The following is a 71310-nucleotide window of genomic DNA, read 5'->3' as shown; positions in this document are numbered from 1 at the left end:
TCATATTGGGACTTACTTTGTAAAGATTACATTTGCACCAAATAGCAACAACCATGTCTTTTAATTTGACTAAGAAATAATCATGGATTTAAGAATATATCATCATAAAATTAAACCCATCAAATATATACATATCTATATATAATTAGGAACTTTTTTTCATACCAATAATCATTTACGTTTTATACGCATTTAACATATAAATTCATTCTTATCAAAAAAAAAAAAACATATAAATTCATCATTATATAATTTGCATGCTATTTATAATTAATATAAACAATTAGCATGAAAATAACTAAATAATAAACATTTAAAAAAAATGATCCGAATGCTTTTTATTTAATACTTGTTTTTTTATTATCCCAAAAACAAACAAACAATAAATTTTAAATGAAAATAGTAAATCACCGCTCATCGACTGTATTTCATCACCGCAGATATACTCCTCACACACTGCCACGTGTAGTTGTGAGAGTGGATGTCATCTAAAGTTAAAGTAAACTGTTTTTTTCTTCTTTGGTAAGCTCTGCTTGCTGACCTGAGGTGTGTGGTACTGGTACATGCGCCTACTTGGTGGAATTTTTTGCCGACATGGCTACCCCTAACAGGCTGGTTTTGGTGAGTGGAGATCGTTGGTAGCGTATGTTGCCGGAGGAAACTCCATTTGCTTCGCACGCTAGTGGTGCGATTGGGTCTCATCCAGTGGTGGAGCCACATGTATGCTTAGGGAGGCCTTAGCCCCTCCAAAATTAAAAAAAAAAAAATCAATATAGGTATATTTTGTAAATATTTAAAGTTATATGGAGAAAATAGGAGTTCCCCCCATAAGAAAACATTGATCAAATAATCTAGTAATTTTTCCAAAAAAAAAAAGAGAGTTTAGAGTTAATATACAATTGCAACAGAATAAAATAATTTGGTAGTAAGTTTTGTGAGTAAATAGTGGAAGTGTGGAACCTCTAAATTTTAGTTCAATTTCAAATCCTATTAATGTGTTCAAATCATTCAACATTGATAATATAATACATGCAATTTGGTTGAAATTTCCTATTCTCAATATGTTATCAAGAAAAAAAAAAAAAAAACAGCTCATATGAGACTTGAATTATAACATTATAATTTTGATTTGTCAAACATGGATGAAATTTTGCAAACAATTGATATATTAAAAAAGAAATTCTACTTATTAGAGTTTAAGAAGATTATAAGTTTCTCTTATAAAGAAGATCTTGTGTCTAGGTGTGTATATATAGATATTAAAGTTGATAATTTTGTGTATAGGGTGCATTTGGGCAACGAGTTTGCGCTTCCCATGTCTGCATTTTGCTAATTTTCAGTATTTTTTTTTTTTGGGACCAACGCCTGGTGCACTGTTCATGTAAATTCATTAATGAACAATAATCAAAAAATATTTTTTTTATTGTTTTCAGTTTTTAGCAAAATAAGCTGTATCCAAACGGACCCATATGTATATAACTTACTTTAAAATAAGAAAATTAAAATTTATATTTTCATACACACACATATATTATGTGGATTTTTTAGGGGAATGTATTTGTGATTTAAGTTTATCTTGACAGAATAGTTCGGCCCCTCCAACTCAAAATTCTTTGTTTCGCCACTGGTCTCATCCCCCAGGGTTGTCTTCAATCTCTAAACCCTAATTTTCAAGGAAAAAAATTATAGATTTTTTAATCTAAATTTCAATCCTTTTGTATCTCTCTAATTTCTTATCCAAGTCGACCAATCTATATGTCATTGGAATGATTTTGAGATGTAGATTCAAGCCATATAAATTTTTGCTTTTTGTGAAATGAACAACATAATATAAAATTTAAAAAAAAAAAAATGGCATAAAGTTTCTGCCCAGTCAACTATGATTTGGTTTTTCTCTCAAATCACACAACTAATTGTCATGAAATTTTAGGATAATGTTTAACATAACTATGTACAACGTCAATTTCGTTGCCTAACTCAAACAAATGAGGTGTTTTCCATGTGAGACTTATCTGTTAAATGAAAATCATGAAGAAAAAAAAAAGGTTTCTTCCCTTTTTTTTTTTCTTGTTGAGAAAACATTTAGAGACATGAATATAATGAGAAACACTTAATCAAAGCTTTGATACCAGCAGGGACGGATCCAGGATTTAGAATTAGGGGGCCTAGAGTATAAGTAAAAATAATCATGAAATTTCAAATAAACATTTATTTAGTATTAACAAACTATCAACAAAAACAAATACATAAATTTATTTTTTCATAATACATTATAATGCAATCATCTACTAATGAAGACAAAGACACAAAATATTGTTACTTACTACATTAGAGCAGTTGCATCAGCTTATGCAATTCTTTTTTTTTTTTTAGTCTATTTTACCATAATAACCTACTTTTTATTTTATTTTATATACTTAATTTCAAAATACTCCATATCAAATTATTTATTTTACATTACATTTCATCAAAATACTTGTGAGGACACGATTCGTGGCGGACCGTAATAGTGTTGGGTTCGCACGTAAAAGAGCCCAAACAATATCATTTGTAGAGCGTGGGTTTGAAAGGCTAGGCCTTGGTCGCCGGGCGGTGGGTTTTTCGTGGTGTTTGTGCATGGTTAGGTTGTCTTCACCCATGGAGTCTTTCTCCTGGAGGTGGGCTGGGAGGCTCTGGTTTTTGGCCATTTTTTCCAGCCTCTTCTTTAGGTTACTTATTTTTCCTTTTATACTCGCCTGCGTTCACTGTCCTTCATCCACGTATAGGGTCAACTTTTCCAAGGCTGATACTTGTCCCATCAGTCCGTACCCAAAGTCGTTGGGGGTGGTTGTAAAAGCCAAAGAATGCGGCTTTGTCAGGTTCAGAGTATTGAATGGCAGTAAGGGCAGCTTTCCCTGGATATTTTAGATTTTTCTTCCAAGTTTTAATCCTATATCGTTTTTACCCCTCTTTTTGGTGGGATTTTTGGGTCTGCCGAGGACTGAACTGTCATCGGCTGTATCCCAAGGCTATCTTGGCTTTATACTATCGAGCTTGGGGTATAGCCCTCCTCGGCTTAGGCCTTTGGACTCCCCACGGGTAAATGGGCCTGGCCCATAAATTATTTGGGCCCCACAATACTATTTCCTTATCAAATTTTTTTATTATTATCTCAAATCATCTCTCTCTTTCTCAACCAAAAACCACTAGCTTCAATCTAAATAATTTCTAAAACATTCATTTTGTTGTATTAAGATAGATTGACCACAGTTAATAAATTCAATTACCCAAATTGAGTAATTAGGTCAAATTACGTGCAAATTGTGGAGATACTAACAAATTACCAAATAAACTAAATGTAGCAGAAATTAAATTGACACGGTGATATATTAACAAATGGGGAAAACCTCTCACAAGGAAAAAACTCCACTGGGTAAATTTAAGGTTACCACTCCTAAGAATCCACTAATCAATAATCAAGCGGTTACAAGTATGAGGAATCTTACCATTACCCTAACCTATCCCAAAATACCAACCTACAATTGAACCTTTGTTTCAATACCCAATTGGACTTGATCTTGTAGCAGCCTTCTTTCCTTTGTTGCACAAATCTCCAATCTGTAATTAACTCCTTTATATGGATTCCGGTATGTGACTAACTTCAGCAACTTGAATGATTGTAGTTGGCTACAAAGTTATTCACTTCATAAACGATGAAGATCAGGAAACACTTGGTTACAAAACCTTAAGGCGTACAAACACAGTAGTTTCAGGTCTCTGTTTTCGTACTTGATGACTATTAAAATAAACCTTATATATGACTAGGGTTGTGAGAAAAGAAACCCTAATCAAATAAGTCATCATGGGCCAAATTTCAGATCTGGAAATTTTGAAATTGTAGATCTTGATAGATTGAGTTTCTCCATTAATCTTCAATAATAGTATCAATTGAGCTAATGTCGAGACTTAATGACAAGTTTTTATTCACTTGTTTCTTGGATCAATCTTCATGTCTTTAACACTACCACTTGATATATTTGAACAACATACTCCTTGATATATTAAACCCAACTTAGATCTACCAAATTGCAAGTAAAGTGCTTTTTATCAAATGATTAGCTAATTATATAGAAAATATGACCCTAACACATTTACATAGCTACAATAATTTTGTAAATTTTCCCAATTAACCCTAAAATGCACCCACATTGGTCTATAGGATTTTTGCGCTATTTAGTGCGCTTGGTATTGAATGAGTGAGAAAATGGGTAATAATTGATAAGTGTATCTTTGTGACACATGACCACCTTAAATCTGCTAATGAGTGTCATCAGATCTTTAACAACTAAAAGTTATGATTTCATGTAAATACCCGCCTATAAATAGAAGCAAATGTAGCTTCATTTAGAGGCACAAGGAAGCTAACAAGATAATATACAAGAAAGCCAACTTCCCAAGCAGATAAAAAAATAGAATGGACTATTTTTTTTATTGGTTAAAAATACTTGTATGATATATATGATGCAACTCTAGTAGTTCAAACCCACTTCTCTCCCTTGTTCTAGGAGGTACCAACTATGGTTGTCCATGGGTTGATTCAGGTCGAGTTTGTGCCTAACCCGCAACCAACCTAATCAGATCAGGTAGGGAGTTCCCAAACCCACAACTGACCCATAAGAGTGTTAGATTTCATGGGTCAGGTTTCCGTCGAGTGGTGATCAGTTTTGGGTGAAGTCGAAACTCATCGAAAAATGGCGAGATCTCACCAGATCCAGTGAGATCTAGCCAGATTTGGTGGAGATCTCATCGGATTTGGTGAGATTTTCACCAAATCGTGCGGAGAACTCTCCGAATTTGGCATATCTTTACCGGTCTAGTTGTGTTGCTTGCCAAGATTCATTAAATGAAGCTGAAAAATCACCGAAAAGCTTGAGAAATCTTCAGAATTGATGTATTTCAGGCGAGTCGAGTTTCACAGGTTTTGAAAGAAGAGATCTGCAATCAACTTGTTGGGGTCAGGTTTTTGGAGGTCGGTCGAGACCCATGTCTGACTGCCAGAGCAATCGAATCAAGTGGCGGTAGGTTGTGTACGATTGGGTTGGGTGGATGGGTTGGACACCCCTGGTACTAACTAGCCCAACTGTGTGGTGAGAGTAAACTTCTATTTTAATGGTTTATTAGATTAAGATATTGAATAATGTTGATACTTTTTTAATTGTTTTATTTTTTTTATTGGAACTTTTTTAATTGTTTATATTGTGTATATGTATCGCGTTAGGAATTTAAAATATGATTAAATTTATTTATAAAAAAAAAATTATTTTATGTGAATATGGTTACAACTTACAACTCTGAATCCTTTACTTGTCTTGCTTGTACATCTCATCTCTCTCATTGGGTTCACCCACATGATTTCCTATATCATGATTGTAACATAGCCAACTCTGCAAACATTATGAAATTCAACTTTTGACGAAATTCGACGTGTCTCCCATCAATTTGATTTCCATGCTTGGTATAAATCCCTAGATAATCAAAGGGCAGTCGGATTTATGTTCAAGCAAAATGAGAGAAAGCCCAAGTCCTTGCGGCCTTTAGGTACAATTCCTCTTCGGCCTAATTGAACAACGACCACGACACATGCATCCACACCGATCAATATCTTATTGTTTGGAGAATAAAATTGTATCAGACTTTATTTATTTATTTATTTATAACTAAAAGATACTTTACACCCTCGTTGTTTTTAAATCTCTTTATTGACTTTGAAAACCTCCAATTTACACGATTAGCACTTGCATCAGTTAATAGAAAAATGTGTAAAGAAGAAGCAGAGCATTGATGATGGCTAACTGAGACTGAGAGGTGAGAGGCTGTGGGTTTGGGATGAGAGAGAGAGAGAGAGATTAAATAAAACTTAGAGAAAGATTAAATAAAATTAAAAATTAAAAAAGGAACATAAATGATTATTTAAATAAAATAGAGTGTAAAATAGATAATCTGATGTAAGTGTTTTTGAGAAGTGATTGTGTAAAATAAAAAAAAGTAAGCTCTTATGCTAAAATAGATATAAAATTTTACACGAGCTGATGCGAATGTTCAAATAACAATGATAATGTCAATTTGCCCCTTTCATTATACTCTCGGTCACATTTTTACCTTAAATCCACCTAAAAATGATATCATTTTTTTTCCTTTCTTATTTTCTACTCCCGTTTGTTTAGATGTTAACATCCCTTGAAAATGAATCAATTTTCAAAAATTGTTTTATAGAAAACTATCTCATTTTTCTATATTTTGCGGTGACCTTAAAATGAGTTGGAAAACTATATATTGACTTCTCTTATTTATCTTGGTGTGAAATATAATTATTTTCCTTATTTAGTTTTGTGTGAGATAGAGTTGTTTTCCATAAAATTTTAGTGGAAAACAACTCTATCTCATGTCAAACTAAATAAAGAAAGTTTAGAGATAATTTTCCTTTGACTCATTTTTTTATAAAAAAGTGTTATGCCTACAATATTTTCACAACTTTTTTTTACAACAAATCATAGGGGGTAAGTTGTTATTGGTTCTTGTGGGGCCCAATAATTTATGGGCCAGGCACATTTGCTCGTGGAGAGTCCGAAGGCTCAAGCCGAGGAGAGCTATGGCCCAAGCCCGATAACATAGAGCACAAGACAGTTTTGGAATACAGCCGAGGACAGTTCAGTCCTCGACAGATCCAAAATCTTACAAGAAAAAAAGGGGTAAAACTGGTATAGGACTAAACTTGAAAAGAGACCTAAAATATCTTGGGAAAGTTACCCTTATGACCCTTACCAGATAAGACTCTGCACCTAGCAGAGCCGTATTCTTCAGCTTTATCAATCATCCCCAACAATTCTGGGATTAGACTGATGGGACAAATATCAGTCTTGTAAAGGTTGACCCTACACGTGGACGAAGGACAGCTAACGCAGGCGAGTATAAAAGAAAAAAGTAAGTAAATCTAGAGGGGGGCTCCCATTCCACCTCCAAAAAAAAGGGCTCCATGGGGGAAAACACCAGGAGAACACCTGCACATCACAGAAAAACCCCCCGTCGGGTAACCGGGGTAAGACCTTAATGATCCTCGGATCAAGTCCGAGGAGTCCAACCCCATAGGATGCGACACTGTAGGGCTTAAATGTTCAAACCCAACTCCTCTTTCTATATGAATTCCTCTAAAATCAAGACCGGAACATCGCCCCGTGACCAACGGCTAGTTTTTCAAGCCCACTCTCTACAAATCATATTGTGAGGGATCTTTCATGTGCGAGCCCAACATCATCATTGGGCCGCAAAAGAATCGTGTCCTTACAGTTCTAATTTGAATCCCCAACTTAAATTACCTTTTTGCTCACCTATAACAACCAATAACAACTTACTATTTAAAATTTGTTGTGAAAATATTGTGGACATAGAATGAAACATGGGAAAATGCAAAAAAAATATTTTCACATTAAATTTTCCATTAAAACAAACGAAGCTTATAATGATGTCATTTTAGATAAATTAAGTGCCCATTTGGAAATTGCTTATTTCTAGTAACTTATTTACATAATTTTAGACAAAAAACTAATAGCTAGCTTATTTTCAAATGATTGATTTATTTATTTTTTAGATGAGGTGGAAACCTAAATTATTTAAAATAAAGATAAGACAAAATACAGTGTGGACCTACAAACAATACATCAAATAAGCAAAAAAACTAGATTAAAATCAATTATCATTTGACAACCAGTTAAAAGTTAGTTTTTGCTTAAATTATTTGCTGTTTGCAGGTCCTACACTACTTTTTGTCTAAACTTTATTTTTAAGGGAAATGTTATGGCATTAACATTTCTCTTAAGATAAATATTTTTAAAAAAATTTTATAGGAAATTTTTTTTTTTTGATTTTTTTTACAGGCTTTTATATTCTCCATGAAAATGGTAAAAAAAATTCCTATAAATGGTGTAGGGACTCAATTTGTAACGACCCAAAAGTAATATTGGATTCGTATGTAGAGAGGCCCACACAATATCATTTGTAGATACTGCACGGGTGGGCTTCACTAGCTAAACCCTCCATTCGCCAGAGTAAAAAAAAGAACCCCCCTCCAGCTTTGTTTTCTTCTCCTTTTATACTGGTGTTCCTTTCCCCTCTTTGCGTCCATGTGTTAATTTTACTTTTTAAGGAACAGGCCTGTCCAGTTGACCCATACCTAGAGTGGTTGGGGGTTGCTGGAAAAGCACGAAGGCGTGGGTTTGAGTATGGGCTTGTCAGATGCATAATTCCGTAATACTGTGTTGGCGGCTTTTTCCCTTACCTTGCCCCTACGCTTAGTTTGTTCCTTTCTTCGGGCATTCAATGAAGTGCCGAGCAGGAGGTCGTCCTCGGCAATGGGTCTCCTCGGATTGGGCCTTGGGCCCTAATGTAGAATGGGTCTGGGCCACGAATTCTCTGGCCCCACAATAACCCCTCAAAAGCCTGCTGCCCGACTTTTAGTTGGGGAGGAAGGTTTTGATAATGTTGGGCTTACATCATAGTTTGCTCTAATTCTACACTTCATTAATATTTGCGTTTTTCCATTTACACGGGGGACGTGCCAAATAGAGGCATTCCTTTACCCAATCACGCAGAGTCCTTTGACACTTCTATACTCGAGGCGCGCCTTCACGAGGATCTTCAGATCCTACAGTCACGAATGGCGTGGGAACTTGAGCCGACTATTCCTTGTCCGTAGCATTCCTTGGAACTCTGCGTAAATTAAATATTTCCTCCTTTCCCTTTAAATAAGTAGGACCGGAGGTTATTCCTCTTACACTCAAACCCTTCAGTTTTCTTCACAGCCGTAATCCTTCATCTATCATCACAGTCTCCATATTTAGTGCTTCCCACCCTTAGTGCAATATGCCTAAGGTACGTATAGGGGTGAAGGAACTACACCCGCCGCAGAGGCACCGGGTCCCTTCGAGACTCAAGGTAATGTGGTTTGGTCGAGGTGGACACCAATTCAAGATGATCTTCCATCTTGGTAAGGTGAAGATGGTATTTCTACCTCTTTTAGCCAAAATCCGAAGCAGGTACTGGTCGCGTCAGATCCTTGACGCGTCAGAAGTAAGGTTTTCCGCCATCAGCGCTGTCTGCGATACTGCAGGCATGGTTCCGTGGAGGCTCATCAACTTCCGGTTCCCTGCACCTTTTCTTTAAGCGGTGCTAGCCTGAGGTCAGGTTCCCTGCACCTTTTCTTCAACGGTGCAGGCCCCAAGTTGGGCTCTTTGGCTGCCTGAGTTATGGGCATGTAAAAGTGTTGAGGAATGGTTTCCTTAAACAATATCTTGGAACAGCAGCCAACCCCTCCTCTGCACTTCTTCTTCGGCTTTCTCTTCATTCTCTTGTACTTTTTTCTTTTCGCTTATGTAATTAGCTTTAGTATAAGCTTGTTCCAGCTTTCATTGTACGTTGTACTATTTCTTTGTCTTAATAAAAGATGAATTTATTTCTTTCTAAATACTTTTCCTTTCGGCAGCCATTACTTTGTGAACAAGTACGCTTATGTATGCATTTTCCTTTAGTGATGTTTAAGGCAGAAAATTTTGAAACAGAACCTTACCAATCTGAATTTATCGGCATTATCAAGTATTATCAAATATAATAACGATAACTCCCAGTAATTTAAACTCAGAAAACTAACCGAGAGAACGGCTTAATGCCCCGTAACACAGGCGCGGCGATCGTCCGAGAATGATAAATACAAAATATACCATCCGAGGGGCTGCCGAGCAGTAAGGGGCTTTGGCCGTGTTTTAATAACACCTGGCCCTATAACAGTTGCACCAATTCCCTTGGTATCGAGGATCCGAGGGTAGACTGCGGGTTTCAGTCGGTCTAGGAATTAACCCATCTATCAATGGACAGCTCTCATCTGGGGTAAACTCTTAGGGCCATATAACGTTCAGGCTGTGTCTAAACCCTGCAATTTTCCTCTTAAGTAGTTGGTCTTCCCAGAGGCTTGAGTCCGAGGACCATACAAGGCCTTGGTTCTGTCCAAAACTTGTACTTTTTCGTTTAAGTAGTTGGTTTCCCCAGAGGCATGAGTCTGAGGACCATACAAGGCCTTGGTTCTGTCCAAAACTTGTACTTTTTCGTTTAAGTAGTTGGTTTCCCCAGAGGCTTGAGTCCGAGGACCATACAAGGTCTTGGTTCTGTCCAAAACTTGTACTTTTTCTTCTAAGTAGTTGGTTTCCCCAGAGGCTTGAGTCCGAGGACCATACAAGGCCTTGGTTCTATCCAAAACTTGTACTTTTTCTTCTAAGTAGTTGGTTTCCCCAGAGGCTTGAGTCCGAGGACCATACAAGGCCTTGGTTCTGTCCAAAACTTGTACTTTTTCGTTTAAGTAGTTGGTTTCCCCAGAGGCTTGAGTCTGAGGACCATACAAGGCCTTGGTTCTGTCCAAAACTTGTACTTTTTCGTTTAAGTAGTTGGTTTCCCCAGAGGCTTGAGTCCGAGGACCATAAGGCCTTGGTTCTGTCCAAAACTTGTACTTTTTCTTCTAAGTAGTTGGTTTCCCCAGAGGCTTGAGTCCGAGGACCATACAAGGCCTTGGTTCTGTCCAAAACTTGTACTTTTTCTTCTAAGTAGTTGGTTTCCCCAGAGGCTTGAGTTCGAGGACCATACAAGGCCTTGGTTCTGTCCAAAACTTGTACTTTTTCGTTTAAGTAGTTGGTTTCCCCAGAGGCTTGAGTCCGAGGACCATACAAGGCCTTGGTTCTGTCCAAAACTTGTACTTTTTCGTTTAAGTAGTTGGTTTCCCCAGAGACTTGAGTCCGAGGACCATACAAGGCCTTGGTTCTGTCCAAAACTTGTACTTTTTCTTCTAAGTAGTTGGTTTCCCCAAAGGCTTGAGTCCAAGGACCATACAAGGCCTTGGTTCTGTCCAAAACTTGTACTTTTTCTTCTAAGTAGTTGGTTTCCCCAGAGGCTTGAGTCCGATGACCATACAAGGCCTTGGTTCTGTCCAAAACTTGTACTTTTTCGTTTAAGTAGTTGGTTTCCCCAGAGACTTGAGTCCGAGGACCATACAAGGCCTTGGTTCTATCCAAAACCTGTACTTTTTCTTCTAAGTAGTTGGTTTCCCCAGAGGCTTGAGTCCGAGGACCATACAAGGCCTTGGTTCTGTCCAAAACTTGTACTTTTTCTTCTAAGTAGTTGGTTTCGGGGCCTTGGCTTTATGGAATTTAGCTCCTCAGCCGAGCCCCTAGAACCATCTACGCGGCTGACGATATAAAGCGTAGCCCCTATTCCAGAATCGTAGCCCCTAATGGAACTTTACGCTAGCATACCATAACTAGCTGGTAGAAATGCCAAGGAAACTATCTCGAACTATCGCCTATGCCAAGACACAAACCTCCCTACAGACGGCGCCAATTGTAGGGACTCAATTTGTAACGACCCAAAAGTAATATTGGATTCGTATGTAGAGAGGCCCACACAATATCATTTGTAGAGAGTGGGCTTGAAAGGGATGATCTTGGGCACAAGTGAGAGGTTTAGTCATAGTTCCCATGGGAGATACTGCACGGGTGGGCTTCACTAGCTAAACCCTCCATTCGCCAGAGTAAAAAAAAGAACCCCCCTCCAGCTTTGTTTTCTTCTCCTTTTATACTGGTGTTCCCTTCCCCTCTTTGCGTCCACGTGTTAATTTTACTTTTTAGGGAACAGGCCTGTCCAGTCGACCCATACTTAGAGTGGTTGGGGGTTGCTGGAAAAGCACGAGGGCGTGGGTTTGAGTATGGGTTTGTCAGATGCATAATTCCGTATTACTGTGTTGGCGCCTTTTTCCCTTACCCTGCCCCTACGCTTAGTTTGTTCCTTTTTTCGGGCATTCAATGAAGTGCCGAGTAGGAGGTCGTCCTCGGCAATGGCTCTCCTCGAATTGGGCCTTGGGCCCTAATGTAGAATGGGTCTGGGCCACGAATTCTCTGGCCCCACAAATGGTATAGTACATTTATAAATATCCTAAGGCCATCCATTAACAGGATCCTTATTTTAAATAATATAAGATTCAACTTTTTAAAAATAAGTTTGTTTTTAATTATTTTTCTCAAATTATGCAAATAAATTATAAATAATAAGCAATTCTCAAAGGAGCTAAACAATAAGATAATAACAATTTTTTTTTTTTTTGAGAAGCAGAATATAACAAATGTTGATAGAAATGATAGACTAATACATATCATAATATCTAGCTTGTAAATTACAAATTTTCTTTACAAATAATTTGATTTAAAAAGGAATGCCAAAATTCCATACCAGTTTTGGATGAAGAGACGACTAGGGTTTGTTTGAGATTCGCTTATTTTACTGAACCTGAAATTTTTTTGCTGAAAGTACTGAAAATAAAGGTAAAAATTAGCTGAAATAGTACAGCGGGACTCATAAATAGTATTAAAAAGTGCAATAAGGATGAAGAGACGACTAAGATTTGTTTGAGATTCGCTTATTTTACTGAAACTGAAAACTTTTTGTTGAAAGTACTGTAGATAAAGATAAAATTTAGCTGAAATAGTATAGCGGGACCCATAAATAGTATAAAAAAATGTAATAAAACTCATAAATAATAGCAAAAATAAACTAAATAGTAAAATAAGTTGACAAAAAATAAATTACTCCAACACAACTTAAAAATAAAAAAGGGCCGGGGCTGCTTCAAACGTACAATACACGGAAGCAGGGTTCTGTGTGTTTCACTTGACGGTTGCTGGCCCCCCCCCCCACCCCCCCCCCGGTAGAGGACAGCGATGGAAATAAACAAGAAAGCAAGGGCAAAATCGGTAAAAATTAGCGAAACCGTAGACGAATAGTATAAACCAACTCCTTGGCCCATTTTTTGATTTTTTTGTTTTGTTTTTCTGTACTATATAAGCAGTAGTTGCCTGAAGAAAGAGAGAGAAATTCAGTAATTCTCACACACAAAAAACCTCTTTGGCTCTCTCTCTAGTCTCTATACCCTTCTTCTCCACATCCACAACACCTCTCTATCTTCCTCTCTGATGTTTAGGGTTTTTCTTTTCAAGGTAGCATAGGAGTTTCAGACTAGTAGCTAGGTAAGAGAGAGAAAGAGAAGTGAGTATAGGAAGCTAAGGAAGGTTTTGTTTTGGTTTTGAGTTTGTGCAATGGCGACCGCACCAGTGAAGTCTCAGCCACTTCACAACTTCGCGCTCCCCTTTTTGAAATGGGGAGGAAAGAGCCACACCAACAGCACAACCCGTTGCCGACGCACGGTTTCTCCTGCTTCGTCCGAACCCGACTCCGACTACCACCACGACTCGGACCCGCCGTCTAGGGTCGGATCCCGGTCCGCTCGCAACCGATTCGGATTCTCTCCTTGCTCTTTCAACAACAACAACAACAGCAACAAGCAGGCGGCAGAGCATTCGGGGGCCGATGACGTGGCGGATGTGGAAGCAGCGGCGGAGGCGGAGGAAGGGGTGCAGAAGCCGTGGAAGTTGAGGCCGAGGAAGGCGGTGCAGAGGAGCGCGATGGTGGAGATCGAGAGTACGACGACGGTGCTTGCGATTCCAGCTCCACAGGCGCAGAACGAGAATCCGAAGTCGATGAGGCTGAGAGGAGATCAGTCGCAGAGTACGGAGACGAAGAAGAAGAAGGAGAAGAACAAGTTCTGGATCGCACTCTCTAAGGAAGAAATTGAGGAAGACGTTTTCATCATGACTGGCTCCCGCCCAGCTCGCCGCCCCAGAAAACGGCCCAAGAATGTCCAGAAACAGCTCGACGTATTTAACACTTTAAAACTCTCTCTCTCTCTCTTTCTGTGTTTTGATTTCTTGGTTTGGTGGCTGAGTCTTTTTTTTTTTGAATGGTTTTGATTTTCAGAGTGTTTTTCCGGGGTTGTGGCTGGTGGGGACCACGGCCGATTCTTACCGGCTGGCCGAAGCTCCGGCGAAGGTTCTGTCTCTTTCTATCTCATGCTTTTTTTATTTTAGTTTTACTATGAAGTTGGTTTTCTTGGTTTTTTTTTTTTGGTGTTTGGATGCTAATGGTTTTTGTATCTATCTTATTGCAGAGGTAGATATGCTCACAGCTCATGCTTGCTTACTTAAATTCCTCATACAAAGGTTTGTTCACTCTTTCTCCTTCTCTGTGTGTGTGTGTGAAAGTTTCTTCAATTCTTTTGGAAATTTTCTGGGTTTATGTTTGTTATGGGAGTTGATGGTTTGATGATGGGCCTTGCAGGGGTAGATATGACACAGACAGAAAAAAAATTGTGATTTTCTGAAAGCTTGGTAAGGTTAGAGAAAGAAATTGCGCCTGCGAAGTTGACACCTCGATTTGAGGTATAATGCCTTGAATTTTGTATAAAAAAAAGGGAAATGAAGATGTCAATAGAAGAAAATGAACAAAGAAAAAGAAAAGAAATGCCTAATTTCTTTGCCTTTTTCTTTTCTTTATTTTTATTCTGTATTTGGTGCAGGCTTTAGTTGGTAGTTTTAAGTTGTAAACATGAACATATAGTGGAATGAATAGCGTGAATTTTAGTGCTTTTTTCTTAAAAATTGTAAAGCGTTCTGAATGATGGAATTTTGATTTTGGGAGATTTGTGCTTTTGTTTGAAGAAATTCTGATTATGTTGGTTTATTTACGATATTTGACAGGCTTCCCTACATCGTTGGGGGGCAGAGAGTATCAAGGGTGTAGTTTTTTTGCAGAACCGTTATTCCCATACAAGATTTATTATTGCAGGCACTGCTTGCTTCCTTGGTTCTCGAAGAGCCATCTCCCTTTCAATTGGGCTTCATCAAAAACAAGAGGTTGAATATTTATATGTTGACTGACTGCATTCCTCTTTTCTATTCTTTCATATTTCATGTTGGTAATCACATAATTCACATCCACTTTTAACATTGATTGGAAGTATTCTGAGCAATAATAAGAGTTTAAAATTGGTCAAAGGATTAACATTTCAGGCATATATTGGGTTTAAAGAATTCTGATGTTTAGGAAGGTTGGAAAATTATTATTAAATTTTCTATAGATTTCTGTTCTAGTTTTTGTACATTTATCATGCTGGGGATGGCATCTTCCAGGGGTAGTATTTTTTTTATAAAACTTCTAGGCTTGAATCTGGTAAGTACTGTTTCCTGATTAGGATTTCAAGTTTCTGAGTAAGCAATTATATATATATTTTAAGTTTAGAGTAAATAAATGCTCATTAGTTTTATCAACCTAATGGTATTTACGTTTTTCTTGATTAATATGGTTTTTTGGTCCATATTTTACCCTTGAAGCTGTTAACTATTGTCTACATGCTTGATTTTCTCGCTATTACAATTTTACCAAGCAAGATGCTAGCTAGCTGCTGCTAGTATATGATGGTAACATTTAAAACTTGAAGACTTGGTTCTAAGTTCATGTGTCACCATTGAACATCATCTTCATTGGTTTCCTTCCTGGCTGACTTCCTTGAACGAAGTTTCAGCTTTTTTTTTGGGGGGGTTGGGGGTGGTCTTTTATCTGCAAAATATTGCCTTTCTACCTAGTTTCTTACCCGTCCCCAGTCAAAATATCCAACCTCAAAATATCCATGGTTGGATATGATGCCGTGTATGTTGGCCTCTTTTTGCCCGAGTTACCTGCAATGGTGAACTAACCGTTGTGCCATATAGATTGTATGTATAGTGATGCCAGATTGTAGATTGCATTTGACTGGTGAAATACATAATTTCACCAATTAAATCCTCATGTGGAGAAACGTTCTATACATACATACATATATATATATATATATATATATATATGTATGTATGTATATATACACCTGAATTTGGTAAGTTAAGATCTGATGGTTGAAATATTTAACTCTATGCTTATTCATTTTTCTTAGGTGATGCGTTCTTCCCAGTCTCCTTCGTTAATAATTCACAGCACTTACCTTTTTCCAGCCAGTCCTAAGATAATAACACAATTAATCTGGAATATTTGCCCCGGTCTCCTCATTCTTTTTTTCCAAGTTTGATATCAAATACCATTTATTAAGTCTCTACCTGAATCCTGTCTTTGTTAAGTCACATTTATTGGAAATTCAGTTGTGATTCCTATTGGCCTGGTCTTGCTGTTTACACCAAACACGATAAGTTTAGAAACTTATGACAGTGACTTCGTCTATTAAAATGATGATATGTTTCCTTTTTCTATTGCTCTTCTTTCTAACAATGTTGATTCATTTGCATTCAGCAATAGAAATGAAAGCATCTGGAATTAATCGTTATTTCTAGACAATCATGCTTATCTCAAAGTTGGAAATCTCATTCTGAATAGCCCTGATGAATTGGAGCAAGCAATTCCATCACAGACTTGAGACGCAAGCTTGGGAACCTAGGTTTTGAACTTGTGGAATCACCCTTGCTCATGCAAGGTAATGAATATACACATTGTTATATGACTAAAAAAGTGATTTTCGCATGAATTATTTCTAGCTCAAGTTATCTCATTCATGGTGTTTCATGATATTTGTTTGATTATGTTCTTGTGGTGGGGGGGTTGTATTGATTTTTTAAGTGTGGGTATTTGTATGATTATCAGTTTTCACTTGATGAATTCATTAAGGTCTCAATAAGCTCCTGCTGGATAATTGCCAATATTACATTCTCAAGGGAATATAATATATGCCTTGCTTCCATTCTATCTAACTTGAGAAAATAACCAAAGATAGAGAAAGTGCAGGGAATGACTTTTTATTAGTTCGACTCATGAAGCTCATCATATTCTCGCATCAGTCTTAAACCGGGTGACCATAATGGTCCAGTATAGGAACCTTTTTTTCAAAAAAGAAAAAACCTCTCAAGTGATGGGAATGAGCATTGCCAGTGTATATTGTCATTGACCTCCCTATTTTTTGAGGGTCTATTGGTTTAAAGGTCTAGTTAACGGGTGTTTTGAAAATTTTTTAATACCACTTTTACAAGAAATATAAAAAATTGTTGAAAAAATAGTTATTACTATTTTTTTTTTAAGATAAAAAGTTTTTAAAAATATTTTCTTTGAACTTTTTCCAATCAATTGGATGCGGGATCCATGCTACAGTCTACAGCACCTTGGCAAGGTGAAGACGAACCTAACGGATCTTTGAAGAGATATTTTTATCTTTACCGTTTTTTAAAAGATTCTGTCATGCTCGGAGTGATACGTCTTACCCGCTGCCCCTACCCAAAATCTCAATTGGGCCCAAAGATAAATTGAATGGCCAGCGTAGTGCAAATTGCTTTTCTGTATTTGTATTAAAAAAAAAAAAAAAAATTTGCTTTTGTGTATTCAACTATTCATTGGGTCAGAAAAATCATGATGTCACCATTGGTGAAATTCGTCTCGGGTTGATTGCTTAGTTGAAAGACGATATACGATTATCAAATCAGCACCGGCTTGCTTGACAGTTATCTGCGCATGACTGGAAGATTAGATTATTTCTGGCAAGAAAAGACTAATATAAAGTAAAAAGGGGTGGATATACATTATTATTATTATTATTATTATTATTATTAGAGTAAAATATAAACTTTAACAAAAATTTGTTTTTTGTCACTAATCTTTAAAAATTTCTTTTTTGATTCCTAAACTTTGTAAAGAGTTTTTTCAAATAGTTTAGAGACAAAAAATAGGGATAAAAAAGAAATTTTTTTAATAGTTTACAGATGGAAAACAAATTTTTAGTAAAGTCTAGGGATATAAATAAAACATTTTCAATAATTTAGGGATGAAAGATGAAGTTGTCAATAATATAGAGATGAAAAATGATTTTCTTAATATTTAGGAATGAAGAACAAATTTTTGATAAAATTTAAAGATCAAAATAGTATTTAACCCTATTATTATTATTATTATTTATTTTTTTTTTTTTTTAAGAAAGTTTTGTCATGATGAGGCTCCCAAAAGGCCAAGAGGGGTCTTTTCTTGGTAGTCTTTGGATTCGTTTGGATATAGCTGAAAAAACATTGTAACAAAATAATTTTTAAATGTGTGAATAGTATCATGGGACCCATTTTAAATAAAAATATTACTGAAAAGTGAAGTTTGTGGGCCTCGTGAACAGTGCACTGTTCACGGGGAAAAGTCAACAATCACAACTTTGAAAAAAAAAGGGGGAAAATGCTAAAAACGCTGAATGCGTTTAAGCTATCCAAACCACACCTAAATGTATTTACCACTTTTTTTTTTTTATATATATATATTTAGATTTAATAATTAAAAAAAAAATCTTAACTAGTTTTACAAATGAAAAATGAAAGGGCTAACTTCTAAAAACTCTTTATTTATTTATTTTTTTAAGTGGAGGAAGGGAGAATCTTAATTATATAAATGACTAATACTAGTGTATTTTATAGCTTATAAATGTATTTCATACAAAATTATTTGAATACATAATTTTTGAAGAAAATTTATCAATTTATTTTTATTATAATTCTTAATGAGGATATTGTTGATGCATGAATTTTACACAGTCAATTTGGAATTCAAACACTTGCAAAAAGAAGAGATGAGATTGAAGGAACCATCAGGGTTAACCCCAGTGGGGCGAAGTCTGAATTAGTATCCATAGTGTTTTTTATTTATTTATTTATTTTTTTTGATGATTAGTATTTTTAAGGGTGTATTATTTATTTACATCATATATAAATTTATTCAGTTCGGGACATGTCATTATTATTTTATTGTAACTTTTTATTTTTAATCTCTCAGTCCTTTAAACACTATCTTACAAAAACATATAATTAAATCTCCATTATTTAGTTATTCCTTTAAGCACTAAAATAAATTTAATATTTTGAGTCTTAATAAGTGTTTGTGTATCTTACGATCTACAATACGATACGATACGCCAAACAAAAATAATAATAATCAATTTACGATACGATTCACATTTTGACAACTATGTTTTGAGTCTCAATGAAATATTGATAAACAATTGAAAACTTAGGTAAATAAAAATATTTATGCAATTCTATATGTTACACATTACTTATAGATCATAAGCGGGGGAAAATCCAATGAAACGAATTAATCTAGAGATTTTCTTTGTTAAAAAGTAGTAAATTGTTTGTTTGTTTGTGTGTTTTTTTTTAAGAAGATGAGTAAAAAAATTTTTATTGAAAACTTTATTTTTGTTTTTGATTTTCTTAAGGGTGTCATGGAAACAATAAAATCTCACAAGTTAGATGTCAACCTACCATAAGTACCAGATCCCCTACAACTCAAAGTAAGGGTGGTCTAAAAATATTATGAGATTTTGTTGTAATCTTAAAATTTTTCTATTTCTATTTGAACCACTTATTTAGGGTGTTACGCCAATTGACCAATTCTTTTTCTTGGGGATCCGTTATTTTCAGGGGCCAATTTCTAAATATTGAGGCATAATCCTTTTTTTTTTTTGGTAAACTGGAATAAAAATCAACTAACAACCTGGAAAAGGCCCAGGACAAAGCCTGCTACAAGAAACACCGTGACTATCAGCCTCTACAAGGGAGACTAAATCCACAGGACTATCAGCCTCTATAATCCTTATAGAGTACAGAAATACACTATAACAAAAAAAAAAGGGGGAGTACATGGCTCCACAAAATCTATGTACTTGGACCTGCCATCTTAGCTTTTTAGTGCCTGACGAGTGACGACCCATATTTCAGCTCTTGTAGTTGTAGTACAACCTATATAACAATATGAAAATCCGATTAATCATTGTCAATACTCAATTGTGATCCTGGATTATGACACTGACTCTGGAAAGGTCAGGATTGCCTCTGGAGGCTGGAATCATCATCCGTATTTAGCTTAAGAATGTTTAAGGTCCAGAGGAGTTTAATGGATCCATGCATGAGTTTTCTTTAAAGTTCACGTTAAAAAAAAGTAAAAAAAACAGTAAATTTTGTTGCATTTTGAATTGAAGGTTATCATTTCTCTGTATAGCTTATTTATGGTAATTCATATTGTCTTGATGGTCGTCATTTCTTTGTTGGACTTGTATATGCTGGAAAAAGAGTTCAGCATCTAGAGGTCAGAATTGATGTCATGTCAAACTTCTCTACCCCAATAGCAGTTACGAAGTGATTTTTTATTTATTTTTTCATTTTTAAATAGACGTAGCTATTATGAGATTTACCAAACAATAAGACCTACTATGTAAGATTTTATTTTTTTGCCGGAACTTGTAAGATTGCACTTGTTAAATATTAATTATTATATATTTCATGTTAAATATGCTTGAATAGATGCGGAAGAGAGAAGCATAAAATAAGAATACAAGAACATTAGAGTTACATGGTTCAGCCTTATGGCTTACGTTCACGGAGAAAATCCTTAAGGATTACATCTTTAATACATAAGAGTGTAATACAAAACTTAAACTTATGATACAATAAACTATAACATGAGTATATATAATAGACTAAACATTAGATTAATAGACTTTTAGTACAAGTAGGAAATTTAATTTGCATACAAAATAGAATTAAACTTGGGTCTATACTAATGGACTAATATATCTTTAACCTCACCAATATTGAATTTGACATCTATAGTTGACCTGTTATGTAGCCGTGGTTGGGTATGGATCAGAATTTCTAATTCTAATACTAATAATGACACACAAATAAAGAGTCTCTCTGAAAGTGAGTTTTTTTTTTTTTTTGATTTGACTGAAAGAAGATTATATGAAAGAAGAAAGCTATATTTTCATTTGTTGGTTCTTTTTATAAGTGAATCGCATCTCTTATATAGAAAATAGGAGAAAGAAGCCAAGTTACAAAGTAGATAGTAACAATGAATAAAAGAAGACAACTAGTACATCGCTATCCTGGATGAATAGTTACATAAATACATACGTGTCTTGGATGAATAGTTACATAATAGGTGTCATGACTCATGAGTAAAATTTTACCAAAAAAAAAAGGACTCATGAGTAATTATATACATTAGTGCATAGCTGTCCTAACTCTCAAAAATATATAGGTTTTGGGCTTTGTTGTTTGCAAGAGTTTACCAAGCTTCTCGAGTACTACTCCTATGGGTGAAACCAGGTCTTCTAATTAGGAGGCAAATTTGTTGCAGGTTGTGTGCGGTAACTTAGCCATTGATGCGTTTGTTTGTTTATTTATTTATTATTTTTTGTGACTCTGATGCGTGTTGTTAGGTAAAGACTATTATTTTGTTTGAAATTTTTTAAAATGTTAGGATGTTTGTTTTGGATAAAATTGATTGATTAGACTTAATTTTTTTTTAATTTAATTATTGGTAATTTTTGTTGTTGGGTTAATTTTTTTTGAACTTGTATATTTTGTTTAAAATCTAAATTTATAGAATTTTTATGATCTTTGAAAAGAAGAAAATGCAAGAGCCGCAATTTAAAAAAAAAAATTATTGATGTAGTGAGTGGTTATTGGTAAGTAAAAAAATGGTGTAAGTGGTAAGTTTAGATGCGAACCAATAAAAATTTTCTACTTCAATAGTTTGTAAAATTATTGTAAAAAAAATTTGTGCCTATAACATCACTCTTAAGAGAATTAATGATATTATTAAGGGTGCAAAATATAATTTTATAGAACAAAATTGCTAAAATTAATACATAGTATATATTCTAATATTTAAAAAAAAAAAAAAATTGGCCCCCAAGTCAAAGGCTGGTCCCTGCTAGTACCATATCAACGGCAAAAAAAAAAAGAAGAAGTGTTTTGCCATTCTAAGGAATATTGTAATTTATTGTTAGTGTGAGTTTTAAGTTTTAACAAAAAAAATGATTTGTGGTAAGACTAATAGCTTTAATAAAGCCTTATAATTGAGCAATTTGGGTTGTCGATAGATCCCAAAATGACATATTATTGAATAATCGAATTCTTTCCCCCACTCCCCCTCAAAAAAGAAGAAGAAGAGTAAAAGACTTAATACTTGGTGGGCTGTATCAGTAGAAAACTTTATGTGAAGATAGTTTTATTGTATTTTTTTTTTTTTTTTTTTTTTTTTTGTGTTTGGTAGTATTAAGAAAAAAAAAGTCTGAGAAAAACTATTTCTTAGTTTCTCTTATTTAATTTGACATAAGATTGAGTTGTTTTCATTAAAATTTTCTGAAAAACAACTTTATCTCATGTCAAGCTAAATAAGAAAAGTTAAAAGATAATTTTCTATTTCATTTTAAGGTTGCCACCAAACGTTAGAAAATAAAATAGTTTAAAAAAAAATGTTTTATGAAAAATAATTTATTTTCCAAAAAAAAATGGTAATGTGGAAACAAATTGAGTGTCAAGTGCATAGCAAAAACACAGTGTTGGATGAATGATGTGGTGGTTTCAAAGTTGTCTGTCAAGGGATAAACTGTAACAGGGTGGCTTACCCTGATCTCAATATTCTAGAGAATAATCTGTCTAATAATATTGTCCTCTAACAATTATTTGGGCCTGGTTGGGTATTGAATTTGAGGGTCTAATAAATATTTGGTTCAAATTGTTGCAGTTTTGGCCCTTGCTAATTTAATTTTAAAGGGAACATGCTAACAAGTGCCTTTAGGGTATTGGTTAACATTCCATCTTAGGAAAGTTTTAACACTACTTTTATGAAAAATGAAAAAAAAAACCGTCAAAACATTAATTGTTTTTTTTTTCTTTATAAAAACTTTCTTTAAATGGATTATTAACCAATGTCCTAAGAGCATTCGTTAGTATTTCCCAATTTTAAATACAGTTCAAAATTCGTACAAATGATCACACAATCGTTTGCCCAACTTGTTTTGTATTTAAAATTTACGTTCTACGTCACAGCAATTGGTTGGACAATGATTTTACAATGCTTTCATTTCCAATGAATACTGAATTATTATATCCAAATAAGTTATGTACAAGATTAAAACTTAAATATAGAATTGTTATGTTTGAAGGAAAGTGATACTTATCAAGGACAGAAAGGCATGAAATTTATATTTTGTGCCAGACATGAATTCCAACTACTGCTAATGAAAATCAAGCCGTATAATTTACCAAGCCAAAACCATGAGAGTAATGTAAAAGCTGTGAATATTATTTTGAATTATTTAAAATAAATTATAGTAATGACCGGGTTGCTAAAATTCATTTCAGCAATAATTGACAGTATGGTCTACAATACAAATTTCAAGAGTCTTCAACACTGCTGTTGTAAGTGACATTGATGATAGATGTGGCTATGGAGTGAGGGCTGCTCAAATCAACTCTGATTTGAATAAGAAGATTCATGGGCGTGTGTTAAGAGTGTGGAAATTCTGGAATGGAAAGAGAGAAAATGGATTCGGAAAAGAAAGATTAGTTACTTCGAGGGTAACCACCTCCTTAGCAAGGGAAGAACTTAAAGAAAGGAAGAAGAGGAACTTAGAAAGAAATAGGAAGAGTAGGTTGGTTAATTCTCTAGATAATCCCTCATTCAACATCACAAATCTCCTCTTATACAATTCAATCCCATTTCCTGCTAAAACTACCCAATCAATGCAACTAACTAACTGTGTACAGCAACTACTAACTGACTAACAAAATTCAACTAATTAACTGAATACAACTCAGCACGGCCACTACTCAATTAACAATGCTAATCATACAATGTTTATCAAATATCTAGTTTCCTAACATTACTCCCCCTATTAGAACATCTTGCCCACAAGATGAAGAAACTACTGCTAAAGAAGAAACAGATCCTCCCTAGTAGCATCTTCAAGTGGACCTCCTTGCCATTGTATAAGAAGCTGAGTAATAGTTCTCCTCCGGAGCTGATGAGACCTGGTTTGAAGCACAACCACTAGTTCAAGAGTGAGAATGCCTTGAGAATTGACAGAAGGTAGCATAGGAATGGAAATGTTGTGATTGCCCAACTTAGCTTTTAAGCAAGACACATAGAATATAAGGTGAATGGCAGACTTAGCTGGGAGATCCAACCTGTAAGCTACCTCACCAAGCCTTTCCAAGATCTTGTAAGGACCAAAAAACCGAGGGGAAAGCTTGTTAGAACTCTTATATGTAGTAGATTGCTGTTTATAAGGTAGATTGCTGTTTATAAGGTTGCAACCTGAGGTAAACCCAATCTCCAACATTTAAAACCCTTTCAATCTTGTGTAGGCCACTTTGCTACTTCATCCTAGCTTGAGCAACCACCAGATTTTGCTTAAGCAAGGTAAGAATCTACTATCGAGAATGTAGAATGGAGTCCACTGTAGCCACCTGAGTGGTACCACGGACATAGTCAACTAATTGAGGAGGACTAAAACCATACAGTGCTTCATATGGAGTCATCTTGGTGGTAGTATGATAGTTAGTGTTGAACTAATACTCAACTAAATACAACCACTCATCCCATTTAGTAGGCCTATCACTAGAGAAGGACCTCAAATAATGCTTTAAGCTTTTGTTCACCACCTTAGTTTGTCCATCTAATTAAGGGTGATAGGCAGAGGACATAGCAAGCTGAACACCTTGGAGTTTGAATAACTTAGCTTAAAACTTAGCAATAAACACTGGATCTCTATTAGACACAATGGAAGTAGGCATGCCATGTAACTTGAGGACATGTTGAGCAAATAAAGTAGCAACTTTAACAGCAAAATAGGGATGAGACAACCCCATGAAATGAACATATTTGGTTAACCTATCCACCACTACCATAACCACATCCATTCTGTGTGACTTACGTAAGCCCATCATAAAATCCATACTTACTGTAGACCAAGGCTTATCAAGTATGGACAAGGGTTGTAGCAATCCTGTAGGATGACAAGTCTCATATTTCATTTATTAACAAACCCCACACTTCCTTATATGCTTCTTCAAATCTGCCCTCATACCAACCCAATGAAAGTCCTTTTTAATCTATGGAAAGACTTAAGAAATCCTGAATGGCCTCCCAAGGGACAGTTATGAACCTGCTGAAGGACTTTAAACTTCAAACCACAAGGACTTAGATATACCCTGCCCTTATACAAAATCAACCCATTATGCAAAGAAAAGAATTTGGGGCCATTAGAACCATCTTGTAACTGTTGGAACAATAATTGCACAGCTGGATCAGATTGATAACTAGCTTTGAGTTCATCAATCCAAGTGAGACAAGGAAAAGAGATCAAACATAATGAAGAAGTGATAGGTCTGTTAGTGAATTGGTCAACAAAAGTAGATTTTGATCTTCTGGACAAGGCATCAACAACTCTATTCTCACACGCTTGCTTATATTCTACCATAAACAAGTAACCCAAAAGCTTAGTTAACCACTTTTTTTGAGTAGGAGTAGCAATTCTTTGCTTTAAAATTTAGTTTAAACTTTGTTAATCAGTCTTGATGATGAAAGGTCTTCCCAAAAGATAAGGCCTCCATTTATGCACAATAGTGACCAAAGCAAGTAACTCCTTCTCATAAGTTGACAATTGTAAAGCTTTCCCTTTGAGCAATTGACTATGAAAGGCAATAGGCCTTTGATTCTACATCAAGACAACCCCTAAACCTAAGCCTGAAGCATCACATTCAATAGTAAAAGGTTTGTTGGATGAATTCAGGTAGTGCCAACAAAGGATGTTGGCTAACTGTAACCTTAAGTTGTTGGAAGGCAGTTTTAGCCTGATCAGACCAAACAAAGGAGTTTTTCTTTAAAAGTGCAGTGAGTGGAGCAGCTATTTGGCCATAATGCTGAATAAACTTTCTGTAGTAACCTGTTAAGCCTAAGAATCCCTTCAAAGTTTTGACAGATGTAGGAGAAGGCCATGACAGCATGGCAGCAATCTTACTAGGATCAATACTCACACCCTGGCCAGAAATTATGTGACCAAGGTATTCCACCTCTGGACTACCAAATACACACCTGCTTCTTTTAGCATACAACTGATGGTTCAACAGCAACCCCAACACAGTTTTGAAATGTTGGAGATGTAGCTCAAAGGTTGAACTGAAGATAAGTATATCATCGAAGAAAACCAGCATAAACTTCCTTACATAAGGTTTGAATACATCATTCATTAAGGATTGAAAAGTTGATGGAGCATTGGTCAACCCAAAGGGCATAAGCAAGAACTCATAGCGTCCATCATGTGTCCTGAAAGTAGTCTTATGGATATCCTCCTCTCTTATATGAATCTGGTGATAATCAGACCTTAAATGCAACTTAGAAAAGATTGTAGAACCAGCTAGCTCATCCAGTAACTCATCAACCACTGGTATAGGAAACTAATCCTTAATTGTAGCCTGGTTCAAAGCCCTATAGTCAATGCACATCCTCCAAGAGCCATCGGCTTTCCTCACTAACAACACTGGAGTAGAAAATGGACTCTGACTAGGTCTAATAGAACCAACTTCTAACAACTCAGTGACTGTCTTCTCAATCTCAGTTTTTTAGAAATGAGATACCTATAAGGCCTTTGATAGATAGGGGCAGTACCTTCCTTTAAAAGAATCTAATGTTCATGATCTTTACAAGGAGGTAAACTAGTAGGTGTGGCATATACTGAGGCTGATTCAGTCAAAAGCTGCTCAATTGCAGAGTCACAAGGCTGAAGAGAGGTAGTAACAGACACTAAGGACACAATATGCAACATAATGCCCTTCCTCACAAGTTTTTTTTTTTTAAATTGTTTCCCTTCTTGTAAAGTGGGATCAATAAGGTGCAATCCTACTAACGTTATTGTGGTCTCAAATTGCTGAAACTTCATAGACATGGCCATAAAATCCCACTGAATTACACCAAGGGTTCTAAGCCATTGAGTGCCTAAAACCAACTCATAGTCTCCTAAGGGCAAAACATTCAAATCTACTGCAAAAACATGCCCTTGCATAGTAACTCTAACATTTGCATATGCACCTTAAGTCTGAATTGTAGCACCATTAGCCACTTTTACTTCAAATGTTAAAGTGGAATCCAATGATAGTTGTAAAACAGACAACATTGTAGCATCCAAGAAGTTGTGGGTACTACTAGTGTCAATTAGAATAGTGACCCAATGACCATTAATTTTACCCCTTACTCTCATGGAACCAGATGAAGGACTACTAAACAACTCATACAAAGTGATTTCAGCTACACCCTTTTCACCCACTTCACCCTTTTCACCCACTCTAGACTCAGTTTCATGGATTTCATGTTGAGGAAAAATAGAATCAGTTTCATCCAGTTCTACTAGTTGGACATTAGAACTAGGACCATGGAAAGGATATAAACCTTCTTCTAACAAGAAAAGTTTGGTAGACTTACATTGATGACCAGGTTGGAACTTGTCATCACAATTAAATCATAGACCCTTTCTTCTTCTTTCCTCCATCTGAGTAGGGGACATCCTTTGCAAAGGAAACTTAAACCTTGAATCCAACTTAATTTCAAGTTTTGGGCCCAAGATTGAAGGTTTGGAATACTCAAATGAAAAGGACCTCTGATTCTTTCGACTGCTAATAAAAAAATTCCTCTTGGATTTTGGCTAACCCAAAAGCATCATTAAGATTCTTTGGATTAAGAATCTTTATAGGGAACCAAATCTCATCTCTCAGCTCACTGAGAAAACAACTCAATTTTTGAACATCAGACAAACCTTTGGGTCTGTTGGATAAGGCTTCAAATTGCCCCTTGTAAGCCACCACACTAGTCGTTTGTCTTAATCTGGTTAATGCTTCCATGGGATCTTCATAAGCAGTCATCCCAAATCTTGTCAATAATGCTTCAACAAATCCTTCCCAATTACTGAATAGCCTTGTTTCTTCCCAATCTTGGAACCAGATCAATGCATCACCATCCATATGAAAGGAAGCCATTAAAAGTTTTTGATTGAATGGAGTATGATAGAAATTGAAATACTGATTTGCCTTGTATACCCAAGATGCAGGATCTTCTCCCTTGAATCGAGGAAAATCTAACCTCACACTCTTTGACAAATTCGGAAGGGGCAGAGTAACAGCTTGAGACATTGGGGATTTTGGAAATGGGGGTGTTATTTGTTTTCCACTGCTTTGGTGAACTTTTACAGAGCAATACAAATGGTATTCAATTGCTGAGAGTTAGCATTCAATTGCTGGGTGTTGGCATTCAATTACTGTGTAATTTCTTGTAATGAATGAGCATGGTGGTTTGTGGTGGTTCTAAGGTTGGCAATCGATTCATTGATGTAGGAAGAGGAGCAGGTTTCAGCCATGGTTGCAAGAAGGAGGGCTCTGATACCAATTGTTAAGAGTGTGGAAATTCTAGAATGGAAAGAGAGGGGGAAAGAAATATTAGTTACTTCAAGGGTAACTGCCTCCTTAGCAAGGGAAGAACTTAAAGAAAGGAAGAAGAGGAACTTAGAAAGAAATAGGAAGAGCAGGTTGGTTAATTCTTTGGATAATCCCTCATTCAACATCACAAATCTCCTCTTATACAATTCAATCCCATTTCCCGCCAAAACTACCCAATCATTGCAACTAATTAACTGAGTACAGCAACTACTAACTGATTAACATAATTCAACTAACTAACTAAATACCACTCAGCACAATCTCTACTCAATTAACAATGCTAATCATACAATGTTTATCAAATAGCTAGTTTCCTAACAGCGTGCCTATGTTTTATTGGTGGCTGGTCGATTGATATATACACTTAAATTTTGCTGATGTGATAGAGAAAGAAGCAGTGGTGGGCTTGTTACAAGTAGAGAGTTGGGTTGGGTTGAACTGGATTTATGATTTATTTATTTATATTATTTTTTAGAAAATAATTTTTCTTTAATATGTTGTTTGCACATAAGAAATTTTGTTGATTTTTAATATATATATATATATATATATATTGAGTCAGGTGTATGTGTATTTGGCCCAGCGAATTTTGTTCTTTAAATTCAGTTTTTTTTTTTTTTTTTAAGAATTATTTTATCCACTTGAAAATAGTGATTTTCATATATTTCCCCTATTTTGGTTCGATTTTGTTTTGAAGATTAAAATGAAAATTTAAGGTGGCTAGGGGACAGATTCAAAAACAAAAATTTCAGTTGAAAATATTGAATTTAACAGAATTTATGATGAGTAACCATTTGCTTAAATTAGTTGGGATGTTGCTAGAGTCTATATTAGTGAAGCATTTGTCAAGAGTGTTGTAACTTAATTGACACCTCTTAGTGTTTTTAAACAAAAATATCTAAGGTTTAAATTCTCCTTGCATGCAACTATTGAATTAAAAAAAAAAAAAATCTATATAGTTGAAACCATGCTTGAAAAGCTAAGCTGAGCCATAAGGCCCATAAGTTTATTGATGTTGCATTCAGTTGGACTAAAATTGTGCATGCAAGTTTGTCTTTGCCAGGCTTGTGTTATCACAATTGGCCCAAGCCTAATAATGAAAGTCCCCAAACAGGCCTAGCTGGGCCAGAGAGAAGATTTAACTTATTCTAGATTGTTCATTTTCTGGTTTCACCACATTTTTGCCAAGGGATCAAATATTCCAAAATTTATCTATACCCATGAAACTCGAAGAAGGAAAAACTCTTGGTATATGGATAACCATAAAAAAGTAGATCTTCCTAGTTTCCAAGGGCATCACATTTAATTAATACACACTAGTCTCATCATACGCGCTCTGCATGTGTGATAAGACTTTTTTTTTTTTTGAGCTTAATATAATTTTTCAATTTGAATTTATCTATTGTTAGCGAGATTACATAGGAAAGAATTTTTATAAAACTAAAATTTAAGATTTGAAATAGAGTAAACTGTTGGATTTAGTGTATGCTAGTTTTTAGGAAAAAAAAGTTTCTCTAGTAGTTTTTTTTTTTTTTTTTTTTTTTGAGTTATAATTTTAACCCTATTTTTTATTTTTTATGAATAAAGCTTATTTAATTAGATTAGGGGTATTTTTTATATATTTTCTGAAGCCATAATTGACTTTCTGAATCATCTTAATATATAGAAATGCACAATATTTATTATTACTACTTTCTAGGTTTCATTTCTTGAACAATTAGATTCAGTATGAATCAATAATGTAATAAATGGAACTTAGGACTTTCAAAATTATGACACATTTTTCAAGTTCATTAGATTTATTCTAGTTTAATTGTAGTTTACACTTTTCTTTTCCTTGAATATAGGCTGGGTTTGGATCCAGCTTTTTGCGTTTGCGTTGCGTTTCTGTTTTTTTTTTTTTTTTTTTTTTTTTTTTTTTTTTCACGCGTTTTCATTTGGAGTGTTGCGGTTACTGTTCAATAAACAGTAACTACAATTGTTGACTTTCTGCAGTGAACAGTGCACATATGCACTGTTCACGGACCCATAAATTACACTTTTTATCAACTTTTTCATTAAAAATAGGTCCCACAGCACTATTTACACATTTAAAAATTATTTTGCTACAGTATTTTCAGTTTTCAGTTTTAAGTTTCAGCAAAATAAGTTCTATCCAAACAGATCCATAGTTTCCACTTTTCAGAATAGCCTTTTGGAGTTGGGCCTCGGTGCACATCGTGTGTCCATAGGGATTGGGAGAGTCCAATCTATTTAATTATTTTGGGCTACCACGGCATAGGATTACGAGTAAAATTGTTTTCTTGCCCAAGGCAATGGTAGGCCCTTTCTCACATACACCTGTGAAGTCCATTAATTGATCATGTAATTGAGACGGGTCAAGGGTTTGTTGTTAAGGAGTTATTTATCGAGTATTCCTAACATTAAATATAGTTCCATGACTTCCAACTACCTGCCTTCTTCTATTTATAGTTAAATTAAAAGAAAATTCTTAGGTACTTTCGGAGTACGGAAGAATGATGCTTTTTCTTCTCATATTCATGGTGGACTCCACCATTAATTTAATGAGTGGACCCCACCATATATGTGAGAGGAGTGAGCACCATTCTTTGTACTCCGACTTAAGAATTACTCTAAATAAAAATGTCTTCTATGTGTAAAAAAAACACATATAGTTGTCAGAAATAAAGTCTAATTGGGAATGAAAGGTTTACTTGGAATGTATAAAATTTGAAATATGTAAAAATGTATATCCATAATTGGGTTCATTATTATAGCCTTATTTCTTAAACTCAAGAGACATTCTAAGGCTATATATATATATGTGGAATTGCTTTACTGGAAATGTACTAATCTAAGAGAGATCAATTTAAGATTGTGGTTGACCACTTGAATACAAGAGCTTTATCTATTTCTCTTTGAAAAAGATTAAGAGCATATAGTCTTTTTTTGATCGTTTTTTTTTTTTTTTTGATCGGGATTAAGAGCATATAGTCTTGTAACTAAATAACATTATCTTTTTATTTTATAAAGAGAAACATGGTTTAAGGTTTTTATCAAAATTTCAAATTTTAATACTCCCAAAAATTGGGATTTGGGAGGAATCGAAGAAAATGGAATGAGATTTAATAAAAAATTTCACTAAAATCTCAAAATACCCCTATGTATATAGTCATTTATTTTAAAATAAGGTATTAATAGTAATATTATTAGAAAATAATTCCATTTATTTCTATTTATGTTATTCCCAAACAAAGTTACTTACTTTCCATTACTTTATTTTAGAATATCCTAATAAGATTACTTAATTCTATTTCATTTCATTCTTTTATGAACTCCGAAACAAAGAGTTAGCTAGAAACCTTGATTTGTTTAGTCTCAACTCTTATGGACAAGCTTTGTCTCAAACCAAGCATTACAACACATAACCGACTGCTTAGGCTTAACAGATTACTTTTGTATGAGTGAAAGCTTGCCAATCGATTATGTGCTGTAATGCTTGACTTTAGAGTTGATTAAACAGCATTATTTTATTGAGAGTTGATTGAATGTCAGTTGAAATTTAATCTTGGTCTATTGAGAATTGATCGAAAGGCAGTCGAAATTAAAGCCTGATATTTTTCTTGAGCTGCTTTAAATACACTTTGATCTTCATTTTTTTAATTTTATACAAAATAGAATCTCTACTCTAGCCTAATTTAAATATATATGTGTGTGAAACTCTCTCTTGGAGACTTGAACCCTGACCTTTACTCCCCCACCCCTCACAAGTACTTATACTTGTGGAATGACTATCGCACTTATACTTGAATAATACTTACATACTATTCATGGGCGACTGTGTGTTATCTTCATGGCTTCAAATGAAACCCCTGACTTGAAAAAAAAAAACAAATATTATACATATATTTTTTTTTATTAGTTTGATTTACACTTAACAATATTTTTGCACCACTCATGATTAGCTAAATCCAAAACAAAATAACAACTCAGATCAACCCATCCCAAAACTAAACAAAAACATAGATCACTCTCACTTTCTCTCTCTAATTTGATCAGATATCTAATCTCATTCTCATGAATCTCATCCCATCCCTCTTCTTTACCTAACCATCTCGATATCTCTCCTTATTATAAATTTATGTTATGTGTATGTGTGTGCGTGTGCGTGATCGTGACTGTATGCGTTATTTATTTATTTATTTTATTATAATTTTATTTGTGTGAATTGTGATATGTGTGAATGTGTGCATGTATATTATAAATATAATTTAACTTTATATAATTTAATAATTAGAAAATACAAACAATTTGTTATGTATATGTATTATTATAATTTTATAATAACTTTTTTTTATAAAGTTAGTGATTCAAGAAAAAGAAAGTTAGTAATGTTTCAAGTATTTGATTAGTTAAGTAGATATTTAGTATATTATTTATGTATGTATAAGTGTGGGTCAATAATTAATACAGTGTCAATGTGTTGAGTTTTGTCATTTAGTTAAAAATATTTTCTTATAAAATCAATGACAAATAGGTAATGACAACTGCATAAAAATAAAAATGTTATACAAATTTAATAAGATAATGAAAGATTAATAATGAACTATTTCAAAATATGAAATCTCGTAAAAAGAAATTTTAAAATTTCATGTATTGCGTTTTTTTTTTTTGTCGATTTCGATAATTTGATATATTTAAGTTCTCTTTTTATTGGATTCTCAAAAAAAAAAAAAAAAAAAAAAAAAAAAAAAATCTTTTGATTAAATAATGTTTAATTTAAATATTTTAACGACCCTGAAAAAAAATTATGGAGCTGCCACTGAAACTATTGATTGTTAGGATATTATGGAATTTGCCAATTTAAAACCTTTAAGAGAGGGTATATTACATTTGTTAGGCAGACTAATAAACTTGAGCCCATTATTACATTATTACATTTATATATTGATTCGGCATAAATTAATGTTACAATTTGAAGGCCATGAAATCATGGTACTCATACTCATTATGGTTGTGGGCCGTGAGATTGCTTTATAAGTCGACATTATGAGTTCGACATGTCTGTCTATGTTGGCGTCTGGATTATTAATTACTTACCTTACCTAATAGTGTTATTTTGATATTGTGAGGGCCAAGCATTTAGTTTGCATGGGCATTTCCGTATTTGTCTATATATGAAGTTAGGACTAGGAGTACTGGATGTGGTCCATGATGATGTTACTTTTGCATGGTGATGTACTTGCATGGATCACACACGTGGAGCATGGTTTTATTGAAACACTTGTGAGTTGTGACTTTACTTGAAAGGAACCAATTCATGCATCGATGAAATTCACGTGGCGATATATATGGGAGTCATTTTAAAAATATGCAACTTATTCTGAAATTCGATCATTATAGTGAAACTAAGGAATAGATAGTTGTTAGAGGTTGAAATATTGTGAATTGCCATCTACATGATAAAAGAGATGGCAGTACTACTCAAAAGGGGAGGTCTCTGAAACAATTTCACAATATTATCAGCATGTATTTTTATGTTTAGTGTTTTTTTTTTTTTTTTTAATCAGTTGTTACAGTTAACAATGTCCCTTAATTAATTTTATTAGAGCACTAGCGTCAGATGTTAAATTAGCGTGATAAATTGGCATTTGGTATAGAACAGTTGATGCTCTTAAGTCTTAAGGTAGTTTTAGGATTCTAGTCGAAAGTCTATTGAAGTTGTGATTTTCTTGATTTGGTATAGAACAATATTATCAGCACGTTTCTTGATTTCTTCCACTCCATTTTCTGTGATTTTCTATGCTTTACCTTCTCCTACTCTTGTTTTTCAATATTTGGTAAACAGATGGGTTTTTTTTTTCCTTAAATACCTGTCAAAGTTTTTGTCACTGTGCCGTCTAATTTTTGTCTAGAATGAGAAAAAAAATCCAATTATATTTGTTTCGAAAATGAATATATAAATATAAAATTACCCGTGAAGTTGTCAAAATCAAATTAAGCAGAAAGCATGGATTACGTTTGACACGTGGAAGAAAGGAGATTAATTCCTGTTTTCTTTTAAATTAAATGCAACAGTATATACTTCGTGGTACCACACGATACCCTTATACTTCATGGTGGGAAAGGTCGTATTTATATAAATAAATCTTAACCACAAGCATTTAAGTGTCTAACTAATTGAGTTTCTAAGCTATTTCTAGACAAATACCATTCCATTTTTTGAATACAGAGAGATGAGTGAATTTATTAGAAATTAAAGTTGCACCAATTGAATACATGACAGAGAGAAAAAAAAGGCTAGCAAATTTTTAATTTATAACGGACAGGATTTAATCTCTGTGATACTCTATGATCATATCATGTGGAAGATACCAACAAGTTGTAATAACTTTGCCAGAAATTAAAGATACAGTAATCATACCTTAAAAGGTGAATTTGATTCTTAATTGAGCATAATGGCTAAGAACCCTTCATGTTGCAGACCTTGGGAAATTATAATATAATGTGCCCTTTGTGAATAGGGGTTGAATTAAGGTACTTTTTGAAATGAAAAAGTTCATGCTAGCTTCAGCTTATTTCACTTAATATAATATAATGCAAGTAGACCACGTTTAACCCAAAAATAAAGTTCACTATTCAAGGCCTATAGGAGAGACATGCTTACGAGGAACCTAGAAAAACTAAGGATTTGTTATTCAACTTGGTCACTCTCATGCTCACAAACCAAACATTATTTTTGTCGCCCTATCATCATTAGTGGTCTCTCTCTCTAGATCAAATCATTATTCAATATATGCTGGATTTTCAAATTAAAATATCTTCAATTGGGGTTTTTTAAATCTACTATAAACAATTGGATTATCGTATCACAGGATTGATGGAAAGCAACTATCATCATTTGAAGTAATGTCATGATTAGATAGGTGTGTATGCCACTAATAGTAATAATCATACAATTTATTTAAAAAAAATCATTTGCACAAAAAATGTAACACTTTTTGAATAATGAAACTATCGTATACATGCTGCTATTATTATATATTCTCCAATTGCATTGAAAAGTCCACCAGCCCACCAACCAAACATGTTTTCCAATTAAAATTCTCAAACCACAACGCATTCTTTTCGAGGTTTCCAAAAGTACCCTTGCTTTCCACACGTGAGGTTCACTATTATAACGAACTTGATATGGGTATAATCGTCCGTGAAATTAAAAAATACCATAAATCATCCGTACAGAAAATACACGTGTAACCCAACTCGAAATTAGTCATCGATTAACGGAAAAACCGATTTGAGCAACGATTTGGGCTAACCGCTAATCACATGTTGACCAGCTCAGCCGGTCACATGGCCCTTGAATGTTGGGACCCACCGATGTTTCCCAAGCGAATATCTAAGCTGAGCTGGTGATGATGCCTCTTTATTCTTTCCTAGAAACACTTGCACATGCACGTGTGGGAAATCCCGTGATCAACGGCTATAATTGTTTATTGTGATTGATCAGACGGCTAGGAGAACTCCCGTACTTGTGGTGACCAACTATGCCGGTTAAGAAGGTAGGAGGAAGCTGTGTTTTTGAGGGGTACATTCGGTAAAATGTGAAAAAAAATAAGAGGCAAATGATTTGTGGTTTGACCGTTGATCAGATCCAGCAAGGACAAAGTAAGTTTGACGAAAGTGCACGTGTGTTGGAAGGCAACTACACGTGTGCTCTGCTGTCCGTCGGCTCTATAGAAATTCGTGCGCCACGTAGGAAGCACATGAGTGGTAATAATAGAGGAGAGAACAGAGAGCAAGTTGGCATGGAAGGGAAGCCCGAGGTGAAAGAATAATTTGCCAGCAAATCTTGTTCATTTACTGAATTACAGTGTCAAAATTTATAATCATTTTGCTGATTAGATACTTAACCACAATGTACATTTTAATATCAAACTTTGATCCTGGCCCTTATTTTTAATGAAAAAACTGTAATAATTTTAATATTTAATAAAGGATTTGAGGAAATTAATTTTTTAAGAAATGTCAATTTGTACAATGAGAGATAGAATCAGTTTTGTTAGGTGTTTGTTGAGCTTAGTAACGTAAGCTTGTAATCAAGTTGGAGCATTAAAGTATTTGGATGTATGTTAAGATTGTCTAGGTAGGATCAGTGGCGAACCACATGCATCCTTGGGGGACCTTGGCCCCTCCAAAGTTTTTATTTTTATTTTTACTATATAGGTTTTTTATTTATTTATTTATTTATAAATATTTAAAGGTTATATGAAAAATAGAAGTCCCCCCCCCCCAAAGATAAAGAAAGCATTGATCAACTAATCTAATAATCCTTTCAAAAAAATAGAGTTTAGAGTTGATATACAATTGCAATAGAATAAAATAATTAGGTAGTAAGTTTTGCGAGTAAATAGTTGGACCCCTAATTTTTTGCTCAATTCAAATCCTATAATTGTGTTCAAATCATTCAACATTGATAATATATGCAATTTGGTTGACATTTTCTATTCTCAAGATTTTATCCAAAAAAAAAAAAAAAGCTCATATGAGACTTTAGTTATAACATTATGATTTTGATTTATCAAACATGGATGAAGTTTTGCAAACAATTTATATATTAAAAAGGAAATTATGTATAATTTTGTTATAAGAATAATAATTGATGAAGTTTATTACGTGAAATATTATTGTCAAGCATGACTTTGATGGAAGAGACCATTTTTTTTTTTTTTTGGTTCTTTATATTTGTATGTTGTATATCAAATTATACAATATTTGTATACTTATTAGAGTTTAAGAAAATTATAAGTTTCTTTTATAAAGAAGATCTTGTGTCTAGGTGTATATATATACATATTAAAGTGATAATTTTGTGTATACATATATAACTTACCTTAAAATAAGAAATTTTATATTTATATTTTCATACACACATGTATATTATGTGGATTTTTTTAGGGTCGTGTCTATTTGTTATTTGAGTTTATCTTAACACAATATTTCGGCCCCCTCAGCTCAAAATTCCTGGCTCCGCCACTAGGTGGGATGTGGGGTTAATATGTTGATTTATCCACTATATGGAGTCAATATTCAATATGCTCCTTACCTTTGGGTTAAAGGGCACTCCCACCCACAATGAGTGGGTAGCCCACACATCTCAAATTGAAAAAAAATAAAAAAAAGTTTTGTTAGGTGTCTAGAGAGCTTAAAAATGTGTTTTTAAAACTCAACTTCATTTCACAACAAGAACTCTTTGTAGCTTTTATTTATTTATAAATGTTTATTTTAAACCAAAAACACTGTTTTGCAACAGTTTATCCAATCACACTCATAATCGAATTTTATATAGGAGAAACTTGTAGGTCTAGTTAATTGGTTTGTTCTTAAGTCTTAATTTAAGATGCCTACCAACTTGGTCTTAAAAAAAACAAATCACCATTGAGTTGGTAATTAATGGCATGTGCTTTTTCTATGTAAAATTGGTAATTTGATATTTTGTATGTATGTTATAGGAAGATATATGATTGTGAGAAAGGTAAATGAGGGTTACAACTTACAACCTACAACCTACATAGGATCTAATAGGACAAAGGCACGTAGCCAATCCTTATCAGTGGAGATTAAGACTTACTTGAACGGAAATTTAAAATAATGTAAAGTTAAGATATTTGTAATTCTTTCAAACAGAATAGATTCTCACTTTGACATCAAAAAGAAAAGAGAAAAAAAAAAGGTTTCATTTATTGTATTTCATTTATCTATATTAATATTATTATTATTACCTTCCCTTTATAAGGGAAAGTACTAATATAGATTGTAGATTATATAGATTTACGATCATTCACAAGAATGAGAAAGGGTGGAAAAATAAATAATAGAAAAAGGAAAAGAAAATAACCACAAATCAATTAAGCATAAAATGCTAGTGTGATCATATCCTTATGTCCCATTTCAAGGCTAGCCACTCGTCCTTTAATAAGTTCCAAATATGTTTTCAAAAACCAGTAGTGATCTATTAAAGTTGACATATCATTCAAATGAGACCATATTACGTACAATTTATTAATGTACAATCCATGCAATGCATCTTAATTGAACCAATAAACAATTGTCACGTCAACTAAAAAGTCAACTCAACTCTAAGTCAACTGATCACTAAGAGGATTCCAAATGCCTCTCTCTCTCTCTCTCTCTCTCTCTCTCTCTCTCTCTCTCTGTGTTAACCATTCTCTCTTTTTGTTAACGCCTCTTTCTCACACCCACATTGTTCTCTTCATTGCCGCAAGTGTTGACAATAGTGAAGGCAATGAAAAATAAAATGTACGAGGATATATCATCTAGCCCTAAATCGAATAAGACATTGATGATGTAGAGGCTTTAAGAGGGAGGATATTACATTAAAAAAAAAGAAGAAGAAGATCAACAGGAAGTAGAGCTATTCTATCTTCCTTAGCCTTCTCAGGAAGGAATTCTTTTCTATCATTAAGGCTGACGTCTGCTTCGACTGCCACTTCTATTGAAACAACGACTGGCCTCACTATGTTCATTTCGTCATTTCTCCAATTCTTTCTAACATATATGTAGCTCTCTTTTCTCAGGATAAGTTGTTCTTTCCGGCATTTAAATGTCTTATAAATTTAAGCATCAATTTCTAGTAAAGTATGTGATCATGTTGTATTGTTTTAAGCATTTAACATTGCATTATCTAGAATTTAAAAAAAAAAAATTTAAAATACTCCATTAATGGCAACTACTCTCTAGATTTGGGCTTGGCCACATAGTTTTGGGGCTGTGGCGGTTGTGATGATGAAGATGTGAGTGGGTGCTTTTTTTAATTTGATTTTCTTTATAAAAGATACCAATATCAATACCACTAAGTTATGGGGTTCTTAGTGTGTGAGCATGAACTTATCGTAGGTTCACATGCATGAGAGAAACAATTAACAGTGGTGGTGGTGAGGGAGAAAATAGTGTGGTTGCAGTTGCCAGGGAGAGAGGATAAAAATGAGGGAGAAGTGTTAGGATTTCTGTTAGTGACTCAGCTAATTGGATTTGAAGTGGCTTTTTGATGTGACAAATTTGCTAGTCCATTTACGACACATCTTAGAAATTGTATATTAATAAATTGAAGGTTATATGCCTTTCAAACTCATCCCCAACAAGTTTTTTTTCCTAATTTTTTTTTTATGTTATTTAAAAAATATATTGATCAAATTATATTATCATATCAAATTAATTAAATATTCACTTTGGTGAAAATATTACTAAGTGCATGATCATTGTCAAATCTTTATAATAAAAAAATGAAGAAAATTATAAATACAAGATACAAAAGGAATATGCAAAAAAAAAAAGAAAAAAAAAGAAGCAGCAGCTTTCTTGCTTGTAACAATTGCATGTACTCTCTCACGGTTAAAGGTTATATTAAGTATCGGGTTTAGAAGGGTGCCACTGCCAGGGCTTGACTTGGAAGGGCATTTGATTTTTAATTTGTCAATTTATAGTCCCAACCCCCACAAGCATAAGAACAAAAATTAATGAAATAAAAACAAAGTTCGGATAAGTCGTTGTTAAGATTTTAGTATTGGTCAATTCCATAACAATGGTTGCAATCAAGTATCAAGATATTTTTTTTCTCTCTCGAGAATCAAATATCATGATTTAGGTATAACTGATTTATTATAAATGTTGGTCTTGAGTTGTTTTGAAGTGCAAAGAGTCTTGTAACTTAATTAGTTTACATTTTTTGGTATTTCTAACGGAGACATTCAAAATTCAAAATCATCTTCTCACGTTATAACTTATAATCGTTGAATTATAAATAAAATTTTAAAAAAATAAAGAAAGAATAAGAAGAAATTGACTTGAAGTATTACTAAATGAAGGCATCTGCACCTAATGATTATCATCAGACTAAAACACTAATCACCCCAGATCTATTATTTACTTCGCTCAAGCGAAACAATAATTGAACCCCAAAATGTTGCTTATAGGTTTGAGTGGGATTGCTAGACTTGGTTTTGCTACTTCCAATAGGGCTAGGTTACGCCAACACACTAAGCATGACAAAGAACATCTCCTCCTCTCACTTCTTTGAGCCAAACTATTTTTTGCCCATAGTTTTTTTTTGCTCATCTTGTGTGCAACTAGAGTGATTCTGATATTGTTTGAATCCACGTGATATTTTTTTTTTGACAAATTTTGACGACAAAATTAGTTGTAACCTAAGGCTATAATCATACTCAATCAATTAAATATTATTATATATTTTGAAAATCTAACTGTTGATTTGTATGTTCTTTACTCTCTTAATATACATGTCAAATTTTGTGTCAATTGTATATTATTTACTATATGATCTATAAGCTTTTATTTTATGGATAATTTTAAACTACTAAAACTTACAATTAAACAATTTATTGAAGACATAGCAATTAATCTTTAATTTTCTAAAATTTTTGCAAGCGTGGAGGATATTATAATAAGATGTAATCCAATACTGAATTTATTGAAATTCAACTCCAATAAAAATATTGATTAAGGTTATATTTTAAGACTACAACCAATTTTGCAGCTGAACTTTATCTATTTTTTTTAGCAAAGTTTATTGTAACAAATCTTCAAGGAGGTTCCTTAGGGTGCTCGAGATTATAGTTTGTGAGAACTAGATTGGATTTAATGATTACACACTTTTCTTAATAATTTAAATCTTGTATCTTGCTCTTCTTACTTTCATCATTTATTGCTATTAATTTGGTATTAATATATGTGGTTGGATTAAATCATGATAAGTTTTTCTAAACAATCTCTAAAAATACTAATTGTATTGCATCAAATACGTAGAAATTTAAGAATAATGTTAGAGATATAAACTATTTTATAAAAAAAATTTACAAACTGCTGATGTGGTGAGTAATTATTGGTAAATGAAAAAGTGATATTAATGATAGGCATATATGAAGACCAATAAAAGGTTGGCCACATCAACATTTTGTAAAAATATTGTAAAATAGTTTGTATCTGTAATGTTACTCGAAATTTAAACTAGACGTGTAAGATGTAATTAAGTAATTAAGGAAATTAGAAACACATAGATTTAATGTATGCCCTTAGGGTATTTCTTAATGCATTATTTTAAGAAATTTTTATACCACTTTTATAGGAAATATAAAAAGTTACCATTAAAACAAAATGTTTTTTTTTTTTTTTTTCATAAAAAATTTATAAAAAAAATTTCTAAATTAATACCCTTAGTTTCCCTTTAAACAAATAGCACATGTCAATTGAGACTCTAGGCTTTTTGGTTTGGCAGGTCAATTATACTATGTATCTAAATCCTGTTTTTATTTATTTTTTATTTTTTAGAACTCTATGTATCTACAACAATAAACTAATATTGTGATAAGTGTTGGATTAAATGATTACACACCTTTTCTTAATAATATAAATCTTGTATCTTATTCTTCTTGCTTTCATCATTTATTACTTCTTAATTAATAAGAGTCCGTTTAGTGGTATTCTTGGGTATTTGTTAATGCACTATTTTAGAAAAGTTTTTATAACGATTTTATAATAAATGTAAAAAGTTGTCACTAAATTTTTTTTTTTCATAAATTTTTCTTATAAATATTTCTCAAACATTTTTTAACCTTTTCCTTTAAACAGATAGCCTATGTGAATTGAGACTCTGGACTTTATGGTTTGACTGGTCAGTTTTACCATGTATCTACAACATCTTCTCCTCTTCTTCTTCTTCTTCTCTTTTTATACTTTATTTTTTATTTTTCTTTATTTTAACGTTTGAGAACTCTATGTATCTACAACATTAAACTAATATCATATTACCGCAGGATCGCATAGGTATTTGACTTTTCCTTGTCATGATCTTGTCACTACTGACTACTCACGACAAGGGAAAGATAAAATAGTTAAAATTTTTTATAGCTAAACGGTAAAAGGAACTTTCAAATATGGTAAAAGGCCTAAAGCTTAAATGAACAGAAAATAAAGAAAGATTCATGAGTGATATCACAAAGCAACCAAAGATGATGTACAAACTCGAATATTATTTTCAATTAAATGTCTTGATAAAAAACTCTTTTTAAGTGTTCTACTCACCTCATGCTGATGTCAATAATAAATAGTTGTCATTTTTTTTTCATTTTTGCTTGTATACTGCGTGGTTAAAGATTGCAGTTAACGCTAATAACATAGAAATGACAAAATTTAGGTATAATACCTTAAGTTTTGTTCCTTAAATTCTCTTATTAAGATTTTGTAATGTAACTACTTAACTAAAAAATACACTTCCATCTCATGAGAAAAAATCTACATAGTAAAAATTTAAGAGATGAATCAAATGAACAGCACCTAAATCTTACTCACATAGAAATAATTGCTCGCTTATCTTATTTTGTAAGGTTTGTCAATCATTGTATTCAATGTGTAAAATAAGCCAAAATTAAGATTATAATTTATTTTTTGGGTTTACAACATAAGGGCTTTTTTTTTTTTTTCCCAAAAAAAATAAAGGGTTTTATATACGGAACAATTGGATTTGCTTTAGATTATAGTCCAAAGTCACGCTAAAATATTTTTTTTCCTTTAAAATTAAAGATTTTATTAATGTACCATTTAAAAAAAAAAAAACTAATTGTCTTGACAAATTTTTCTATTTTTTGAAAAAAAAAAAAGTCTAAAGTTGATGACCTACAAGCATTAACCGGTTATCTTTTGATAAAATCTAGAGATTCCATAATCTAAAAATAAAAAATTTTCCCTTTTTTTCATTGTTTTGATAAAAATCACATTTTTTTTTATAATAAAAATGTTCAAAAAATATAATATGTACCCAAAAAAAAAAAAAAAAAAAAGTAAGAGTATAAAATAACTGATTTACCGCTTATAGCCCAAGTAACTAACTGACACAAAGTGGTTGATGGGACAAAAAGGTTGAGATGAAATGGTTAAAATTCATTGTCATCAAGACATGACTAAGCCAACTGAGAAGTCTAATCAGTAAACGTTGGACCAGTGTGGGCCCCACACTTTCAATTTGGAGACCCCCCTGAAACGACAGGTACTTATCAAGCCACCAATGATTGGACACCAATAAGGGGAAGGGGGGCAACATTGTCATTTTTGCGCAATCGCAAGTCGATAAAAACAACAGCAATGGTCAGGTTCACGTGCAAATCACATGTGATTGAACCTTGTACGGGCAGATGGTAAGATGGTTGGGTCCACGACGAGTTGTCCGATAATATAGTAATCGACTTCAATTATGTACATATGCATTGCATGGTTTGAGAAAAACCTAAAAGAAAACACACTATCTAACAAAATTTTTTTGATATAAAATCTAATAATTATTAATTTTATGCAGTCGATGTGTGAAATTTTGTTGGAATTTTTCTAAATTTGAAGCAGTTTTAGGAAGAGATTGATTGAAAATCAGAATTGACAATCCCGATTAAAATCCTATTAAAAATAAATTAATTTTTTGTGCCCAAGTAAGGATTATTTACCATACTGTTCATATGCGGTAGTTACTAAGGAGTCTCTAGTAACTCTATGTTATATGATATTTCAGTTATTTAAATGATATCACTGATTTATTAGAAATTGACTTGTTAAGATGGATAAGAATAACAACTCTTGTTTTAGCTAATAAAATTTTCAATTAGATTCAATTTCATGACCATATTGATTACATAACATACTATATCTGTCTCCAGTCCCCACAAATTAAATTGATGGGAAATAATGTCTTCAATTATTTAATTATTATTTTAACATAAATAATAAATGAATTTCTCATTATCACAAATTATGGCAGGTTGAATTAATACTTCATTCAAATAGGATGCCGCCGGAAGTAGTATTAGCTGTTAGTTATAATAAGAAATAGTCACAATTATTGCTAATAGCTAGATTTCACCCCCCCCCCCCAACAAAAAAAAAAAAGAAAGAAAGAAAGTCATCATGTAACAATAGAATGACTAGAATTTTGGATTATACTTAAATAAGTGTTTGGACTTATATTTTAACCTCTTTAATCTCAAATGATTAGATGCAAAATTAAAAATACACACAATCCTCCCCCAATTTCTCTATAAAACACAGAAACCTATGAAATTTTGAGTGTACCGCTTACCTCTCTTATAATATTGTTTTATGTGTATGACAACTGAGTAAAATACAAACTCGTATAGTTTTGTTTTATGTGGAAATTGAGTTCGAAACCAAAAGGTTTATTTTACACTTAAATTTATCTTTTGTGAGGAATAAATATCATACTAAAAAACAAACTTAAAAGGTTCCATTACTTCCATGTTTTACTTGAAAACCACAAGTTTTTTGGTACAAAATTTCATCCAATAGTTTTACAAACAAAAATTAGAGTTTGACGTTGTACGTTTTGGGAAGTTGATGGGAAGGAACAAGATAGATGAGGGGGCCAAGTTCACGTGAGAATCACATGGAGAATGAGCCTCGTACGGGCAGGGAGGGCACGCAAAGAGGGTGGGCAATGCATGATAGAGATTGTTGGGTAGTGAAGCAAATTGGCCTATAAATAGGGCTAAAAAATCACACACTATTAATTAATGAATATACATTACAGAGAGAGATCTATTATTGGGGGTTGGGTTGTGTTATGTTGTGTTGTGTAAGTAAGGAAAAGGGAACACGTGGGACAGCTATCACGCACCTCGTGGGGACACCATAATCATCATCGGACATCTTGTCGGTCCCGCCTCTCCCTAAAAATCCTAACTCTCATTATTAATTGTTTTCATTTAATAGGTTTATACACCACACCATCATCACCATCATCATCGTCATCATCATCATCATGAATACAACTTCACCCAGTATTGTAGTGCGTTTGATTCACGCTCTAATGATGGTGCTTATTTTTTGTGCCTTGGAGATGGCGAGGGAGAGTTGAGCTTGGAGATTGATTAATGCGTCTGGGTTTTTTTTTTTGGGTTTCCCCTAATTTGGATATTTTTGGTAAATGTTGACTGTCTCAATGTGCTAAGCCAGCCTATAATAGCATCCTTAAAACACTATCCCCTTTCCGGGGAGGGCGTGCATGATTTTGTTTAATCTCATTTATTTAATTGGAAGAAATCTCCTCACTTATGATTTGAGGAGGGCCCTTTTATATATCTTTTTACCTTTATTTTTTTTATAAGTACACTAATAATTCAACTTATAACATTTGCTTAGAAATTATTATTTTTTATCGTCAAATTAAAATATTTATTAATTTTTAATATAAGTAAATTTTAAATTTTAAATATTTTATTTAATGATAATTTTTTTTATTAATTGAATTAATTAAAATCTGAAAAATCCGTATGATTTGAGCATTTGAGGGTATCTCTCATGCGTTTTTTGTGGGAGGGGGGGTAGGGGTGGGTTTGAAACTGCCAAGTGGCTTAGACAGGCACTGGAATCTAAAGGGGATAGGTATAGGGTGGAGATAATAAGCACTATGTGGTGATAAAAGTCTCAATGAAATTGAGTACAAATAATTGCTATGTCCTTTTCTGGTACACATAGATGCCATGCTGTTATGATATCTCCAAAAGTTTAGTCATGAATATTGCGGAAAGGAGATGATCTTCTTAGAGGACAAATAAACACACATTTTCTAGGTGTAGGATAATTAATTGCTCCGGGTCTATCATATTGAGAAAAAGAAAGAAATGATAACTAATTAATTGTATCAAATTACTTCATTTTGTTAATATTTTACACAAACTAGTATTTCATTAGAGTTAGAGAATCTAACAATGATAAGAGTTTGAATTTTCTAAGCAAGCGTAGAATAATAGTTGCACTGAAAAATCAAGTTGAAAAAACCCTACAAATGTTCCAAAGTTTAATGGGTCCCTAAACCACTTATTAATATGTAAATACGACACTAATTAAACTTTAACTATTTGCAATATCAAAACATTATTTGATCTTTCAAGGAAAGATAAAAAGTTATCAAAACACTATCTATTAATAAGCACTACTCTTTTGGTCTCCTCCTCATCCAGAAGAAAAAAAAAATCAAACTCTTTTGAAAGCTAATCTATAGCATTTAGGTTAGGAGGGAGACAAGAAATGACACATTGCTAACTCTAGATAGCCACTCTTCCACCTTAAAAATTGACAAAAGTTAACTTCTTTTTGTGATGATTAGCACTACTTGTATTGCCATAACACTCATTTTTGGGTATGCAAAAGTTGATCAACACGTGTCTACTGTGAGAAAAGTTAATTAGAGAGCCAATAGAGTTTCATTTTAGTGTAAATCAAAATATTACAATCGAGCACAAAGTATTCAAATGATATAAAAATAAACAGAAACCCAAAATTATCATTCAAAAGAATCAAAAAAAAAAAAAAAAAGGAAAAAATAGTAGTGATTGTGGTCTTTCTCAATGATTAAAACATGCCACTTTTTAATTTGAGGCAAATCATTAACAAACATATTAGGGATTCTTTAGTCATTTTACAAGAAGGGACTTCTATGTGAAATGAACATAACCAAAATTGGGAGTTGGGACCATAGTGCACCAGAACCTGGTGATAGAGATGGGACAAAAGTTCTAGATAGAGATAAACGGTTATCATAATTCTTGACCCATGCTGAGTGAGCTCAAGACCACAACATCCATGGAGTAATATAAGAGATTAAAAAAAAATAAAAATAAATCACTCTAACGTGTATTGTAATTTTGGCTAAACCTAATTTATTGTTAGCTGACTTGTTAAAAAGTGAGATAAAAATTGACTTTAAACAAATAAATTTGATGTTCCAAATAACCTTAACTTTTTTATTTAAATTCATTTTTTATGTCATCTTTTTAAAATAAGTAAATTAACAGTAAGTTAGCCAAGTACCATAACATGCCTTATTAAAACTATCTATAATGGTTATCCCAAATATATATATATATATATATATATATATATATAATGAATACTAATTAAAATATAAAGTAATGTTGGGTTTACAATATTTTCACAATAAATTATGTCAATGGTGGACTTAGATTAGAATTCTTTAAATAAGCAAATTAGCAGCAAATAAGTTAGCCAAGTACCATAATGTGCCTTATTAACATTATCTATAATGAATACTAATTAAAATATAAAGCAATGCAACATTTACAATATCTTCACAATAAATTATGTTAATAATGGGCTTAGATTAGAATTATTTAAATAAATAAGTTAGTAGCAAATAAGTTATCCAAGTACCATAACGTGTCATATTAACATTATCTATAATGAATACTAATTAAAATATAAATTAATGTTATGTTTATAATATACTCACAATAAATTATGTCAGTAGTAGATTTAGATTAGAATCAATAATAGTCTACCACTTATATAAAATTTGTTGTGAAAATATTATTGACATAATATTACTCTTAAAATATATAAGCTCAACCATTATCAACAACATTCTTAAACATTATTCTCCTCTAAATTAGTATTGATTTTTTTTAATCACTTGCTATATTGATTTATCTTTTAATGATTTGATAATTGGGAGATACAATTAAACCTTAGATATGTCCAAAAAAAGAAAAAGAAAAAGAAAAAAAAACTAAAATATACTAAGTCGTTGATCTAAAAATATATTATAGTTTAGAGTTAAGAGTGAAGAGTGAAGGAGCGTGGGGGTGGGGTAATGAGTGAGGGTATGATAGAAGGGTGAGGGTGAGGGAAGGAGTTCAAATGATTGTGATGAGGAGGGTGTCGGAGCGTGGAGAGACAAGATGACACGCACGACTGTATGGGTAGGGGAATAGGGGCCCATGTATAATTGTAGAGCGTAAGACCACGTGTCTCCCAGCAAGACATGTTGGTCCACGTGAGTTGCGGAGGGCCTGATTTTTCTTCCACGCTTCCCTCTTTTCCGCTAACTCCCCTTCACCTCTCGCCCCCACGTGAACTCCACTCTCCTTGTCCCCTCTTTCTTACTCTCTCTCTCCCCCTCTCTCTCAAGCTACAGTAGTCTTTGGTTACTTTAATTAACTCAATATTGGCCAAGGATAAAATGACAAAAAAAAAAAAAAAAAATTGAACAAGTTGGCTTGGCTCATCTTGACTCGGCTGCAGTGTTCACTCAGCTGGCGAGTATGTACATGATGGGAAAGAGCTTTTGACCTTGCATTGCATCAATGGAGTGGGCTAAATATTGTTGATAAAATTTGAATAGAAATAGTATAAAGCGAAATTGCACTTTACCTATCTATGATTTGGTCCATTTTAATAGTATCTATCAGTGATTTAAAAGTTATCACTTAACTTATCTTAGGTGACCTCCATTAGACCACCGTTACCTACCTCTGCCATTTTCGTTAAAAAATCTCCTTTACTATATAAGCCACAATAGAAACAGAATTAGAAGCAACATATTGAAGAACGACTTCTTTCTCACCATCTTAGAAATCAAATCTTCAAACCCAAATCCCATTTCATGACCCGAATCTTGTTCAATCAACACAATAATTGGTTCCTTCTTGATGTATACACTACCAACAATATACATCAAATCTTGCTGTCAAAAATAAAAAATAAAAAAATAAAAATCAATTTAAGTTACAAACCCAGATAGCAAGGGAAAACAAAAAAGAATCCATAAATCCATTAACCCCAGAAAATTTGAATCCACCAATCCACCGCTCTCCGCTGCTTCAATCTCAACCGATCTAATAATTTCATTTTTATTGTTTCTTTGCTTTTCTTCCTGGTCTAGGGTTTTGGGCTACGAATTTGGACTGAATGTTTTGGCAAAAAACCCCTTAGTGTCTAGTTGGCAATCACTGTGCTTAGGATATTGCTACTAGATTTGTTGGCTTTTGGTAGCTTTATAGCTAAGCACCTCCTATGTAGTGGGCATATATGGTTAGAATTGTGTGACTCTGTCTGTGGTTCTTTCAGGAAGTCAAGCACATGATTCTTTTTCTTGTGGAGATGCTAGAGCCTTTTTTTGATCCTGCTATAGCCACGTCAAAAAGCGCAATAGCTTTTGGAGATCTATCTTCCTCTTTTCCTGAAAAGCAGGAAACCACTTGTGTGATTGCCCTCAATGTCATCCGTACAGCAGTAAGAAAGCCGACCATTCTTCCTTCTTTGGAATCTGAATGGAGGCATGGCTCAGTTGCTCCTAGGTAATACATGCATGTATTGTTTGTTCAATGAGTTGGCTGTGGTGTTGGATTTGCTAGATTGTTGGGGTTTTTTTTTGCAGAATTTTTTTTCTAGCAAATTTGGGTTTTTTTTTTTTTTTTAGAGAACCCAGTAAAAGAGAAGAGGTTAGAGTTTTAGAGAGAGAAAAGCCTAGGGTAAAGATAGAATCTAGCAAATTGGTGGATACCATTTATTCTTAATTTTTGTATTTTATTTTGTGATTGTTTTATGAAGAATTAAGTAGTCAATTTTTGGATTTAGCAGTGGAAGGCTAGCGAATCTGTAGGTGTATGTTCACATGGATTTGTGGCTTTATTTGTGATTGTAGGTGTATTGGTTTTCTTGTCATTGTAAAAGTATGTTTGGCAATTGCAATGGGCATTGGGTAAGAACGTTAAACGCATCATTCCATATACATTTCTGGGTTTTGATTGTGAAGAAGAAGAAGAAGAAGAAGAGAAAAGAGGAGAGAGACATAATATATAATGAAAAAGACATATTTACCCCTATTTTTAACGGTGAAAAGGGAGAGGTGGGTAACGAGGGTCTAACGGAGGTCACCTCAGGTGGGTTAAGTAATAACTTTTAAACTACGGGTAGGCACTATTAAAACGAGCCAAACCACAAGTGGGTAAAGTGCAATTTTCCCTAGTATAAATTAAAGAATTAAGGAGAGAATGAATAAGAAAAATGATATTATAAAAGGTTAAAATGATATTATAAAAGGTTAAAGCTCCTGCACAGGACTATTCTCAAAACAAAGGGTTCCCAGCGGGACGACCTTTTAAAATGCATGAAGGCGCATCTTCTGGTGTAAAACTCAGTGGATCAACATCCCTTCAAGGAGATGTCCCGGTAGAGGTGACATACTCTAATGGTGATATATTAATTGCTTTACAGGAAGTTTTGTCAAAAAATCTACAATTCCACAATGGAACCTATTCAGAATTACCAGATTCTATTAAATTCATTCTTGATAACCTTCAGTTTGCTTTTACCAAAAACCACAGTAATGTTTTTCACAAAACCCTTAAAGCCCTTGAAATCCACCTTGTTAACCTTACTGCTCAAAACGAGATTTATATGAGCCATTATGGTAACCTTATTCCAGAAAATGACCTTGCTTCAAATATTGACTTTGTTCCAGAAAATAACCTTATTTCAAAAAATGAGGCTCTTGTGAGCCGTCTTAAAGCCTACATTAGTCAACTCTTTGGCAAAGAGGAAATCCATTCGATGGATAAAAAGACTATAATAGGTACTGATTATGCTAGATTGAGTCCTAAGACCCAATCCATGTTAAGAAGTGCTGTTGCCAACTTGCCTTTAGATTTACAATCTTGTATTCTAGATAGCAAGGCTATGTTTAGGTCTTTTGACCTATGGTCCAAGTATTTCAGAAAACTTGTTACTGCTACTATTCCTGACCCTAATGAAATAGACGAAGGTGATAATGTCTTTATTCAGCTTGAATGGGAAGATCACTTTGGGAGCAGTCTCAGAGTATATGAAAAGAAACATCCATTTCCTGGTCTCCTGATTAATTTTGATGATGGTTCATATTTCACTGATGAAGATTCAGATGATGGCGATGATGATGATCCTAATTCTAGTTGGCTTTCCCAAATGTTTGAATATGGCTTTGTTAGGTTTGTAAAGTTGACAAGTCATAAACAGGCCAGCCAACTTCCACAGATCATTCAGAATGCTATTAAAGGGTTTGAAAACTCTTCCACTAGACCTTTTGTTACTATTAGATGCTAGAGCACTCTGCCAAAATGGGAGAGAAATAACTGGATGAATGTTAACCCCACAAAGCATCTCATTCTCATTAATGGTTATACTCACCAAGGGCCATGGTTCAAGGGAAATTCTCAATTGTCCTTTAAAGATCCTTTTGGTCTTGCAAATGCTGGAGAAATTATTTTAATAATAAAATTTGTGAAGTTGCTCATGATCTATGGAAAAATTATCATTTCATAGGAAGCACAGGTAGAATTGCTGTTTTTGGCCCCAAACCCTATGCTGATGCCTTTGTTCACCTACAAACAAAAGATCATCCTGATCTAAACAGTCTTCTTATCCCAGGAAAAACTCCAAAGTTTGAGCCAATTTTATATTGCGGATTCTGTAATAAGTATGCTATTTACCATGAGCATGTATGTGATTCTCCACAAGGTCCTTTTGATCCTTTTGATGGTTATCCCTCCGATGCTCCCTCTACTGATTGATGAGGTCACTACTATTTCGAGACTGATGTTACTTTATTTGTCTGGCTTGCACAACAGCCAAGATAAAATATTGTCCTTCACAAATATGTTGCGGAAAATCCGGTACTGGTTCATAATACTCCGGATTTTGCGGAAGATTTTGATTCTCTTATTTGTCTAGCCTGCATAAAGGCCAAATGCTACACTGTTTACCAGTGGACTTTCACTGTTAATTTCCACTCCTAATGATAATGTTCTGAAAAGTTGATTCTTCGTGTTTCCCGTGACTTTTAGTCACACCAAGATTGCTTTCAGCAATTTATCTTTTACTGTTAACTTTTACTGTTCACGAGTATTGTTTACTCAAAGCTTTGCCTATTTAAGGGGGGATGTCCCTGAGGGCTTTTCTAAGCAAAGTTTTAGTTCTGATTTCTCTTCCCTTAGAACTAGCCTTCTTAGAGAGAGAATCCACTTCTTCTACTACTACAACTTTGTTCACCTTTGTTCACTACAAGCCTTGTAATCCTACAAACCTTGTAACTAGGACTAGTTCAAGTTTTGTAACTGTTAACTTGTAACTGTTGAGATCTTGTATTCACTACTACTACTGTAAGTGTTTATCCTACTTTCAATAAGAAGTATTTTCAGTTCTATGTTCATTACTTTACTTGTTGCTACCACCACCTTGGACGGATTACCGCCATACCGGATGGTTCTAAATTGCTTTCATTTATTTTGAACTATTGTTCTTATTTACTTTGAATTATTTTGATATATACTGCTTGGCTGGCTCTACTGCCTTATTATTGTTTTTACATTCAAGCTATTTACTTTCAAGTTACATACTTTATTTCCATTTACAATATTACTGTGCTTCCGTCTCCTTCTCTTCAGCAGTGCGTCCACTTCCCCCTTTATGGTATATATATATATATATATATATATATAAAGATGGGCTAAAGTTCATATGGGTTGTCCCAATATTAGATAATTATTTATTATTGTTTTTAATGTATGTTTCACTATGCATTACTCTGTTCAAATGGAAAAATATAAATAGAATCCCTCATTCATAAATGTTGGGTTTTTTTTTTTTTCTTCTCTTGAGTTTCTTATAATATATATATATTTTTTATGCATATAGTTGCATATAATTAAAAAGAGAAAAGACACATAGTTTAGTTCATTGTGCACGAAGATTGTAGTACTTTTTATGTGCGTTGTTGATCATTGTGTTTTGAGAGACAGATGTTCATGAGTCTTAAAGTATCATTGATGAATAGTGTGAGGGGTGAAATTTATTTTTAGGATATTGTGTCAAACACAAGCACTGATTGAGTTTGCATTATCCATTCTTTATTCATCTGATCTGTGAGTTATTTAATTATTTTACATATTGATTTTTATCTACTGATTTATATTTGTTGTTCTTGCCTATTTGTTTTGTATGTGTTTTTGTATATGATTAAATTTGTATGTTGTTTTTATTTACATAATCACCAAAAAAAAAAAAAAAAATTCCTATATCATAACTAACAAAGATGACATAATTGCTTTTATGACGATTACTCTTTATAATCAAGATATAGAAGACATCAATTAGTTTTTTATGTAGGTAGGGATTGAATACTAAATATGTTATTCCCCCATAAGGGATTTATTAATTGAGCAAATTGAAAAATACTAAACTTGAGTAATTAATTAACATTTATGCTTGGTTACATTTGATATATACATCAAAGTCTCTAGTCTAAATGTATATGACAGACAATGCAAGTCATGAGAGGGATGTATAATCGATTTTACTTATGTATGGAAATGTAATTATAATGCACAAGATTTTGTACCTGGTTACCTTAAGCTTATGTATACATTTTAAAATGTTGATGTTGATGTCATTGTTTGAATTTTTATTTGATTATTTGATATTTGTGCTCATCATTATGTAGACGACCTTTCAATGCATATGACCTCATTTCAAATTATTACGAAGGCACACCCTAGACTAAAAATTAAACACCCTCTACTTTTCAAATAACATAATCTATATTCATTGACTTCTAACATACTTTCATTTTCAATCAAATTTCATTACTAGCGAAAGAGAGGTTCAAATTTTGATAATTGATTTATTTTTTTTAATCATCTTAAATGGTCTTTCACTAAAACTTAGTTAAATCAACTTGAGATTGACAATGTGTTGATCTAGTCCATCTTATTCATCTGGATTTTCAGATTTCAAATTATCATGAGTTGGTTTAGTAGTATTAGTTTATTAATCGTTTAGTTGACTAAAAGGCCACTTTCTTTGTGTGTCAACAGAATTATTTTGAAACCATCATTAGAATTATTAGCTACAAGCCTACGATTACTTTATAGTAGCTGTCTATTGAAGGCCACTAAATTTACTTCGTCACTCGCAGATATGTTATTTTTTGCTTAGGATTGAACAATTAGAAACACACGTGACCTCTTCTCTTCTTTTATTGTGGAAGGCATATACATTTTCTAACTTTCTTTTCTTTTTGTTTTTAAATACCCATTTCCTCTTTGGTCTGCACTTTGTTGCTTTCTCTCATAAACCCATGCAGATTAATGCAATTTTCTTTCATTCAAATTTAAAATAAACATGATTTGTAACATACGGTGTTTTAGCCAAGGGAGTCAATCTTGTATATGAGATTGTACTTGTTTGACCAATAAAATGATATATTTCGGTACTGGTCAATATCGGTGTACCATTTCGGGTTTACTGTTATTTTTTTATATTTATAAATATATATTATAATAAATATAAAAGTTTATCATAAAATATTACCTTAATTCAGAAAAAATTATTCATGATTTTAGAATTTAGTATCAATTAAAAGAAAAAAAACACAATATAAAAAATAGAAAGCTTAATTGTTCATTGCATACTAAGAAAATAAAGAATACTAATAAGTTAATACAAGTAAGTTACCATTCTGTCCTTACAAAAATTCAAAAATTACAAAACTAAAAAAAAAAAAAAAAGCCTTTTTTTTTTGTACCTGTTGGTATTGCTCGAAATTGATCGGTATTTAAATCGGTATGAAACGTTAGCGTTTTTATATTGGTATATGTACCGGTACGGTACATACCGGCTAGTATGGTTGGTACCAGTATAGTATCGACCACCTTAGTTTTAGCACCAAAACTTTTTGATTTGATTTTAGATTGTAGGATGCTACTCGACTTAAAATGGACTATCCTTCTACGTTACTCCTTTCATGAAGCAAATGGTGTGACAAATGAATTAGCAAAGAAAGGACAAGAGCACCAATGTAGTATTAAAGAATATAATAAATGTTCAAATTTTGTTTATATAAAATATGTATGTGCTATTTTGAAATTAGGCACTCCTCGCGAGTACCCAGTGTACAATACTTGTAATGGTGCTGCTTAGTTAATAAATAAATATTCTGTTTAGCAAAAAAAGAAAAAGAAAGCAAAATTAGAGATTTTGTTCATAATATCCATTTGATCTTAGCCGTATAAAACTTGGCTCCAAAGCCATCCGATGAGTTAGATATACAACAATTATTTGTGACAACTCCAGCTCGAACGCTCTCTCCTTACTCGTTGACGACACGCTTCATAGAGCAATACAACGCTAAAAGCTTGTTGAGTTTTGTTCTAGCGTGAATTACAAGCGCAAAGTTGCGATGGAAAATAAAATCAGAGAGATTTGAGAAGGCACTGTTTTTTCGTTTTACCAGAAAAGTTGAAGAAAGCGAAGGCTTTTGTCCAGGGAACCCCCTCGTGCCCATGGTGGAAAATCGCATCGCATGGGAAAAGATTTTTCAGTGTGGCAAAAAAAAAAAAAAATTAGATAAGTGGGGACCCCACTGGGACCAACTTGAATAAAAGGTTTTCTGTCTGGTTCCAATCATAACCATCCAGTCTTTTGATTTGATGGTTGTCCACACTGTTCATTGGCTCACCTTGGTTTAGTCCTTTTAATTATCATCACCAAGTGAAGCACAGGATAACGAGGCCCCATTAGTTTTAGAGTTGATCTCAGCCGTTGATTTGGTGCCACATAGTTAATGGTGGATAGTGTTAATAAGTTGTGTTGGGTGGTTCATGATTTTAATGCTTATGATACGCATCAGATTTTCTTTTATTGTGAATCTTTAATTCAGGACAAATTATACTAGTGCGGTAGTGCTACAGTGCTCGCTGCAAACTAGTTGCATTAATTTGAAGTAGGTGGGTAGAGAAAATACTGGCTCATTTAATAATGGATACTTTCTCAAACTCCCTCATTTTTTACGTATTTGGTATGTGATACAATGAGGTAATTATTACGTATATATTCTTTGAAGAATGAAGAATACGCAATAATTATGTTAGGAACAAATTGATTATGGCAAATACCTACGTTATTTGGAGAGTTTTAATAGATTTTCTTCCACATTTCTCTTTTTCCCACTTCACTTAGGAAGTGTAAGCAAAAATGCATAGTTTTTCTTTTGGGTGTAAAGTAACCTCCTTATTTGAAAAAAGAAAAAGAAAAAAGAGAAACTACTAATTAAAATAAAGGGAGAAATTACTAATTGTAAATGGTTTTCTCCTTTGAACCAATTGATACAGATAACCTATGTTTTATCTTTGAATACAATTTTTTATTTATTGTTTATACAAATTAATAAGTTCAAAAATAAAAATAAAATATTCAAAAAAGCCAAACATAGTATAACCTTCAGAAAGTACAGAAGATGTCCACGATGATATTCTCCTATGTGAGTAGTTTCCTCTGAACATGTTGAAGGCACTCTTGTTGACAAATGACAATACGGAATAAAATTAATTACCAAACCGTATATAATTGAGCTTTTTTTTTTATGCATTAAATTCGTGGAACCAAAGTCCAACTAGCTTTCCTTTAATCAGTTAAGATGCAATTATTATGATTTGTTATTTTGAAAAATGCCTTCTTCATCACTCATTCAATTATCATATCCATACTTACAGAAAAAGTAAAGTAGTCATAACTCAAAACTCATAAGTCGCAAGTCATAATTTACTGTGTTTTGTTTTCTTTTGGCCTGGTCAATAGTCAGCAAAATGGTTAAGCTGCTCAGCTTACCAAGCAAAATATGTGAATGGTACAGAGGAGTTAAAGAAAAACGCCCTCCGTTTGTTTACCATGGTTAAGGATGTAACTTGTGGTAGTAAATGTAGAGAAGACAAACTAGCAGAGTTAGGTATTATTTTGGGGGCAAAAGCTATGATTGAGATAATTGGCCTCCTGACACCAAGTCATGATTGAACTTATACACCACTCCTACCAGTTTCTCTTCTTTCTATATAACCCCCACCATACCTCCATTAGTCCCCTCCAAACTATACCTATCACTCGCCAAATTCTCTCTCTCTCTCTCTCTCTCTCTCTCCAAAGACCAGAAGCTTAAAACTTTAACCCTAGTAGTCCTTTGAATACACAAAGTTCTTCAAAGGAACTTTTCCTTGGTTTTTATTGCAAAGAGAAAAGTATGATGGTTGAGAAGGAAGATCTGGGTCTGAGTCTGAGCTTGACCTCAGCTCAGAACCACCACTCTCTACACCTGAATCTCATGCCTTCCCTGGTCCCATCTTCTGGGTTCAATCCAAAGCTCTCTTGGAACGAGACCTTTCCTTCATCAGGTGCGTTAATGGACTTTGTATAATTTGCATGGCTTTCATTCTTAGATCTGGGCTTAGCTCATAATACCCGTTTCAAGGAAGCCATTTTTGCCTTTTTCTTTCAACTTTCAAGGAACTTAGATAAAAATAATACTTTTTTTTTTCCTTTGCTCTTTTGTCTTTAATTTCTTTAACAATCAACTTTTCTCTTATTCACACTCAGAGTTTCTCAAATCTACAACCTTTTCACAAGTGATGGGGTCCTATTCTTTAGATCTGTCCATCAAAATTCAATCTTTTTCATTGATTCTAACTCAGAATCCCACATGCAGATCGAAACTCTGAAACATGCCGAGCCGAGACTCGATCTTTCCTACGAGGCATCGACGTGAACCGGCTTCCATCCACGGCTGATTGCGAAGAAGAAGCAGGCGTGTCATCTCCAAACAGCACCCTATCTAGCGTGAGTGGGAAGCGAAGCGAGAGAGAAGCTCACTGTGAAGAGCTCGACATTGAGAGAGCTTGCTCTCGAGGTATCAGTGATGAAGAGGACGGTGAAACCTCGAGAAAGAAGCTAAGGCTCTCCAAGGACCAGTCCGCTGTTCTTGAAGAGAGCTTCAAAGAGCACAACACCCTCAACCCAGTAAGTATACTATGCACCAAAACTCAGTTGAATCATTATCAAGTTTGTCTGGTTGCTGAGATTAAAAAAAAAAGAAAAAAAAGAAGTAAAGTAAAGCAAATAAATTTTGGCCTTTCTCGTTTTTGATTCCCAAGCGAATTTGTACGTTACACAGACTTGATGGAGGGTCTTCAGTCTAACAGTCTTCTACCAATATTTTCAAGAAAAAAAGAAAAACATTTGAGGTCCAAAACAAGCGAGAAAAAGTCGATGCTTTCTAATATTTTCTCGGCAAACAAACAGAATTCTTTGTCATGTAGGTGTAGTCTGGCACTTTTATTGATACATAGGTGGTTTTTCTTATGGTTGCAGAAGCAAAAGTTAGCGTTGGCTAAGCAGCTAGGCCTCCGACCTAGGCAAGTAGAGGTCTGGTTTCAGAACAGAAGGGCAAGGTGAGAAATTTACTTCGTATTTTAATTATTAGGGTATTTTTGGTATTATGAAGTTAATATACTTAGAATTACTGTTATACCCATTTGGAGTAGCTTTATTTACGTGGACTTTGAAATATAATTTACAGGACCAAGCTGAAGCAAACCGAGGTTGACTGCGAATTTCTAAAGAGGTGTTGTGAGAATCTGACGGACGAGAATAGGCGGTTGCAGAAGGAAGTTCAGGAGCTGAGAGCACTGAAACTTTCCCCGCAGTTCTACATGCAAATGACCCCACCTACGACCCTAACCATGTGCCCCTCATGTGAGCGTGTCGGGGTCCCACCTTCTTCATCATCAACCGTTGATGCAAGGTCCCACCAGATGGGCCCAACTCACCAGCGTCCGATCCCAATTAACCCTTGGGCCCCAACTCCATCTTCCATCCCACATCGACCGTTCGATGCAGTGCTCCATCCACGATCGTAGATTAGCTACAAAGATCAACATGAAAAAAAAACATTTTGGTCCTTAAACTAGGTGTATTGTAATGTAATCTTATTCTTATTCTTAGCTAATATCAAAGGTTGTTATAATGTGTACGGAGAAAAGATGCAAATATATTCAGTTTTTAACAGCATACCAATTTTTAGGTTCAACGTTCGGGTCTAAGATATGGTTGGTAGAACGTGATTTGGTGGGTCTTCATGTTTTGTATTATTGGACCCACCTTCTTCTCTGTGGGGTTGGGGTGACCTAGTTTAGTTTTTATTAATTTATTTAGGAGGGTAAGGAAGGAAGACTATGTCTGTAAAGTGCATTTCTAATTAGTAATTAATTGTTTAACTTTAAAAAGTCAAGGAAGTTTGTGACTTTTTGTTCTAATCTCTAATGGAAAACCACAAATGATTATTACTTATAATGACAGAGGAATCTTACTTTATTATGTCCTTCATTTAACTTTTTAAACATGTTGGGTTCATATTTGTAGACAGAAAAGAAGCATGTGGGATTGGTTGTTGAAAGTTGGGGTCAGATGAAGGTTTTTATTTCTCTCAATTGTGGCCAAAGTCCTTGTTCAAGGAGATTTTCAAAGTAAATTGAGTCTTATTGTTTGACAAAGAATTGCTCCTTATTTTGTTTGCTTGATATTACTTTTTCTGAATAAGCATTTGAATCCCCATCCTCACGCCAGTCACGCGTTTTTCCATACTTTTGAAACTTTCTTTTGGAAAGCAATTGATAGTGGATTATGTTAGACGTTCCACTTTTGATGACTATTGTAGCTTGGATTGTGGCTATGCCGCCATAGTTTATTTTTTGGGAATTTTTTTTTTTTTTTTTTTTTTTAAGAAATACTTTTGGGAAAAAAGAGAGAATAAAAATCAAAGGCCAGTTTTTAACATCCAAACTCCAAAGTCATGAGTAAAATGAGTTCTGATATTTTTCTGTCAGCCTTCCTTTAAAAGCATACTTGATTTAATTGAAACTCACCAAATGAGAACCATACTGGATTTCGTGCATTTCTTAAAAACTTGGTCATTACGCTTTTCCTTGTAGTCTCAAATGGAAAATAAGCTTTGTGAGGGCTAAAGAAAGTTTAAGTCAAGAATTGTTTTTATTTTTTATATTTTTTTTCATGCCGAATTTGACCGAAATATGCTAGGAGTGAACCATAGATTTGCCAAAGTATTTGTCTTTGAAATGCATAGGGCTGTCAACTTCTAACCGGACCCCATGAAATTGTCCGACCTGAAGCCATTTGACCTGATCAATATGGCGGTTGGCGGTGGTTTCGTGAGATGAAAATCTGACCAAGTTGGTTCAAGTCTCGGTTTTGGACCTTTTGGTTTATCTCAACCCGTTGGAGCTAATCCGACTGATATCATTCCTTCCCTTTTTCCAACGATTTTTCCATCAATATTTGGCGAAGATCATGAGTTCTCAAACTATATCTAGGGGGGATAGTGGGGACTTATTTCAACATGAGAAGCAATATTCGTGCTCTCTTTGTTAGTAGTTTGTAAGTGGATTATTTGAGAAAAGATAGAACCATATAAGGATTTCAAATTAGATCAAGCATGGGTGACTTCATTGAACAAATCAATCTTTTGTTAGGGGTGGGGGAATGTCTTTATTATAACCAAGGATGCTCTGATGGCTAAGTTAATACAGAGGATTTGAGTGTATAGTAATAGAGTAAAATTAGTTAAAAATGACAATTTGGTTAGTAGAGTGATGGTTGAATTTATAAGGCAAATGAGGGTTGGATTTGATGAGAACTGTTTCCAAAAATCTGGTTTTTTTGTCCTATTACGTTATTGTTTTCTTGGAGAACAATGCTGGTGGCACAACTTGTGGCATAAGTTGTGGTACTAGAATTATCTTTTCTTGGATCGACTAAGGGAATGGATGCTAGGATAAAGCTTTTGAAATTGCAAGCATAGGGTGCATGTTCAATCGCATTAAATGCAATTGATGATTGGTGGAGGGTAATAAATGTTGATTTGAGTGAGAGTTAATGGCATTTGACATGGTCTCCTTTTGACAAAGACTATATCGATTGACCCATATCGGGGAGATGCCCTTGAGAGTGTAGTTATGTGACTATGTCATCCCATAATAGGTTAATTGTTAAGAATCTTCAAGGTTGACAATTGAGAAAGGTTGAAGGCCTATTTGGTAATGTTGTTTTAATAACCTTGTTTAAGTCTTATGGAAATATGTGTGGGTGAAAAAGTATTGTAAATATACGTGTCGTGTTATTCAAATAACGAAAACTATTGTTCAAACAACGTTACAAAATAGCCCGAGTTGTTGAACATCTGTAGTGAGGACACTAATTCTTTGCCAGAGCTCGGGTCAACACTCACTTTGGGTCAAGATATTTTATAGGTCCAACCTTGATGGGTTTGGAAAGATGGGCCTTGCCATGGGCCCAAAGGTGTCCTTAGGTAGGCTGATGTCCCGCTTTGCACCTTTAGTCACAGCCCCTGCGTAAAGGTTTCATGTTGTGTTCACAAATTAATCATGATATTGGTTGTTTTCACTGCAGTATCTGTAATTTTGCATAATGTTAATCTAAAACTTATTAATTGTGATGAATAGAGCAGTGCACGTGCTCTGTCTACTAAGGAAATTGAACCAATCAACATAGGATTGTACATGCAATCCATAGTTGTCATTAGGATGCTATTTGATGTGAGCTTGCCCAGCTTTTGATATCCTTTACTTGGAGTACACTGACTTCTGCGCAGGCCTGGTTATTCCCTATGCCGGTTAATCCCTATACCGTTTGAGTTGATGCTTGCTTGTTCTTTTGGATTAAGAAATGCCATTGCTTTCCTACAATAATTGATGCCATTAGTTCATATTCTTTTGGAGCATCTCCGTACCCTCCAAATAACTAGGTAAATTTTGTGCAGGAAATTTTTTCCCCCTTCTTCTGTTCCTAATAATAATGAAAGGCAAGCAGTGCTAGATTTTTATTGGCTTCTTTTGGAGAACACGGGCGTTGAGCATATCATAAGCCTGCATTTCAATCTAGCCAACTTAAATGGAATACTGACTCCGCAAGCTGATTGGGTTTTTCTCACTAGTTTGGGGGCAAAGACATTGTGACTTTGTGAGGTCCGGTCAACCAAAATTACTTGTACAAAAGATGGTATTACCCTATCATTTGAGTCTGATAACTGGTACTTAGGAGGAGGTCATTTGCACTGGGAAACTTTTTTCCATCAAGTTAGAGATAACTAGAAGGAAACAGTGTTGTATTGACATTGGGCCCTTTGATGCTTAAATCCGAGAGGGTGTTTCTACTTTCTTTGTAAACTCAAAAGAATTTTAGTGAATCATTTTTTCTTTTCTTTTTGGGGTAAAATATGAGCATATTTTTTGCATGAGCATATTTTTTGCATGATATAGAGCCCTTTTACATACGGCTAAATGAGAGCTCTAGTTAGGTGTTTTATTAGGAATCTTTCTCTAATTTTCTTGTCCAACCCACCAAGAATTCTTGTAGTTCAAGGTTGTTGCTTCCCAATCAAGTAATTTCCTTCTTTGGAGTAGCTTAAATATAAGAAAGTAGTTGATCAAAATCTGTAACTACTAACTTACTTGGCTATGCCTCATGTACTGGCCAAACTTATATATTGGGATTAGATTTCCTTTCGAACCAAACTTTTTAATTATCTGGGTTGATTCAATATCTCTGATTAGGGGTGTCAATGTTCGACCCAACCTGCGAACACAACATGAACCCGACACAGGTTTTTTCGGGTTAGGGTTGGACCTTAATGCGTTTGGGTTATAAACGGGTCGACTCGAAAGCGACACGATAAGAAACGTGTCATAAGTGGGTCAACCCGCATAACCCGCAATAGACACGTTTGACACGTCAGTTTATTTGTGTCAACCCGAAATGACCCATTTAACACAACTCGTTTAACTCGTTTAACAAATAAATATTTATTTTATTTTAGATTTGTCAAATACCTTTTATATCCAACATATATTTTAAATTTAAAAAGAAAAGTGAGTAATTACAAAAATTTACAAGAGATATAATTGGAAATTGAAACTTTACAGACCCTAGAACTACTAATACTTTTTTTTTTTTTTTCTTGGCATAGAACTTGCACAAATAAAATTGGATGAGCTTGTGGAAGATGTCATGAATTTGAACATCAATAAAGAATCTATGGATGATAATCGTGGTCATAGTCAGGATTAGTCTATTGTTTACTCAAATTCTTTAAAAATTGATACTTAGCATTTGACGAGTTCCAAGGATATTATATATATATTTTTTAACTATGTTATTTTTTTTTTTCGTTAAACTTAGTTAATTTGAATTTGGGTTGAAGTGTATGCACTTCTTTTAGAGTGTAAAAAACTTACTTTCTAGATGAATATTATATTTTTGTTGAACTATATTATTTTGAATGTGAGTTGAAGACTTGAAATGTATGCACTGTTTTTTGGGATGTAAAAAAAATTATTTCTAGATGGATGTTATATTTAATATTATGCAGGTTGAAATGGGTTATGTTATATTCGTGTCAACTCAACACGACTCGTTTATTAAGCATGTCAAATGGGTTGGGTCAGGTCAACCCGCCTTATTAACAGGTCGGGTTAGGATTGAAGAATCATGACACGATTATTAAATGGGTCGGGTTAGGGTTGAGCCATTTAGTCGAATACCCCTACCTTGACATGACACGAACTCGACACGCTAACTCGAATTGACACCCCTATCTCTGATGTGCAGCTTCACCATCAGTAATCAATTATTTCTCTTAATTTGTTTCATACCAGTACCACGACCTTTCCCACTTCCTAGCTGAGGTGACGAGGTGTATAAAAATCAGAAAGATATATGACCATTGATTTCTTTAATTTGTTTTTGGGAAAAATTTACTTGCGGCTATTTGTTTGTTTGTTTGTTTTTGTGTGTGTGGGGCTAAAATGCAGAATATATATTACGTCCCCAACTCAAATTGTTAGTCATTTATTCTATCTTGGGAGGTCTCAAAATGAAGTTCTCTTTGAAAAGTCGGTGAATAAATTTCCTAATATACCATTTCATTAATTTATAAAGCCAATACCTCTTTTTTATGAAAGTTTAAAATTTATGGTTTTAAAAACCTCAAAGAATCGAATAAGGGACTACTTATGTAAAAGATAGAGATGACAATGAGACGAGGTCAGGTAGATCATAGGTGCTCCATCCTCTCTTCAAGGGGGGATCATTATAGGTCAGGATTATAAAATTGAGTTATTTTGCCATCTTTATTAAGTAAGGTAGTAGTAGGAACATTGATAGGGTTGGACTGGTCATGTCATGGCAAGGTGGGGGGACGATTTGTGTCATCTCTAGTAAAAGAGGCTAGTTTTGAAAATTTGTACATTTTTATGTAAAAGATAATATATTAAATAATGTCCCTTAAAAAGTTGAATTTTCTAAACAATCTTAATAAAATGGGACAAAAGGAATATAAATTATAATAAAGCAATAAGAGACTGCTTAAGCTCTCAATTAAACAAGTAGAAATATCTCAAAAAAAAAGGGTAGAATACTACCAAAATTCTCGAAATAATAATGAAAAAAAACCCTTCACTTTGCTTAGAAGCCACTAAGTTAAGAACAAGTATATGTGATATTGTGTGCATAGTTACATACTGTAAGACACACACCATAACTTGATTAAAAAGTGAATAAAACAAATTATGTAGTAAATAGTCAAAAGAAAAAGAAACCAATAAATTGGTTTTCAAGCTTATAAAACTTAAAAATTTGGTAAAAAGCCAAAAAGGTGAAAATAATGATTATATGATTCACTCTTAAAAGTGTAGCTCAATGCTTCCAACATTCAAATTATGGATACCCAGGTTCTTGCCCTCTTTTTTAGCAATAATTATCTTGTACTTCTTTAGAAGTTCTCGATTACAAGATATGAATCATATATATATATATTGGATGTATGGGACATATTCTTTTCCTTTAAGAGTTCTTGCTTACAAAAATATCACCCTTGAAATATAGCAATTAGGCTTTCATCCAGAATAGTCCAAAGGCCTCGATAGAAAAAGGAACAACTTTCAGTAAGCTCTTTAGCTATAACAACTTTCTATTATTTAGAAGTATGAATGAAATGAACCAGTGCAGTGGTACTGGTATCATCGAAAAATAACACTTGCTTCAACTATATCAAAAACCCAAAAGTTGCCGACAGTATATAAGTGCCTCCATGTAAAAATATCACATCAAAAACTGTTGGATGCTGCATTGAGCTTTGTCATGTTCCATTTATCATCCTCTGGTCCTGCAATAGGTATAGGTCAATTTGCGAGTGCCCCCACAACACAAATAACAACCACTATGTCAAAGACAAAGGACTAGGCGATGATACATTTAGAGATGGAATCAGCTTACAAGTAGCCCACACCAAACCCTCATAATCTTCAAATTTGGTTACATATGTGGGATCTTGATAACACAAGAAAGCACCGCTTTTGTTTTAACTTTGGGCAACACATGTTTTTTTTTTGTCTTACCTTCTATTTTTTTTTTTTTTTTGGATTGATTGAATTGTTTTACCTGTTGAGAGGCTTTAAAACTTGCAACTGTATCTGTTTACTCTTTTTTTCTCCCCCACAATAAATTATTATTATTATTATTTTTTTCTAGTAAGGATATGAATTTTATTTCTTTCACAACAATTATTTCACACCTAGCGAGGTATCAGGTGGTGAGCAGTACAATATTACTTTCATACGACTCTACTTCTATTATCACTTTTCTTATCTATTAATCACAACATGCCACTTTATTAGTTGTGAGAAAGTTGTGAATTTTTTTTTTGTAACAAATAGTGTTTCATCCCTCTCTAATTGCTTGGTAATAATTTTTTTTTTTTTTATAAATATTTTTTTTATTTTTTATTTCTATATAAAAAATTAATAATATGGTGGATTGGGTTAATACTATTTTTGGTCTAAAACAATAACTTTAAATGAAGTATTTCCTTGTTTCTTTATGAAATTTTTACTTAATATTTTTGGTTAAATTTCATTTATTGCTAGTAAAAATCAACGGTTAGATTTTCAAAATATATAATAATATTTATTTTATTAAGTAAGGTTGTAAACTTAAGTTACAATCAATTTTATAACTAAACTTTGTCTTTGTCTAAATTGCTAAAAGGAACAGTTGGAACTGATTAATGCTTATTATTTGGAGTCACATCAACACAACATTAAAATTGGGTAAGAAAAAAAAAAGCAAGATCCAAGCCAAGAGCCCAATGACTTTGCTACAGAGGTTGGGCTTTTGCCCACATCTTCATCATATAGGCTCACTTGAATACTTATTTTACAACACAAGGACAAAACTCACTCGCAAGGCTCAAGGCCATGCACAAAAATCTTTCTCTCTCTGCTTTATTTTCAACAATAAATGCTGTTTTATGTTTATCACATCATTGCAATCGACATTAAATGTTGGTTCCCCCCCACCCCCCCCCCCCCCCCGCCCCTTTTTTCTTCTTTTTCCTATTTTTTATTCTTTTTATTTTTTTTACAAGATAGAAATGTTACTTTAGTATAATGTAAGTGTTTATGTGTGTAAGACTCCTTCTTAAATGTTTAAATTCCGACCCTTACTCCTTACACTCTACAAGCACTTATATTTGTGAAGTGATCATCGCATCAAGAGTGTGCAGTGGCTATACTTGTGAAGTGACCATCGCATCAAGAGTGTGCGGTGATAATATTGGTTGTCCTTAAGTTTGCCAAGTCCAGCAACAATATTAAACCTTCCCTTTTATGGCATAAACTAACTCTTTTCTCATCCCAACTCTGTTTCCAAGTATAAAACTCTAACCAGCCCATAAAGGCCAAAAAACTCATAATTGTCCATCAGAACAGGCAAACTACTCAGGGAGCTTATAGAATGGAAGACTAGAGGATAATGGTAGATCAATGATAGAGAAATAATCTCCACCCAAAATGCTTCAAGTACTCACTCTTTTCATACGTTCAATAAAGGGAAAATATTTGTCAAAAGCCTTGTAATTGAGTGAGATTAATCGGTCTAGTTCATAAGAATAGTACTAGGGTTCAAATCACCCCTCCCCTCCCAAGAGCCATATTGCTCAATTGCACATTTTGGTGTTTCTAAGAAAGACATTCAAAATGCAAATATCATCTTTCCCAACTATCGAATTATTAAAAAAAAAAAAAAAAAAATCACATCTCTTCCCAATTATTTAACAAAGGTATGGAGAGAATTGCCTCAACTCTTTGACATGCACCACCGAAATCCTAGGATGCACATACACTTTATTAAGGGTGTCGTACCTGTATTGTATCCGTGTCGTACCGTGTCATATTGGTGTCATACCTGTTGTTTTATGTTATATAAAGAGGGTCTACCTTTTACTCTACCAATTATGATATACCATGTGTTTTATTTTTATTTTTTTCCTTTTTAAACTTGAGTATTTTATAAGAAAAGTTAAAAGATTACATGAAAGGCTGTGGTTGGTGGAAATGAAACATAAAAAATGAGATTGAGAATTTGCAATCAAAACTTGAGGGGTCTAGAGAATTTCTCTTTGATGCAGGTGCTGGGTATACACATGTGAATAAAATTCCACATGAAATAATAATAATGAGAGAGTGATTAATATAACCTAGCTAGACTCAAATTCATAGTTTAAGATTTTTGGTTAAATGATATCTCTATATGTTATATTAATTACTTAATGAAGTACAAATTGCATTAAAACGATTAAGGTAGAATTTTATAATGCAGAATCCTTCAAGAAATTCCCAATAATTTTATTAGTGGAATTGGAAGGTAGGCAACGTCTGGTGAGGCAAATGTAATTCAGTGCTATTTCAAGTACATAGCTCAGTAAGACTATTTGAGTTGGGTTCCATCTAAATTTGACCACTATAGAAACCTGGGAAGCTATCAAGACTAAAGCGCCTTAAGCTTATTTGTACAAGTTGGTTTTCTAAAGCAATTCCAAAACATGCTTTTATATCTTGTTATAAAGAACAAACTCAGGCTAGAGACAGACTTGAAAATTGAGATTGTGTTGGAGATATATTGTGTACGTTTTATGGTAGACAAGAAAGCAGAGATTCTCTCTTTGTTTCAGGAAAAGAATATGATACGAAGCGTTGAATCTTGATAAATAGGGTTGTTGGTGATTGGGATATTAAATTAAATTGGTCAATTACTAATTTACTAGAAAAGATTGAAGTCTATACTCTATGGTAAGCAAGCTTGCTTGGGTAGCTATTATATGTCACACACGGCTTTACCTAAATTCTAGAATATGTAAGGGAAAAAACCAAATATGGAGAGGGATTTCTGCTAGCTATAAAGCATGATGTGAGATTTAGAATTACTGGATGTCCATGAGTAAAATAACACCGTTAAGATCAAAACTATATACTTTGCTTAAAGCGTTCGCTTATGTACTGTTTCACATATGGTAAATTTAACCACATGTTTCTAACGTTTTCCTTTATGTGTGGGTTCAAACTCTACTTTAATAGATGATACTCAACACGTGAGATTTTAAATAAGAGGTAAAGTGGAGTAGATCGAGATCAAATTTAAAATCTCTTGATAACATGATAAATTACTGATTATCCTAAAAACTTAAGTTATTGGGATATGATAAATTTAATCATTTAAGCATGTATTGATGCTAAAGTTGTTAGAGGTTGTTAACTTATTTTAGTTTTATAAATAGCTAAACTCTCTTTGTAATGTATACGCAGTTTATAATACAATTTCCATTTTATTGGAATCTCATAGTTTCTCTCTAGAATCACTTTTCTTTTCAAGTTTTTGGGAAGCTTTTAAATTTTTTATTTTATTTTTATTTTTTTTATAGGTGCTTGTGTTACTGTTATTTTTGTATATTTTTTGTATTTCTACAGTTCTAGGTTGGTTGAGAAATTCTTATCTCCAAGAAAATCACCCTTTTGGCAATATCAATTAAAATACCATGCTGAGGAAAGTTTGAATGGGACTTTTGTAAATAAAGAATCACAGTACTTAAACTTGTGATGATGTACAAAACAACTATGGCTGGGCTGTGAAATTTTTTGTCACGGGTCTAATTGAACTCAACTTTGGGTCTGGAAACGTCTATAGTTCAGCCTTACAGAAATAGCTCTCACTTGAAGATTTTGGGCTGAACAACTTGTTTCAATAAACAACTCCCTTCTTACCCTAACCTTTAAAAAAAAAAAAAAAAAAAAAATCTAATTGATACACAATTCTAATAGTGTTTTATATGGTTTTCTAAAATTCATTGCCGAAGAACTTTTAAAATCATTGCTGCAAAACAACAAATTTTGCTTCAGTTTTTTCACACTTGACTCTCAAAAAGCAACTTCCAAGTTTTGAAGCTCATCAGGTTCATGCAACATAAAGACCACTGAGGTGTTCTACTGTCTGTAGAAGAATATTAAATATTGTTGTCAACAAGCAAACTGATTTGATATATCCAACTTGGGAGGAAAATACAGAAGGTAAAACTGCAGCTTTTGAGCTACTAGTTCATTAGAATACATCTATACAAACTTAAATTATTTTCAAAATGATGATTGTTCTTTTGATTTCATACCGGAAGTAGATAGAAGTCAGATATTTTTAATTACTCTTAAAAATCGTTAATGTTGAATATTATCTTTATAGTTTTGACTTAAGAAGTATGTGGTTTTTGTTTTGTTTTGTTTTTGTTTTTTGTTTTTCGTTTTTTTTTTTAATTTTTTAAATATTTTTTTAGAGAAGATAGAAATACGTGGTTAACTTATTAAATTTAGCATATCCCAATATTTTAAACTTTTGGATGATCAGTAATTTAAAATGGTAGCTTAGCCTATTAGATTATGTAGTTAAATGATTAAATTTATCATATTAAACTTTTTTTTTTCCATGTGTTGGGCCTCACCAATTAAATTATGTTAGGGACGGATCTACACTGGCGCAGAGGGGGGCCATTGCACCCCCACCCCCCACCCCCCCCCACAAAAAAAAAAAAACTAGTATACAAAAATTAAGATTTCCCATATATATATATATATATATATATTTGACTCTCCTCCTCTAAAATATTTAAATATTGACCTACAAGAAAATAAATAAATAAATAAAATTCATGCCCCTTTAACAACAAAAACAAAATAAAAAAATAAATACGGACTAAACAAAAATCGCGCACAAAATAAGAAACACTTATTTTGTATGTTATATTTTGTTGATGTGTTTTATAATATAAAATGTTTAAGAAATACTTATTTTGTATGTAGTATTTTGTTGAATATGAAATAGATGTTAGTTTTTATTTTCATAATTTTTTTTTTTTTTGGTTTTAAGCTTTGGCCCCCCCCTAGGTATGAATCTTGGTTCCGTCTCTGAATTACGTGGTTAAGTGATTAAATTTACCGTATTAAAATTTTGGGACAATTTAAAATTTGAGATTTTGAAATGGAAGGAAATATGAAAAAGAAAAGAGAATGTGACTAGAATATACTAAATTAAATTATTTGCATTGAATGTGTTTTTGCAAAACTTCCTTTCAAATGATAACAGTTCTGCAATTTTTTTATAATTCTAAATACAATGGATTTACATCATTTTTAAATAATCTACCTATAATAAGAACTACTACCAAGTTCTAAATAGTTTTGGAAGGTTTAATAATCCAATATGAAAATATTACTTGGTTAGAAAACTAAAGAAGTTACAAAAGCTGTAATTAAACTAATTAACTGAATTCCTGCATGATGTGCGGTAAATTTTGAAATTGTTTTGAAAAAAAATTGTGGGGCCTGGGAACTTATGATCCGGCCCACGCTCTACCAAGGCCCAAGGCCCGTGTCGAGGAGGGTATTTGCCGAGGACGAGTGGGGAAAGGCCGAAATGCCGAGGACACAGCCAAGGATGACCCTGTTCTCGGCACTCCCAGACTTCAAAGGGAAGAGCAACATCTCGTTGAGGGCTGCCCCTAAAAAACCCCGTGAAGGAGATGAGAGTAGAATGGGACCCATGTGGGGGTGCGGTGCGAAACTGGTTCAGGGTAAATACGTCCCCTCCGCATTAAATGCACTCGCCAACGTCCTAACCATGTTAATGAGAAAAGACGCCTGGACAGGGTAATTTCGATCATCGCGACTAACAAAAAGTAAGGAGGGATAGCTGATGGGACGGGTACTGAAGTATGCACCTGCCTGATCAACAAGTGGAGGGCTAAAATCAACCAAGAAGGGCTATATAACGTGAAGGTTGATGCACCAAGCCAGGGAGCTGAGAAAAATGGCCAAGAACCAGAGCCTCCCAGTCCGTCTCCAGGAGAAAGACTCCTCGAGCGAACATGATTTAACTCTATATGAACAACACGACAAACCCCCGTCTAGTG

General features: G+C 33.7%; 3 protein-coding genes across 4 annotated transcripts; 2 read left to right on the top strand and 1 right to left on the bottom strand.

Moving 5' to 3' along the window:
* The first annotated feature begins 12923 nt into the window (after positions 1 to 12923).
* Positions 12924 to 16492, top strand: LOC115972179. 2 transcript variants are annotated; one of them, XR_004087420.1, is made up of 5 exons: positions 12924 to 13778; positions 13879 to 13950; positions 14069 to 14120; positions 14239 to 14339; positions 14658 to 16492. XR_004087420.1 is itself a non-coding variant. In XM_031092360.1 (4 exons), the coding sequence occupies exons 1-3, from the start codon at positions 13161 to 13163 to the stop codon at positions 14072 to 14074; spliced, it is 696 nt and encodes a 231-aa protein (XP_030948220.1). In that variant the 5' UTR covers positions 12924 to 13160; the 3' UTR covers positions 14075 to 14120; positions 14239 to 14597. The 2 variants fall into 2 exon arrangements, 1 of the variants encoding a protein (XP_030948220.1); XM_031092360.1 differs by lacking the exon at positions 14658 to 16492 and having other exon boundaries at positions 14239 to 14597.
* A 10350-nt stretch (positions 16493 to 26842) lies between these two features.
* On the bottom strand, positions 26843 to 27935 carry LOC115970233. The gene is made up of 2 exons (XM_031089894.1): positions 27457 to 27935; positions 26843 to 27173 (listed from the first exon to the last, which is right to left on the bottom strand). The coding sequence occupies exons 1-2, from the start codon at positions 27933 to 27935 to the stop codon at positions 26843 to 26845; spliced, it is 810 nt and encodes a 269-aa protein (XP_030945754.1).
* Positions 27936 to 56931: 28996 nt separating this feature from the next.
* On the top strand, positions 56932 to 59245 carry LOC115972296 (homeobox-leucine zipper protein HAT4). The gene is made up of 4 exons (XM_031092521.1): positions 56932 to 57328; positions 57640 to 57950; positions 58302 to 58381; positions 58510 to 59245. Exons 1-4 carry the CDS (start codon positions 57178 to 57180, stop codon positions 58847 to 58849), a joined length of 882 nt encoding a protein of 293 aa, XP_030948381.1. The 5' UTR covers positions 56932 to 57177; the 3' UTR covers positions 58850 to 59245.
* The last annotated feature ends 12065 nt before the right edge of the window (positions 59246 to 71310 follow it).

This window comes from Quercus lobata, chromosome 12 (assembly GCF_001633185.2).
Source record: "Quercus lobata isolate SW786 chromosome 12, ValleyOak3.0 Primary Assembly, whole genome shotgun sequence".
NCBI lineage: Eukaryota > Viridiplantae > Streptophyta > Magnoliopsida > Fagales > Fagaceae > Quercus > Quercus lobata.
This window is presented reverse-complemented; position numbering and strand designations above follow the sequence as displayed.

What these genes read in the sequence shown, in the direction of transcription:
- LOC115972179 (XM_031092360.1), top strand. Translation starts at nt 13,161, where the DNA reads ATGGCGACCGCACCAGTGAAGTCTCAGCCACTTCACAACTTCGCGCTC. An exon ending in ATGTCCAGAAACAGCTCGAC is followed by an intron (nt 13,779 to 13,878) that starts GTATTTAACACT and finishes TTTGATTTTCAG; the next exon opens with AGTGTTTTTCCGGGGTTGTG.
- LOC115970233 (XM_031089894.1), bottom strand. Translation starts at nt 27,935, where the DNA reads ATGTCTCAAGCTGTTACTCTGCCCCTTCCGAATTTGTCAAAGAGTGTG. An exon ending in AATCTTAATGATGCTTTTGG is followed by an intron (nt 27,174 to 27,456) that starts GTTAGCCAAAAT and finishes CCATGGTCCTAG; the next exon opens with TTCTAATGTCCAACTAGTAG.
- LOC115972296 (XM_031092521.1), top strand. Translation starts at nt 57,178, where the DNA reads ATGATGGTTGAGAAGGAAGATCTGGGTCTGAGTCTGAGCTTGACCTCA. An exon ending in AGCACAACACCCTCAACCCA is followed by an intron (nt 57,951 to 58,301) that starts GTAAGTATACTA and finishes TTATGGTTGCAG; the next exon opens with AAGCAAAAGTTAGCGTTGGC. An exon ending in TTTCAGAACAGAAGGGCAAG is followed by an intron (nt 58,382 to 58,509) that starts GTGAGAAATTTA and finishes TATAATTTACAG; the next exon opens with GACCAAGCTGAAGCAAACCG.